Raw genomic sequence first — 72,089 nt, forward strand, 5'->3', positions numbered from 1 at the left:
GTGTTTAGTGAAATGGACCCATAAGAAATACAAACATAAACAAAGCTTTACTAACAAAATAATAGCAGCATCAACAGCAGCAGCGTCAATAACAAAAGGTTGTAAATGAATATAGAGTAGGCAAAACATTTGTTGTTTGGTTTAGCAGGATATCAAGTGCCTCCTTATTCTAGTTCACGGTATTGGCTAGTTGTCTACATAATTAATACTACATTAACGTGGCTGTGTACTCTTAGACATTGTTTCTTTCGCGAAATTGAGCTTTTTTGAAATGCATTTACTTTGTTATGTTTTTTATAAATACAAGGAAAGAAAATCCAGATTTGTTAACTCCAAGTGCTCTATTTTATGGATTTTATTTCACTATTTCACTCGTTTCCGCAATTTAAAAGGAAAGAAAATCTTTGTTGTACCATCGCAGTATACGCGCGCAACAACGCATCGCGTTTTGTAGACGCGCAATTTGTTAACGCACAGATACGCTACGCATACGCAACGCTTATCTGCATGCGCGGCGCATCTTATGGAAGCACCACGGAAGCATTGATTTCATAAAACCCTAGCGGTCAAATGGCTCCGTTTTAGCTGATAAAATGTGAATTTTTTCAAGTTCTTTCCCCGATTTAGACATCAAGATATGAATAGATTTCGCCCAAACTTCTCAAGGAGCTGTGGATTTACCCGATGTTCACGTAATGTAAGGTAGAAAAACGAGAACTGCCGCATTCTCCTGTGAGCTTCGATCAAAGTGCAAAATGTGACCACTTTAAACTTCAACGGCCTTTATTTCAATGTTCATTTTCTCGGTAAAATGACGATTTAGGTACACGATAACTCAACAAATACAGCATCTATAGGTAAGCAATTATGCTCATCATAAAAAGCATAATCGACTTAAGAAACGGTTTTCTCATTTTTTTATATTTTGCTCTATTTCTGATTGTAGGCATCATTTTGTGAATTTTAAAAAGTTCATTTTGATGCCTTATATGGTCAATATCTCAAAAAATAAGGCCAATATCAAAAAAATAAAAAAAACGTTTTTGGAATGGTGTCTCAAGATTAAGATAAAACCAAACAAACAATTTTGGCAAGAGTGTTTTTTTGTTATGATGTACCGAACAAAAAGTGCCAAAATCTCGCTTTTTTGTGATTTTCTTCATAACTGTTGTTTTTACACAAAATCTGTATTTATATTAAGATTCATTGATGTATTGCCTTTATAAAAATGTATACTTTTATAGGTCTTGCGTGAATAATTACAAAGTTATGACACCTTTACTACATGCATGTCTGAGAGTACACAGCTGCCTTAAGGTTAGATAGTTACTTCGTCAATACCAATATCAGCAGTAGATAGCCCCCTAAATCAATACTATATAAGCGTTAGATAGTTATATATTATTTCATGAATACCAATATCAGCAGTGAATAGCTACATAATCAATACTAAATCAAGATAGTTAATCAGTTACTTCGTCGATACCAATATCAGCAGTAGATAGCCCCTAAATCAATACTATATAAGCGTTAGATAGTTATATATTTCATGAATATCAATATCAGCAGTGAATAGCTACATAATCAATACTAAATCAAGATAGTTAATCAGTTACTTCGTCGATACCAATATCAGCAGTAGATAGCCCCCTAAATAAATACTACATCGCCGTTATATATTACTTATAATACCAATATCAGCAATAGATAGTTCAATACTCAACACTACATCAAGGTTGCGTCATCAATACCAATATCAGCAGTAGATGGCCCCCTAAATCAATACTACAGCCTGTCTAAAAACATTCCCTCATTTCAAATCATTAGTTTTGGTTTCTCTTTTGTTCAGAAACCAAAAATCAAGGGATTAAAAAGTGGTCTGCAATCATAACACTATTGTGCTGGGAGGACACAAGAGGGTATATATAATCAAAAGTATAATGGCCTATAACCATACGTATATAATAGCCGATTGTGCTAACATTTTCATTATCGATATCTATCAACGCGGGCGACAGTTGATGCTTTCTGCCGTAGGTGGCACACTTCCATGACACCTTATAATTACACCCGAGTTCCGAGATTCGTTTGAAAAGTTATGCATATACATCGTTGAGACATAAAGGATGGATATATACGAGGCCTACATGTAGTAATCATGTGCATATATTGAGGGGTGGGGAGGGGGTGTTTTGTTTATTTGTCTGAAATATAAACGATGCATGATGATGTAGATGATTTGATTATGAATTAGATTATTCCCCGGAAAGCACAACCCATACCTCTTACCTATGTTCCCTCCGCCACCTATATATAACCTCCTCCCTCCCCCCTCCCCACACTCGATATCGACTCTTCCCTATTATTCCACTCCACTCTTGAGCTCCCCTCTCCCCCTCCTTCCCTTCCCACTTCCAATGCTCTCTCCCCTCTGTTTCTCTTTGTCCCTTACCCTTACCCCCCACACACACACACACACACACACACACACACACACACACACACACACCCTTTCCCTGACGATCTCTTCTCTCTCTCTCTTCTCCAATAAATAAATTGAATAAAAGTCAGTTTAAACCAACTTTCTATGATATTGATCTTCCGTCATGCGACATGCACATAAATAGAGTTGTGTATAATAGTGTTTATATCACTGAAGTCATAATCTGTCAAGTGTCTATTGTAATGTCTGTGGAAATATTTCGATGGTCTATATATTTTCACAGTGAAATCAGCTTAGGCTATTTCGTAGTCTCAAGTCAATGCTTTCAAACTAAATCAATGCTTTTAAATGTAGACTGCTTTGTTCGACTTCTCTGCTCGTGAATATTGCACTGCGAAATTTAAACATTTCTTTTGTATACTTAGATCAGGTAACTCGAAAATCCTGTAATTTTATTCGTCACACCACTTATAAGAAACTGAAACCAAAACCGAAACTACCTGTCACAAATGTTTAGTTTTAAACAAAAGGTAGAAACAATGAGTTCGATATCTTGTGATTCAAGTGGATAGGGAGGACAATAGGAAACCACGTGACCAAAACCAAAACCAAAACTAAAACTCAATATTTGAAATGAGGCAGTGTGCAAAAGAAAAGCGCCCTCTTTGGCAATTAGGAAGTACCGTTGTGACATGACGCTGACATCAACGTCAAGGGCATAGTCTTAGCTCACAAATGCCGTTTGTTCTGTTCAATTTGCTTATTTTAATCTCGAGATATGTTTAGTTAACAACGAAAGGGTAAAATCACAATTGTGCCACTTTTACTAGAGAAGAGGGCTGCACATATAAATCAATTACAGCATCAAGTTTATCAAAGAGTTCCTTAGTGAAATCAAAAGAATGCATCAATTACACAACAATACAAATTTGTTTTGACTGTTGAGTTTAGAGTTACTAGCAAGCAAAAACATTGGTGTTCCATTTTTGTCTAGGTGCGCCCATTTTGGTACTTAAATTGACTCGTCTAGAATTCATGTAAAGTGTGCTCAGGCTTGTAGATTTATGCTTGATATATGCTTGTTCGTAACGCAGTAATAGAACACTGCTCCTTTTTTACACACTCATTCATAATCATGATGTGAAAGTCCAATAGGATTAGCCGATAAATTGATAGTGCACCTCGTGCATTGATCTAGAGGTCAATGGCTAGTATGAGTTTGTTGTAGTAAAACTAAATGACAATTAATATCAATCCATTTGCAAATAGATTGTTACTTCATCAACGTAACGTAAGCAGAGGCTAGCTACTTAATTATCACTGCATCAGATGCACCGTTTTGGACGGTTCTTTACAAGAAATTGTATCAACTACAATATAAATTACCTCCACGAACAGTTGGATAAATTACACTGTTTAATTATTTCATAGATAAAAGTTTTACACGCCAGATAACAACCTTATTCACCAGTCAGTGGCATGCAGGCTGGTATTACGGTACATCACTAACAGGATCAGACACCTTAGTTTTATATAGATGGATATTGTATTGTTGCAGGAACAATTCGTAGAGTCCCGTGTCGAGAAGTAGTGCATTGCATACATATTTACCCAAATAGCGCTATGTTCACATTTTATCCCAAATTTTAGTTCTTTTATTTTTAATGAGTCATTCTATTTTATATGTAAAGTTGTTGGAGATGAGAATTCGAAATGGAGCTATGACTTCATTTATGCCATTTTAGGCAATCAAATGCCCATTACAAAGAAAAGAACATAAATTATAATAAAATTAGCTCATAAATTATGGTACTTGAGCAGGTACTTAAATTGAATAATACTTCTTAAGAGGGGTTATATAAAGCGCAACAAATGCCCTATGCCTTGGTGGTTATGAATCAAAGCAGATTATACGGTTACTTTCATCAGCACCAAAATAAATGAATGAGCATCACCATTTATAAACTACATACCCGTTACATAGCTATAAATATATGAAGAGTTTGGTTCCAAAAGGCGCTAACTCGAAAGGCTGCTTTGTGCAAAATTCATTTGAAGATAGTCCTAAGAGTAGCAGTAACCTTGCCAATCTAATAACATTGCTATAACAATTTGTTGGTTCTCTTTTTTTTTAAATAACTGCAAATCTCTTTAACCTCACACGTGCGAAGAAGAAATAATAAATTTAAATGTTTTTTTTGTTGTTTTTTGTTCCAAAAGGAGTTAAATCTAATGGCAGCCATTTTTAAACTTTGTATTGGAGAATTTTTAGGGGACAAAATGATGTTGAAAATTGCTATAGAGTTACAAACATATTCATTCCAATTAATGTCATTTAACTTAAAATGTTAAAATATAAGAAAAAATGGATTTGGCGCCTTTCGGAAACAAACTCTTGAAATAAAGACTGAATTAAAAAGACTAGTTTACATTATGTCCTGTCAAGCAGACCGAAAATGTCGTTCTCCGCAGGTCAACAACCAATCACGCCGTTCCTTTGCCCTGGTGTCAGACGCAAATAAGTCTTTTTAATTTTGTCTTTGATTATTTATTTATTTACAACAATTAGAGTCAGAGACCAGGTTGGCCTAAATACACCAAACACAAAATAAAAGGGACAAACGTAAAATGGAGAAACCAAGTCGATGAGAAAAATTAAATACAGCCAAAACAAACGAGGTGGAGAAGGAGATGGCTAGAACACATGGTCACTTGAAGGCGACCAGGGATGGACATTTGACAACAGCGTCAGAAAGGTAATTCCATTGGGTAGGTGCATATCAAATATGGTAGCTTGTGGGAACAATGATTTTTGAAACCGGGAGAGACGGGAAAATGGAGTAACAAGGGCACAGCTGTTGAAGGCGCGGATGCAGTTTATATGGGTTGGGTGGAGAGCAACGCCTGTGAAGGATCTGATACAGGTGGCAGAGAGGGGCGTTTAGAGAGGAGTGGGGGAGGTCTACTTTTGAGAATAGATCCTCATGAGATTTTTTCCATTCCTGCAAGATCACGCGGAAGACGAAGCGCTGAGTGGAGTCTAACCAGTTTGTGAGCATCTCTGGTTAAAAGGGTGCCTGAAAAGATACCTGAATTTGGGCAACAATTTTCAGTCATTATCAAATTTATTGGAGTTTAAGGGGACATTTCCTGAACTTAAACACCAATAAGTAAACTTGCAATGTAACAGTTTTAAAAATGGGAGGAGCTTTAAAATATGGTTCTTGAAATTGGAATTGGTAGATAATTACTTCATCAATACAGCAGTAGATAGCTACTAAATCAATACTACATAAACGGTAGAGAGTTAATTCATCAATACCAATATCAGCAGTAGATAGCTACTAAATTAATACTATATCAGCGGCAGAGAGTTAATTCATCAATACCAATATCAGCAGTGGATAGCTACTAAATCAGTACTACATCAGCGGTAGATAGTTACTTCATCAATACCAATATCAGCAGTAAATAGCTAATCAATGTTACTATGTCAATAGGCCTACATCAGCAGTAGATAGTTACTTCATTAATACTACATCAGTGTTAAATAGTTACTTCACCAATATCAATATCAGCAGTTGATATACATCAGCGGTAGATAGTTATCAAGACCAGTTATGCCAGTATCAGCAGTAGGTAGTTACTTCATCAATACTTCATCAGCGGTAGACAGTTACTTCAGCAATACCAATATAAGTAGTAGATAGCTACTAAATCAATAACAGCGGTAGATAGTTACTTCATCAATACCAATATCAGCAGTAGATAGCTACTAAATCAGTACTACATCAGCGGTAGATAGTTACTTCATCAATACCAATACCAGCAGTAAATAGCTAATCAATATTACTATGTCAATACATTAGCAGTAGATAGTTACTTCATTAATACTATACATCAGTGTTAGATAGTTACTTCACCAATTTCAATATCAGCAGTAGATATACATCAGCGGTAGATAGTTATCAATACCAGTCATGCCAGCATTATCAGTAGGTAGTTACTTCATCAATACTACATCAGCGGTAGATAGTTACTTCATCAATACCAATATCAGCAGTAGATAGCTACTAAATCAATACTACATCAGCGGTAGATAGTTACTTCATCAATACCAATACCAGCAGTAAATAGCTAATCAATGTTACTATGTCAATACATTAGCAGTAGATAGTTACTTCATTAAAACTACATCAGTGTTAGATAGTTACTTCGCCAATTTCAATATCAGCAGCGGTAGATAGTATACAAATATTTACTGCTCATGAGGGATCTGGTGGAATCTATTGGTCCCCGAGGTGAACTGGAGACCGTGAGCCTACTATTTTCCCGAGACCGCCAGGTCGAGGGAAAATGGTAGGCTCACGGTCTCCAGTTCACCGAGCAATAGATTCCACCAGATCCCGAATTTAGAGCAGTAAATATTTGTTTTATATCCTTCATTAATATATTCTTTGTTCATTAAACACAAGGCATAGGCCTAGGCATAAATGTAGGCTAGGCCTAGTCAAGGCTACCGTCGGCCTTGCTTTGTTTTGATTGAATGCACAAAGCACGCACACAGTTGAGTGGCTAAAGCTTACCGTGAAAATGTGTGACAACCTCTATAATACCGCCGTGAAACGAGTAACCATGTTAACATGTTCCCTGTTATTTCACCATCAATATTAAGATACTGATCCTGATGTAACTCAGATTATGCCATTAAACCGCCGTATTTTAGCTGCACTTCTGTCATGTCTGTGCTGCTAAATTGTATGCTTCGCAAGACAAAACGAATTGCTACACATTAATACCCCGGAGCCGGTACTGATATCCCGCGTATGTGGCGAGTTGCATTGACCACTAGGAACTGCAACGCGGTTATGAGGTCATACGCGCTCCGGGACGCGCTCAGAGGGAGATAGTAAAACTATTTCCCCGGGAGATAGTACTTTGAATAGTACCCGTTCCTCATCAATCGGCTTGTTAACAAGTTTGCAAAATAGCAAAACTATTTTTGGTCACATGATACTCGTTTAACCAATTAATGAACGAGAATATATTAATGAGGGATATAATTATCAATACCAGTCATGCCAGCATTAGCAGTAGGTAGTTACTTCATCAATACTACATCAGCGGTAGATAGTTACTTCATCAATACCAATATCAGCAGTAGATAGCTACTAAATCAATACTATATCAGCGGTAGATAATTACTTCATCAATACCAATATCAGCAGTAGATAGCTAGTAAATTAATACTACATCAGCGGTACATAGTTATCAATACCAGTCATTCCAGCATCAACAGTAAATAGTCAGTAGATAGTTACTTCATCAATATTATATCAGCGGTAGATAGTTACTTCATCAATATCAGCAGCAGATAACTATTAAATTAATACCAGCAGTATATATAGCTACTTCATCAATACCAATATCAGCAGTAGATAGCTACTAAATCAAAACTGCAATACATTAGCAGTAAATAGCTACTTAATCAATACTACATCAGTGTTAGATAGTTATATAAAATATCAGCAGTAGATAGCTACTAAATCAATACCGTCAGTATATAATTATAGCTACTTCATCAATAGCAATATCAGCAGTAGATAGCTACTGAACCAATACCAGCAGTATATATAGTTACTTCATCAATACCAATATCGGCAGTAGATAGCTACTAAATCAATACCAGCAGTATATATAGCTACTTCATCAATACCAATATCAGCAGTAGATAGCTACTAAATCAATACTGCAACAGCGGTAGATAGTTACTTCATCAATACCAATATCAGCAGTAGATAGCTTCTAAATCAATACCAGCAGTATATATAGCTACTTCATCAATGCCAATATTAGCAGGAGATATAGTAAATCATTATAAGCCGAACAAACTTTAAGTGCAAGCAACTCGGTTAGTTCAGATGGCGTATAGAGGCTCGCTATGGAGTTGCTTAACCCTTTATTGTTATTGTTGAAAATTTATAAATATATATCATATGATATGTTTATTGAAACAGTATGCATAATCGCAGATTTTGAGTTGGTATTTCAGACAATAGCTTTAAAATTCTAAAAATTGATTAACATATTCATTATAGATATAAAATATCATTAATTACATCGGTCAATTAATAAGCCCATCCATCAACCAGTTTCCGACTCACAAATTACAGATATTTATTTTGTAAAGTATTTGAAACCACCGGAAGATAATAGTAACGTAAAGAAAGTACATCCAAAGTGGTGGGCATACTGTGCGTATCGAGTCTCCAAATTATCAGCATTCAACCGCGTGGCAGTAATGAAATTAAGTATTTGGTCTTTTTTGCGTTAAGTCCCTTAAGATTTCAGTGTTCACACCTCTTCATCTTACTTAAAATGGGTCGTATTCACAGAGTGCGATAAAGTACGGGAAGGAAGCAGTGACATACACTTTCTTGTCCTGCTGCTGTCTTCTCAACACGATATTGATGCAAAGAAATGTGATACGAGATATCTAGTTTGACGAACCATCCGGTGGTTGCTTTAAATATCCTTGTAAATTTGGCGCAAACAATGGAACGATTTATAGAATACGGTAGAGTGATCGTGGTTGTAGTGAGTGAGCCAGCTAGTGGAAGTCCCTCAAGGTTTCACGCCTGGTGAATGGGCTTGATTGAAGAGACCTGATCGGTTTACCCAGAGAGATACATTCACAGTTCGCTGAGCTCAGCTCTAGGGATTTACAATGAGCAACGCAGCGACCTGCTGTCAGTATTTAACTCACATAAAACAAAATCATCTCTTGCTTATTTAATAAAATCCAATATTTTGTTGTTTTGTCAAAAGTAATCTTTACAAAATAAAAGTAAGTATTCAGTTGACATCTCGGCTCAAAGCGATAATTCTTTGGATTTGAGTTGATATTGGATTCTACCCAAAGCTTATATAAAATAAAAGGCTTAAGTCAGATGAAATTTAAATATGCCATATTACACCTCGGTGAAATAATATCACATTTTTACATTAGTAAGGATTTCAATGCGTTGCGCTTAGGAGTACCGGAGTAGATTTAGGACTATTAAATTCAGTCTATAACATGTGCCCTATGATCTTAATATAACCGCATTTTTTTCATATTTTTCTTATGACTCCATCCTTCACACGACTCATATTTCCCTCAGCCGGCTAACATAGAGATTTCTATCCTATCATGTAGTACCTTGCCACTAAATTAATGTCATGTTTGGACGAGTTTTCAATACTGTATCAATGTTCCGAACTCGTCTATTACTTTTAAGTTGATTTAATTTACATCTATGATTTTACATAAATCTTTCCATGATCACGTGTCATAGAGAGGATTACGGTTGTATCGCACTAAGGGATTTATTATAGTATCGCTTTTAAGTACACCTTAAATCAGCGCATCTCTGACACATAAAGCCGTGATTTTCTTTTCGCCTTCTTTTTCTCATCGCTTCAGGGTGCGTGATACTAGAGTTGAGAAACATTTTCAAAGGTAATCTAGGTTGTAACGTCAACAAAGCTCCGGGGGAAAGAATCATGTCGGTTTTGAGCCAGTATAGTTCTCAGGTAATAAAAATGATATGGAGAAGTCAATTCGACAATGATTGTAAAAATATGACAAAATGGTGTCGAGTCGTATCTCCAAGGGAATTTCGTTGAGTGGCCACTGAGTGTCACACGCATGCGTGATGTGTGATATGGCGGTAGACTTAGTTGGGTTAAATTGTATTTTGTACGATAATGATTCAGTCTTAACGTTGACAGAGTACAAGCTATTATCAACAAGGAAAAACGTTCTCTTGAGACGAACCATGTTCATTGGTTACTTCACCCAGTTCCGTCACACCCAGTTGGCTAACCTTACTACAGCATGCTAACTATAACTAATTAACAATACCAATTTGACTCTTAACTCACACGCGCAACTTTAGTAATAGTCACAAAGCCTGCCCTCAATGTGAGGAGAGTAAAAAAGAGCGAGATTGAATCAATCATATTCAATCCATCTCCAATGAAATATCTAAACAAAAGCATGCGAGGTTGGACCTTACATATGCCGCAGGCATGCCAGGCTGACTGCAGTTAGCCACTCGACAGAAAAGAAGGATATACTACCTTGTGTTGTTGGTCAAATCTCGACAGTTGTGAAATATGCAATCGGAAGGGTAACATCATTTTATCTCCCTAGCTCCGACGGACGCCGAGAGATTAGTATCTTGTTATCTCTCCTACATCTCTATATGGACACATCATTATCCCCAGAACTTGCTACTACAAGTAACAATATTACTCTACTTTCGATCAGATATTTTATATGAATTGTCTGCAATCCACTTGTATGCACTGAACTTTTTTACAAACATTTTGGACATATATTTCTCAGAGACGATTTTAATTTAAGTGGTTTTGAGATACGTCGCATCAGTACAGTCATCATCATCTTCAGTCATCAGCGTTGTGAGCCGCGATGGATGCCCAGTTAGTCGCGGGGAGATTTCAGCAGGCGATGCGCTCGTTACCAGCCGCCGCTTACCAAGGCTTTTCCTTCGCTGCACCGGGTTTAGGGTTTCACACTGCACATCCATACGATTTCCCAAGCCCATCAGCTTCTTCTGCGTTGTCTTTCTCCTCAAATACTTACAGTTCCAAAGGGAAACATGGTGCGGACAATAATTCATCTTCTGGGAAAGGAGAAATTAACAACAACTTGAAGGAACTTGACGCAGGTAGGTTATGACATTATAGAAGAACTTGTTATATAATTGAGACTCTTCATGTTGTTATATTCTTTATATTTATATTCTTTATGTCATGTACTAACCATGCTAAACCTTATTTTCTACAGCTTGGATGTAAATAGGTAAGAAAGGTTTGAGAATTTCCATCTTGACAATGAAAATATTACACCGTGTTATAGCACTAATAACACAAAATATTATCCTTAAAAACCAGCGTTGACACACCATCAACGCACTAAATCAAATTATGCTTTTATGGAAACATTACCTACACCAGAGACCTACACGTTAAGCCACACAATTATCTTGTTAATGCTATACGATATCAACCTTAAGAGAGGGTAGAATTGAACTATATAATATAATATTAATCACTTAATTGGACGCCACATTAACTTATCCATTAGCAAACACAGTGTATAAATACCCATCATGTTGAATATCATAATGATGCCGGCCGGGAAATATTGAAATAAATACTAAAGCATGGTTCCATAGACATCTAGGTCATGTATTGTGACTAATTACAATAAATTCATGTCAAATTTGCTTGTATGGTTTAGTATCACTTACTATATCGAACATGTCCGAGTTTCGAGAGAGCTATTTTAATTTTCCCAGCAAATTACTTACTTAAACTGCCGGTTCAAAACTCGTCTTAACCATGCATGTTTTTGAAGAAAAAAATTATTTCCATTCAATATATTTACATAAATTGGTATCAACCTCTCTTTTAGTTACACTCTTTTGGACAAGACCAAATGAGCATCTTAGTTATGACAACAAAACTTTTTTCAACATGTTACGTGGATGTTGATGACATGGATCACACAAATTGCTATTTTGGATGATAACCATGCCTTTCTCATTCTCCATTAAGCAATCTTTGAGAACTAATGTATTTTTTATACAAACACATAGGCATTGTGCCGTCGCCGCAATTTTTCCAAAATAACAACAAAACTTTTTCAAGTATGCTCCGAAAGAGGCGGAGTTCGAGGACATCAACGACACATATTGGCCTCTTTGATCATGAGCAAGTGTCTCGCATTCGCATGCGCATCATCCACAAAAATATACTTGTTCAAGAATGCATGCGATAATAACAACTTCATGAACACTGATAGGGTCTCTTAAAAATAAGTGTGTAAAGGAATTATAATGATTTAATGTAGGGGCCTAAGAAGTGAGATTAAAAAAGTTACTTTTATAACACCAACAGTTCCGTAATTTAATTTGATAAATTGTAGCAATTTCACTTCGTCAAATATTTTCGAATGTTTAGAATAAGATCAAAATTGTTATGTCCATTTTAAAGAAAACATTTTACAGAATTATATTCCCTTCTGTTTATTATTGTAACCAAAAAACTTATTGCCTGTATTGCATGCACATATTTACAAGATGTAAGACGGTTTGTCAAGAATAATGACAAAGCACAAATGAGGTCTGGAACATATTCATTTTGTAACACAAGTAACTTGTAAAGTTTTGTTGGTTTAAAACCCCTATAAATGGCAAATTATACATAGCTTTAGAGTGTAAAAGATTTTGTATGCTTTCAATTACCAGGCCATATTATACACCATAGACACTATTTGTTGACTTTAAGTGCCACTTTTTGAACAGAATAAATATCTCTTTTGGGTAACAAAACAGCCCACCCTTGTGCCTTGTGTTCTCTTAGACCAATCTAACAGGCACGGTCTGGATATGTCGGCTGTCTTGTGTGCATTATAAGTCATTTGCCTACCAATAATAAAGATATAATAGGAATCAGGGAGAAAATCAACGAAGCTATTTACATATTTAAATCGAGCAACTAATTTATTTACAGATTTAAATCGAGCTAAATGCACTGATCCATCAACTTATTTTGGGCTCAACGTGTACCTAATTTAATAAAGATAAATTGGTGAATTTCTATTGTTTTAATGACTTTTTACAGCAAATTGGTTGCTTCTAGGTAGCTTAAAAGGAGTTCCTGTTTTGCATTTTCACAAATTGTACCATTTACTAAGTTATTCCAAGTTTTAATCAATTTCGAGAAGAAAACTATTAAAATGGTGTTTGGCGTTTTGCGTCAGAAAGCGGACTCTGATATCAAGAGATAAGACAGAACATGAATTATGTAAAATCACATGAAGTCAAAATAAGACGTACTCCTGTCTTCTCTGTATAAGGAAAATAACGGATATATGAAATTGAATTATACAGTGGCCTCGGCATTTTCATTATTTAAACTTCCGATCTCTTAAAATATCAATCATCTTATGTCAAAATATCAATTCTTTGCTCATATATTAACCATATCAGTACGTCTCTAGAGATATTTGGCGTAAAATAAAATAGATAATGGACTTCTTTAATAGACTGATTCGCCCAATCATACCCACTATACTTTTATTAACTAATTATATATTAATCATATATGAGGTCTTTTTTTATCAATGCAGCATTAGTTATAACTAACTCAATCATAAGAGAGATAAAATAAAAATTTAAATAATTTGAGATCAGGAGAAAGTGACTTGTATTTAAGTCATTCCTTTGATGAAATTATTTCAAATAGTGAAATAAATTGAGGCAAACAAAAGTTGGTTGATATCATTCATCATTCCTAATAGAAACTATCCGTTAAATACTATTTCAAATGAATGCTTCTATAACAATTGGCTATTGTATGGCTGCCTCTTTTACCTGGTCAAATGTTTATTATTATGAAAAAAATATACATGCATGTAGGCCTAAAGACGGAAAGAAAAAACAATAGAGATATACACCACTCATGCATGAGCAGCTCGAAAGTGATATTGAAAAATATATCGCATTTTCGGTACTAAGAACAATTTTAAAGGGCTTTTGTTTAGTCATTTTATCGAGTCATTATATATTAGACTTACGGGATAAGTATATGATCGTATAAATTTCTACATTTAAAATTAATTAATTATTCAATACATCATTGTTGCGCTGTAATATTTCATACAAGTAAGGCCCATTAAATTCATAATTAATTGTCATGTCAAGAGTTTAATTGCTTGCCGTTTGTCTTTACAACATCCTTTCCATTATTGATAATGAAGGTAAAACACCTTTTTGCGCAAGCTCGTGCACTTTTCTTTGGCTTCTATACCGCTTGGCTGCGCTTCCACGAATGCTATATAACGATTGAAATATTCAATTTGTTAATTAACATTTTAAATGCTAATCAGTCATGTGCAAATTCAATTTGCGAAGTAATTTGGAAAAAGTGCTTATTGCATTATAACAATAATTATAGGATATCCAGGGACTGCTTGGCATATTTTATGTAAAATGAATTTTGATAAATGACATTTTCACGAAATATCACCATGCAGAATCTGACGACAGAGTGCTCGCACGTGATCAGTTGTGATCTGATGTTTCTTTCAATTAGTTCGTTTTGTTTTGCTTTTTATGAATGCAATGTAGACAATGCAGACACCAATTCAAATGTTCAATTTGTTAATTAACATTTTTGAACGCTAATCAGTCATGTACACATTCAATTTGCGAAGTAATTTGAAAAAAGTGCTTATTGCATTATATAACAATTATAGGATACAGACTGGTTTTGCATGTTTTGTGTAAAAAAATGAATTTTTATAAATGTCATTTCATTATAAGAATATAAAATATCAGTATGCAGATACTGACGACAGAGTGCTCGCACGTGATCAATTGTGATCTGGTGTTTCTTTTAATTAGTTCGTTTTCTTTTGCTTTTTGTGTGGGGGCGTGTGTGGGGGGGGGGGTGTGGGGTGTGTTTAAATTGATATTTTCTTTTAATTAAAAGCTCTAAGTCTTTTGGTTCAGGTAAGTTAACCCAAGTGCTATAACTCTCTCTATATATAAACATTGAATTGTACATGACATCTCATCACGAATGTTGCATCTTCAAACAAATGACGTGGTAGCAATGTGACATCACCTGAGATGATCATGGTTTTCTGACAGTGGGAATGCGACACTTGAAATTTTTTTATGTATGTACAATTTGCGGCTAAGTTAGGGTTAAGGTTAACAATCAAAATAGAATTGATGTTATTTATACTTATTTACCTACTTTGGAAACAGTATTCAGTTGTATATAGTAATTGACATTATATCCTCGCAGACGTCTTTGTGGTTCAAGGGCGCATGCTCCTTTGGAAAATCACAAGTTTGAAATCATTTCTTTTAATAGAATACGGTATTGAATGATGAAATCATACCGATAATTTTTTTAATCATCATCCAGTATTAAATGTGAACCTTTGTTTCTTATTCTTTTTAGCCTATATTATGCAATAGTATAAATAAGCTGTAGGTGTTATGCTTTTTAAATAAATCAGACATATATATGAAACTTATGTTTCAACTATAAAGCTCTAATTAACTGCAAATCTCGCTTTCCTTGTTTCAAAAATGATATATAAGCCACAAGCAATGGCGCAGTATAAAACAGTAAATTGGCAACATGTATTCATGTATTTACATGTTATTTACAATAATGAGACTGGATTGTCACTCGCGTTTAATTATTACCCTGTCATTAGGACCAATCGCACTTTTATGAAAATCAAGGTTAATTGAATCTTATTATTTAATTTTGTTATTTGTCTTTGTACATTTATAGACTATGATACATGAAGTATGAATTAAGGTAATGTTCATTCAAATCGCTATATTAATTGAGCTCGTGTGGTTTATTCTCCGAAGGCCATACATTTAATTTGTCAAAAGTCCTTTTCTAACTAGGCCAATGACGTCTAAACTTTCTTCACCCGTTTTATAAACATCTAATCACTAAAGTATCACACCGATTTCTTCATCGCATTTTAGTTTATTTTGCAGCAAGCTTTTTTCTACAAATTGTTTTTCACTAGACCACCAGCACGAAATTTACCCTTAACAAAACACTTAAGTAAGTGGTAATTATCTGGATGACAAATATGCGCAATGATAAATGAGTCCTACTGACTGAGTCGTGGCTCGTTTGAACCAAACCTAGTCAGTTTAGTAAACATACTAAGGATGGACTCATGGAAGGTTATATCTATTTATCTGTTTAGTTGTCACTTACATGACAAGCGCCAAATTAATTTGACTTTTTCCTCCCTCCTTTGTTATCATATTAGTGCAAGTCTGTTCAGCTTTTGATGCCGTATTGATGCATGGCTAAAACACGCCTTGTTCATGTTGTTTGGCGAATCCACTCCTTAAACATTCTTACATTTTAGCATGAAATCGTGTGCTCAATAATCATGATAATTGTAGCTAATTGTTTAATCGCATTTTGTTATTCACGTATAGGCATATCATGTATTAATGATAAATTAGAGCGAATTTGTCCATTAATGTTGAGGTACTTCATCATATCATCGTCATCATCATCGTCGTCGTCGTCGTCGTTGTTGTTGTCATCGTCGTTATCATCGTAAACTATATCATCATTAACATCATCGTATCATCATCAGGACCTTCATCATCATCATCATCATTGTCGTCGTCACCAACATCATCATAATCACATCTTCTTCGTCAACATCATCATCATCATCATCATCATCATCATCATCATCATCATCAATATCATCATCATTATCGTCATATTCATCATTATAAGACATATTATCATTAGCATCATATCAGCAGTATCACCATCGTCATCGTCACTATCGCTATAACCATCATCAACATTATCATCACCATGAGCATCATCATCAGCAGCATTATATCCGTCATCATCATAATCACATCATCAACTTCAAAATCATTATCATCATCGTCATCATCATTATCTTCTTCATCATCATCATCATCATCATCGCGTCATCATCATCTTCTTCTTCATAATCATCGTCGTCGTCGCCATCATCATCATCGTAACCACCACCACCATCACCATCATCATCATCATCATCATCATCATCATCTCCTACATCGTCATTGTCATCGTCATCATCATCACCGTCGTCATCATCACCACCATCACCATTATCATCATCATTATCATCATCATTGTCATCATCATCATCATCATCATCATCACCACCATCATCATCGTCCCACCACCTCCAGTGCTCTTCACATGTACATTTTGCTGCCTTTTTTATTCTGCCTCCTTTGATTGTTAAGCAGCATGACCTGAATTGATAACACTTCCGGTAACCATCTGTTGCCATCTTCAAAGTTTACATCTAAAAGCCTTCTTCGGATTCACTACACGTGTATATTTGGAGTAGACAGTGCGAGGCAACCAGCCAGCCTGTTATTGTCATTTCATGGCTCTCAACAAGTCTCTTCTTGCGCCAAATTTTCACCGTAAAAGAGGGCAATCATCATGGTTAGTGTTCCACTGTCTCAGATCAGGTTTCTTTACGGAAAGGCCAATACCAGTAGGATAAGTTACTTGTACATACAAATTACGCGCGCTTCATATAAAACAAGAACGCGCCATCAATGAAAACCTCCTCGCCGTGTACTTCCCCGGAAATTAATAGAAAAATCTGCCCCGGGTTGCGTTGTACAAACTCACGTATGCTGCTGTCAAGTCAGGATCACAACGGGAAGGAATTGTCATATTAATAGGAGAAAATCTGTTGCTTTTCTGATACAATTTGTTTACTTTTGCCCGTGGGTTAGAAGTAATTTCACCACGATGAAGCGCGACCACCAATCGCAATAAGACTTGTACCATGATTGGCTTGTCAGGCTAAACAGTACTCAAGTCTCTGACACTTAAGGCATAGTGGCAGCAAATTAGAGAACAGTTCCAGTCTTGCCAGGCTACAAATTTGCCATATGCCAGCTTTTTGCTCCATAACCGCTCACACGTGTCTATGGTCATGAGGCCAAGGAATAATTGCTCCATTTATTTTACTAATATTAATAATAATTATCTTCACACACAAGACTATTAACTTTTGCGTCTTCAACTTTAATGGTAAACCAGTGCTCTTCACAATAGGCAATATGCGCCTTTAAAAAACTAAATTGAGGTGATCTTGTGGGTGTTTTTATAAGCATTATCAGTGTGAATGAACTTGTTACATTCGAGGTATTTATTACATGCACCAAACTCGTCGGCAAGTATCTTTAAAAGGGAGAAAATTTAATCACCAACTGGCGTTTGCTTTGCGTTACCTCCTTAAGAATCTCAGAAAAAAATATATTGTAACTTTTTTCTCTTTTATTGCATAAGAACAACAACATTGCGCGAAGTTTTATTAATATGGCAAGCATGAGTAACATGAAACAACGTGAATTCAACCCGTGATGCTCAAAGTAGTTATGTCATCAATTTACATAGCTGAAATCGTTTCTTATAAGTGCTTCTGATAAAACAATGCATTTCACTGAAGTTGCAATTATATTAGTCACCAGAGGAAATATCTTGAAGTTAAACAAAGAAAAGAAACACATTTTTGTCTATAACTTACTCAATGTGAGAAACTTAAGCTGCACAGGTCCTTAAGGCTACCAATAGTGTTTCCGCCAAAGAAATTAAGTCACAACGAGGGCGCGCAAAGAAAAGAGAAGAAGACATCAGGAGGGAGATAGTAATGAAAATTCATGAGATAATTATAGTGGAGTTTTATTATAACACCATCAAAGACAAAATGACGGAGCTTAAACTAAACAAGATGGGCGAGGATTTGATTTCCGCTTTCCGTTCTTATTACGCCGGTAATCTACTGCCTGAGATGATAATAAATTGGCAATATTAACAGAGCCTCAAACCTATTAGCTCCAGTTAGCCAGACTTTAGCAGCTAAACATAGCCCATATCGGTCCTGCCATTTTGAATTACGCTATCATACCTTGTACCCTTAAGCTCAAACTCGCGCTTGTTTCATGTTAGTCTTTCTACTTTAATTTTCTCTCGTTTTCGCTGTGTTTTACCCATCACTTTGTACTTTTAGAACCGATGAGATGTAGTAGCCTTATAGATTCAAGGTGATAGTTACAATTTTCTGCGGCTACAGTTTCGCCACAGGTTGTTTTCACTTGACACTCCGAGACCAGGGGTCCATTTCACTAAACTCCTAACCCTTCGTAACTCACTTCGTAAGTCCCGAAATCGTTCGTAACTTGCAAAATCCGACGTAAAGTTACGACGCTTCGTAACTTCCATTTCACTAAACTTTTACGAAGGGTGACTCTTCTTAAATACCCTTCGTAAGTTAAGAAAAGTTACGAAGACCCTATACTAGACGTAAGTCCTACGAAGCTTCGTAAACTCAGCATGGTAAGTACGGTATGTATAATTTCGCGCCAAATAGGCATATAAAACATACAATTTCGGCCGCAAATATACCGGTACATCACTGAAAATGTGCCATAAACGCGAGTGCATTGAAAAGGAAAGAGTTTTGTTTTCCGTGATCGTGACAAATCCGCTTGATTTTATTAAGACAACAAAATGCTACCGCTTTACACGGGCCGGCATGATGTAACGGGCCTACGTGTTGAACATATTAAGAAGTCATACGCCTTCAAGTGTTTATCGCCTTGAGATTTTATGGTACAGGATTGCTTCATTTAATAGGCCTACATCTAGTAAAAAAGCCGATTTTTCTCAAAAATTTATGTTTCAAAATCCAATATAAAACATGGCATATAAAACATACAATTTCGGCCGCAATTTGAAAAGGAAAGAGTTTTCCGTGATCGTGACAAATCCGCTTGATTTTATATTTAAAGACAACAAAATGTATAAACGCCACCGCTTTACACGGGCCAATGTAACGGGCCTACGTGTTTTAATAAATATAAGCACATGATAAGAGGTCATGATATAGATCCACGCGCCTTCAAGTGTTTATTGCCTTGAAATTTTATGGTTCGGGATCGGTTTATACCAGTGGTTCACACCATCATAAGGCCGTATAAAATTAATGTTTTGGTTCTCGTCCAGAGGATTTTCATGAATTGATGAGGGAGGGAGGTGTTTTTTTTTTTTTTTCAATGTAAAATTAGCATTGTCAGTAGTTTTCAGTCTTCTCCAACAGTGCTCGAATAAACGATGAGGCCCTTTTTTTTTTTTCAAATGTGAGATTTTCTGAGGGTTAAACCCCCTAGAGTACCACAAAAAGACTTGGAAGTGATGCTTGTTCTCTAATAAACTTATTTATATGTATGAAGATTTCATAAATCATTCTAAAGTCTAAAAAAATTGAAAAATCTAAAAAAAAAAAAATCTGACAAATCCCAGAAATTGAGGAGGGAGGGACGAGAACCAAAATATTAATTTTACACGGCCTAATGGTCTATTGGCAGTAGGCCTATCTGATCAACGGTTTGCCGTGCATTAAAAAGGATACACAACGGGTAAAAGTTTTTATTCTTAAAATATCTGTCGGGGAAGATGGAGTATTTTGTAGCTTTGATATATAGGCGAGGCCTATAACATGTATAATAATGACTCTAGAAATCAAATTTTCCAATTGGATGGCCATAGGCCTATACAATTACTGATCCCAGCCAGATAGGGCTGCCTACAATGATTGCAAAATTTACCTGGCACACTCGGTTTCATCTTAAAGGAGGATTTCGTGATCATAGCATCCTCTTTTTATGACATTTTTCAGTACTTATCCACGAAAAAAGCCTATTCCCAAAATTTCAGTTGATTCCGATTTTGCGTTTGCAAATATGCATGATTATGTGTATTACACTGCTCCAAAGACAATGCGTTGTAATTTCGTTCTGGTGCACCAGAACGAAATTCAAATTTCACGATATCTTTGCAAAACGAATTAATCTGCAAGAAATATTTTTTACATAAACATTATGTAGCCAGAGGTTTCCAGTGATATAAAAATCTCAACTTTTTTTGAGAAAAGTGGGGGGATGAGGCTGTGGATCACGAAATGCCCCTTTAAATAAAGTAGCGTGGTTTAATCTGGGGTCGACCATGAGAGCTCACGCGAATATGAAAGTGACGTAGCCTACCTGTGCCTACCGGAGTACAAAACTAGATGTGTATCGGTGGCGATTTTTGTCGGAAAAGGGGGGTCATTCAGTGGGGGGGGGGTAATTCAGATGTGAAACGCTAAAAATTAGGTGTCATGGACCGTGAAAAAGTAAATTTTCAAAGCAATTTTGCAGCTAAATGGCTACAAAATGTTTTAAAAAATTGCAGATTTGGTGTACTGGTGTAAAGCTGATGAAAAAAGGGGGTCATTGGGTACTGGTGGCAGATTTGGGAAAAAAAGCGGTCATTGGGTGTAAACTCAAAAATGGGGTCTAGGCTCATTGACAGGCGCATGACGCGTGTCCAATACCGCTTGAGAAAAGAAGACATTCAAACACCCTCTCTTGACTATTCGCAAACATCTAAACTTTCGTCCAATCATTAAAAAGTTTCCTTCTCTCAATTACAACGTATGATGGTTTCACTACAGTCAGGCCCTATAAACTATTCCTCTTATTCCTGATGTCACGAAGAGTATCAACATTCATTCTCTTGTTGCTTTAGGGGCTATCATTTTCTTCAGAAGGGAGGGGTCCCAAATATACGCGGGTCATAAATTTTGGAAAGAAAAATAGGGAGTCATACAATTTTGGTTGACCAAAATGTAGGGAGTCTCACGATGACCACAGATAGTGTGTTTATTTTATTCAAAAAGACTAATTTCAATACAATTTTAGCCTGTTTAGGGTGTAAGGTATAATCGGTGGTGGGGGGGGGGGATAACATTTTTATTGCCGAAATAGGGGGTCACAATTTTAATGGCACTGATTTCTGGAAATTTGAGACCCCCCTTCCGAAAATGATAGCCCCCTTATCATATCATAATTTTATCCCTTAACAAGTTTTATCCCAAAATAGTACATGCTTTTGACATTCAAGACAACACAAAAAATAAACAAAATATCATATGCTAAAACTTGCTTTTATTGAGAAACTCATTATTTTTTTTAGTACAACCATATTTGGTATTAAATATTGCTTTTATTTTACATTCAATATATATCACCTTTTTCAATTATATCACCTTTGACTTCTGTTAACTATGTGCACCATCAAAATCCAAAAAACTTTTTGCTGGAAATGGAACTTACAATGGAGGTCTTTAATTTCAAACTTGTTCGGACTTGGGATCTCAATGGTGCAGCCCGTTATGATGCTTTGAAGTTTGCACGAGGGTGCTTTTCATCAAAACATTGGATTTGCTGTTTTGTGCCATCAAGGTCCCAATTTGTATTCTTTGTTTTATTGATGTAACCATTTTGGTACTTTAAAAAAAAGCAAAATGCAGGTTGGGATATGATAGCACACAATTTATGCACCTCCAAAGTTTATCATTTGTAAATAAGGCTCCAGAGAGGCTGACATTTCAAGAATTTTTTAAAGCTGAATGAGAGCCCTGTGCACGCTTATATTGTACATGTGAGTTGTGAATAATATGTACCAACATAATCTTTTAGAGAAAATTCTATTTGTTTTTGTATCACAGATCCGTACATAATAAGGAGACTAGCTCTTAAGGCCCCAGTGCACCATAATATACATCCCTTTTTCATTCCAAACAATAAGCTCCATGATCCAGCTATGGTGCAAGAAGTCGAGAACCGCTCTAACTTGTTTTGCAAAATCCTTTTAACAAATTAAGCTTAGTACTAACCATCCAGCACGATTAATGCAATATGCACACGACCTAAAAATGATAGATCACACAAAATAACATACATTGGTTTCTGTTGTGTGTTGTCAACAAATTCCAACATAATTAACTGGATGCATAGATGCAGTGAAAGTTATCTGGTCCAATAACCTCATTGTTTTTGACAACCCAACAAATTTGGAGTTACATGTAAAATTATGTGATCAACCAATGTGCCAGTTTTGAAGTTCAGACCAGAGTGCACAGTGGTCAGTAGGTGAAATAGTTGACATCGACATATTGCTCCTACTAACAGACGGTCAGTGCCATTGTTTTATATAAGTTCATAATTGTTGTTAAATATTTGCAAGATACATGTATCAGCACTACCAGGAGTCCAGGATGATACTGGTGACTTCAAAGATGATCATTTAAATGTTAAAGTAGACAAGGTGAACCTGAAATGAACAATAAAAAACAAAACAATGTTTTAAGAATAGAATTGATTGTGTAAAACAGGAGGTGTTTGAAACATTAAATCCAAAAACAAAACAAAAAGTGACTCAACATTGAGATATGGTGGCTTGATCCGCAAGTTGCTTTCTTGATTAGATAGAAATAGCTCAACATCAAGTCAATAACCCACTTAACTCACTTCATCCCGGTTCATTTCTGTTCATCCCGGTTAATTACAGTTCATTATGAACTGACGGGATGAACCAAAATGAACTGGGATGAATCAAAATGAACTAGATGCAGTGGCATTCCGTGACCGCTCCTACCGGGGGGCTAGAGGTAGGTGAAATCCCCCCTTCCTGAAAAGATTGACCCCATTTCTAAACTAAGACGAACCAAGAAGAATATCCCGGTTTATCACAGTTCATTTTGGATCGTCCGTTCATTTTCGGTTCATCCTGGATCATTTAAGGTTCATCTCAGTTCATCATGGTTCATCCAGGTTATTCCCACTCTCATTTATTTTTACGCCATCCATTTATGTTCGATTCATCTATATTCAGCTGATCCAGTTCATTTTGGTTCAATGCAGTTCATTTTAGTTTATCGCAGTTTATTTTCAGTTCATAATGGTTCGACTCAATTCATCTCAGTTCACTTCAGTTCATTTTTGGTTCATCTGTCACCATCGATTCATCATGAAATGTGAATGAGCCTGAGCATGAATGAACTGGATGAACCGTTACCGCTTGGGTTCTGATGGGACCAGGCGCAAACAAAAAACAATAATATATCACCTGTCTGCTTGTTGGTGTTATATAAATTACTGTGGTTCCTCAATTCACTTCTACTTTCAGACCATCTTCATCACTCCATTTCTCCATTGGAGTGCCATTGTAGACCAGAGTAAGTCTGAATAAAGAGATTGAGAGAGATTTGTCTGGATTATCATCATCATCATCATTCATCATCATCATCAAATATTACGTGTAAATATTTCACATGTCCAAAACCAAAGCATCTTGTTTTTGCTTCAATCATCTCTTTATTTTGAGTACGGTACCATAACATTTTTCAATGCAAGGCCAAAATGAAAAACATGTTTGTTTCCCTTAGCGCTGCAGGGTTCGATTTAAGGGCTGGGGTATGAACGTTTGGACAGTATTTATTGTGGGACATTAGAGCACATCAGACATATCGAATTGCATTCTGAATACGAAGAATGGCCTTCTGATATCAAATAATTTTAATTTTTTGAAATTCGCAATGCAATACACATTTTATGGCAATTAAATCATTAAAAATTGATATTTTTGATATTTAACAGTACTCGAAGTAAACTTTATAAATCTGATGATTTCTACCTAAAGTGTATGTAGGTGGGATGAAAAGCTGACGATCAATTGAAAATTTTGACCTTTCAGTATTGAAGATATGGATTTTTTTCCCAAAACACCAAAAAAAATTAGGTGTTTTTGGAAAAATCCATATCTTCAATATGAAAGGTCAATATCCCAGCTACATACACTTTAAGACTATATCATTAAATTTATAAAATTTACTTTGAGGACTGTTATATCTCCAAAATGTGAAAAATATCAAATTTTAATAATTTGTCATAAAATTTGTATTATATCGTGAATTTCATAAAATGAAAATTATTTGATATTAGAAAGACATTCTTCGTATTCAGAATGCAATTCGATAGGTCTGATGTGCTCTCATGTCCCACAAAAAATACTGTCGAAACGCCATAAACGCTCATTCTAGATCCCTTAACGTGTGTGGAGCAAAATGCTCCCCATTTTGGACAACCTGCTACACACATTTCAGCTTGTATAGAAATTTTTTACAATGTAAACATATGCTAATATTATAAGAACATCGCCTAAATAAGGTTTTCACTCAAAATTGCTACGCAAATTTTTCAAAGTAAGTCGAACCCTGGCGCTGCATGCATATTTCTCTTTGGATGGCTTATTTTGCGCATTTAGGAAAAAAAACCTGCAAAAATTGAATTAAAAACACTTCTGGAGAAAACGTTTACACATTACACAAACAGCGGAGTGAAAAACTACTGGAGAAATAATCACACATTTACACGACAAACAGGCAGAGTGAAAATAAAATGGTGTTGCTGTATGCAAAACCAAGCCCAATTTAATTTTTGCAGCAAAACCAATGTGCCAGTTTTTCATTTCTAGACATGGATTGGAAAAAATACCACATTTGGCATTAGACTATTTAGACCTGCTTTGGCCTGATTCACTTACTTGTTACTGAAGAAGAATATCTTGTAGAACAATTGGTATGGCCAATGTCAGCAATTGACCACTAGCAATAACACAAGAGTTGACTGCACTGCAGGGATGCACCTGTTTGATAAAAGAGATGATAGATCAAAATAATTATGATGCTGCTGATAATAATATTAATAACCAGGCCTCAAAATAAGCCAGAATTTCTGAGGGCCATTTCGGCCCTTGATCTTAAATGTTTTACGAATATTTTGCATATATTTCAGTTCCTCATAGGCCACAGTGTTGACAAGGGAATGACACTCTTATTCACGTGTTCATTTACAACACAAACCTATATTGAATCCCGGATTAATTAAGTAAAAAAGCACAGGCACGCACTCTACGTATTATGCGTAGTGCATTCAGAAAATAGGTGCCTTTTTAAAAAGATGTCATTTGAGAAAAAGGTTACTTTTTATTTTAAAAGATGCCATTTCAGAAAAAGGCGACTTTTTAAAAGACATTTCAGAAAAAGGCAGCTGTTTTAAAAAGACAATTCATAAAAAGGGACCTTTTTAAAAAGACATCATTTCAGAAAAAGGCAACTTTCTTAAAAAGACATTTTAGGGAAAAGGCAACTTTTAAAAAATATGTCATTTCAGAAAAAAAAAAAAAAAGACGCCCATTTAAAACAATGCGACTTTTTAAAGCAAAAAAACAGGCGACTTTTTGAAGACATCATTTCAGAAAAAACCTTTTTAAAAGATGTCATTTCAGAAAAATGTGACTCTTTTAAAGGCGTCATTTCAGGAAAAAAAAAGCAACTTTTTTAAAGACATTTTAGAAAGGTGACTTTATAAAGATGCCATTTCAGAAAAATGTGACTTTTAAAGGCGTTATTTTAGGGAAAAGCGACTTTAAAAACATGTCAGAAAAAAAACTTTTTAAAAAGACGTTATTCAGGGAAAAGGCGACTTTTTTTAAAAAGCTGTCATTTCAGAAAAAAGAAACTTTTTAAAAAAAAGAGGACATTTCAGGAAAAAGGTGACTTTTATAAAAAGCCGTCAATTTCAGAAAAAAGAAACTTTTTAAAAAGAGGTAATTTCAGGAAAAAGGTGACTTTTTTTTTTAAAGTCATTTCAGAAAAAGGCGATTTTAGAAAAATGCGACTTTTTAAAGACTTCATTTCAGGAAAAGGCGACTTTTTAAAAAGCCGTCATTTCAGAAAAAAGGCAACTTTTTAAAGACATCATTTCAGAAAAAAGGCGACTTTTTTAAAGGCGAGTTTTTATAAAGACATCATTTTAGAAAAAGGCGACTTTATTTTAAGACAAAAAAGTACTTATTAAGAAAGATGGCTTTTAAGAAAAAGGCTACTTTTTATAAAAACGAGACTTCCTTTTCAGCGGAACCCCAAAAGTCCGAAACCCTGTCAGTCCGAAACCTCCCTAAACAAAAACGAATTAAAAGATGGCATTTAGAAAAAAAGGTTCCTTTTTGTAAAGACAAATTTTAGAAAAAGGCTACTTTTCATTTAAAAAAATGATGCGCGCCCCATCAGTCTAAAACCCCACATCGTTTTTTGAAAAACTTTTTTATGAAGACTTAAGTTTTAGAAAAGGGCTACTTTTCATTAAAAAGACATCATTTTCAATTAAAACACAACTTTTTACTAAAACTTAGTGTTGGGAACCTAATTAACTGCGGGGGCTAATTTGATAATTTGGTCTAGATTGCAAGTGCAGCAAGCAAGAATTTTGCATATTTTAACATATGGCCTAGCCTAATATGGATTTTTATTTACAAATAGGCCTATGGCCTAGATCTAAAATTGCCTTGCACCAGGCATAGGCCTTCAAACACATGAAGGTCTATGGACTATGCCTGCACTTGACTGAGCTTTTTCACTGAAAAAGAACACTGATCGAAACAGTTAAAATAATAGGCCAAGCTGATCCAAATAAATTGCATTTCGGCTACACACAAGGCATGTGTCAAAACATAAATTGATTGGGAACTGTTTCGCTAGTATGAGCACGTCACCCACAAGTACTTGGGCTTGGCCAGATTTGGTGAAATAATTACTGGGCTAGTCAAATTTGGCTATAGCTAAAATAATATTTTCTCGACCATGAGAGGCACGCAATGACAATTGCGTCGGCGTACAACGCCCTGCCACTCGCTTTGGGTAGCGCTGCATTTCCTGTGTGTGCACAATCAATCGCGCTATTGTGTCATTCCACTAAACTTGCCACATTACGCAGTGCACGCAGTACATTCATACTCTCATGATCGAGAAACTATTATTTTATTTAGGCTGCCAATAGCTATAGGCTAGCATTTGGCACGCGAGCCCGATGCGTGGCACGCAAGTAGTTGCCTAGTACTAGCCGACGTTGTCTTGCCCAGTGCAAGCGCTGACTTCTTCTAGCCCAGTACTACTGGTACAATACAAGTACTGGGCGAGCGATAAAGCGGATCATTACTGGCCCAGTAGTACTGGTACACTGCAAGATTCTCATCTGTGTGACGCCGATGTCACCAGAATGTCACTCCATCGGAAACTACACCTCGGTTTTCCATATCGCCCGGTCCGAAATAGCCGGGTAGCCAGCCTCCTAGGTTTCTACAGAGTGACTTGGCGGTGATTCTTTCGCAGATGAGTCACACCGGTGTGACTACGCGAATGGGCCTGGGTGCTCAGTACCGGCGTTTTGGGTTGCCGGTTTTGCTTTTATTGCCATATTTTTTATATTCTCTTGATTTATTCAAATAATATTCTTAATTTCTTGCTTTTTTTATTAGGGGATTAGGGAGGGGAAATTGCAAACTGGACTTTAAAAATAAGGGAAATATTAGATGAATAAAATAAATGTGTTAGTAAAAGAAATAAACATGATCAGTAAACAAAGTATAATTCAATAAACTAATATGATGAATAAAATACATTTTTGTTAATTGGTGGTTATTTGAATAACTAAATAAATAAAAAGTTAAGAAATAAATAAACAGGAAGAAACCAATAAATGAAAAATGGAAGAAACAAAGAAACAATTCGAGAGAAAACAACTTTTTCAAAAAAAAAATGCAAATAAAGAAGTTAAAAGTAGGAATATTATAAGAAGCATGTAGGCCTATTGATGAATTAAAATATTAAATGTGTAAAATAAATAAATAATTATAACAATAATAATTCATAACAAGCATTAATATTTGCGTGATAAAAAATAAGACAATTTCAAACAAACATTGCAACAGGCCTATATTGATGTGACACCGATTTATAGGCATAGGCCTACTTTGATAACGTAAAAAAATCAACATGAAAAACAAATCAAACTAATATAGGTCTATAAAAACACCATTTTGAAAAACGGAAAAAGAAAATAGCACAAGCCCAAGTTTTGCATATACTTAGGCTAATGAAAGTTGACTCCCAGTTTCCCGTTACCCGACTCCGGTCAGAAAAAAATGCCGATCAAATATTTCATTATTTTCCATTATTTCATTATTTCACATTTTTCAAGTTTTAAGAAAAAAGGATAGTTTTAATGTCATCTTTCACGTCCGATTAACGTATTTTAAGCACTTTTACGCCGACCCTGACCGGCCCGAATAGTCTTTGTGGCGCTGGGTTAAACTACGTGGTAAAATGGCAATATCGTAGGACGCATTTACTGGAGACTAAAAATTCCCTGCATCTAAGTTTCTCCTACCACTAAATGGATAGACCGAACACAAAGAGAGGCAGCCAAGTTTATGGAACCAGCGTATGAACAAATATGAAAGCATTTCTACCGTGCACTATGTAGCGCGATATATATAGACAACATCAAAATAAATAAAATAAATAAAGTTTGAAGTCAAATTTATTCTGCTTTTCTTACAAATATATGTATTTAATAAAATAAACTTATAAATAAAATGATTTATTTGTCAATTTCTTGCATGGTTGTTTTATTATTAACACGTGTACCCTGTGATGATTTTTACCAGCAACATCCTTGTGAGCGTTCGAACTTTCATTTGTTGTGCAACCTAAATTGGAAAACAATACAATTTCCATGTATAAAAGTTTACTTTCAAAGATCTGCTTTAGGACCTGTGTCAAGTATTAAAGTTTTGACAGAACAGCTACAATATTTTATTGTGCAACCTAAATGATCAAAAACAGTTTGTGCAAGTAGACAAACTAATTTCCGTATAAATATTGCTTCCAAAGATGTGCTAGTTAAGTTTGGTTTGTAAAAAGTAGTGTGCAATAGAACACACAGACACAGTGTATTTATATGGAAAAGTGGTTCTCCAAAGACTATCATGGACTTCTGGTGCTTTCATATGTTGCACAACCTATAGGTTAATTTGAAGATTCCAAAGAAGATGTGCTTAATTAAAACTTGTTTTGAAGACTAAGTTGGTAAAATATTTGAGTGAAGCATGGTCATTACTATACTTTATTATTTTATTTGGGCCTCAAAACATAGCATTCCGTAATTAACTTTGCACCGATAATGAAAGTTTGAAAATAATGAATAATGAATAATGAAACAGTCACCTACCCAGTCATGAAAAACTATGTAACGGGAAACTGGGGGTCAACTTTCATTAGCCTTACGGCAGTAAAAGTATAAATTTGCAGTAGACCTTTCAGGAAAGTGACAAGAAGTAAAACAAAATGCATGCTAGGCCTATAAATCAATTTTAAATATAACAGAAAAATTCTTGCTTCAAAATAAGTAAAGTTTTGGCAAATCAAAATGTATAAATTGAAAATGCTAGGCCTATAATAGGCATACTTTGCGAACTTCGCTGAAAATTAATATCTCTTTTAAAACTTTAAAAACACAATTAAGTCTTAAATATAAAAAAGTTTCAATAGGCCTATATAACGTTATCATGCAAAATATGAAAAAATAGGCATAATTTGATAGCAAAACATGTCATCTAACCACTGAAGTAAACAAAGCAATGATATAAGTTTTGTGGGAAAACAAGCAAAGAAATAAACAAAATAAAAATGTTTGAAGTGAAACAAACAAACAAATAAACCAAGAACAAGAACTGCAAATAAAACACACAGTTGATGAGGTTATTAAGCAGGCACGAAAAGAATTAAAATATTATAAAAGAGAACAATAAATAAATAAAACAAAATGAATCGGAAGTCTCACAGTCACTATAAATGATAAAGAATGCAAAAGCACGATAAAAACAAAACAAAAACAAAGACGGCAGTAGAACCACAGACCCACTGTACAGCATGCATCAATCAATTAATTATAAAACCAACTCCTTCCATTCATGAGCGTATACAAGCAGTAAACAAGCATGATACGCCGTATTTGTCATCATCAGCAGCGTATTTGTTAGATATCGCGCGTCCCCAGAGTGTTCGAACTCATAACAGGGTTCGGTCAACGACCTTTTGGCAGCGTAGTCACCTTGAAGTTCGCCGACTGGGCACCGAGCAGGCGACGCATGTGGCACTGGCTACGGAAGTCACTTTGATGTGACTACAAGATGAGGACCACTGTCGGAATCTAGTCGGTTGTGGACATCATGAGTCGCCGATGCGGCATCGAGCAGGTAACACATCGGAGGCTAGCAGTTGTAGTCACTACGTGATGACACTGCTGCATAGTACCCTACTGCCTTGTTTCCGATGTAGTCACTCTCCTGTAGTGACTCTGTCGGCCACCATAGGGTAGGTTATTCGGGAGTGACGGCGGTAGTGACTTCAGAGTTCCAGTGCGATATAGTCACTCTGTCGCCAGGAATTTTGCAGTGTAGTTAGCTGTGTATACATCATAATGATACCATCATTGATCACCATGCATGATGCCTGTACCCGATACCGTCATGATTTTTTTAACGTCTTTGACTTTATTTTGCTCAAATTCTGACGATTAAATCCTGTAATGGGACCTAGATCCCTTCAGTAGCATTCTTACCTTCTTCCTTTTCAGTCCGGGTGTTGTATTCGGCCGGAATTGTATGTTTTTGGCCCGAGAAACTGCTCTACGCTGCCATTTTCACTGTCTTCACCTTCACTCGCGTGTCAAAGGTCGTGTCAATCGTGTGCCAAAAATAGTCTCATTTGTAGATTGAAACGCTAAACACTCTTCGTAACTTGACTCGCAACTCTTCGTGGGTAAGAAGGGTTTAGTGAAATGGATTTTACAACGATTCGTAGCTACGTTTGATTTTAATTTACGAACAGTTCGTAACTTTTACTTACGAAGCTTCGTAACTTTAGTTTAGTGAAATAGACCCCTGGTCACTGATCGCATTCTCACTTACAACTATTATAGAGCGTGACTGTAGGACCTTTCTTTTACTATCAGCCTTGTTCTTATATACCTTAGAGGCTTTTCTTTAATGCGGGATGAAATAAATACGCTTTCTTAGAGGAAAAAAGAAGTAATAACCAATTAGCAGAATGAATTACAAGTTAATTCTATATTGTGTGTACACGTATAGTTCTATAATTAATTTATTCTTTACCGGTGGTCGCATAAAATGCACAAAGTTTAAAAAACATGTGTTGTAACACAAATCTCTGCACTGGTGAATTTCTTAAGGATTGTTTTTCATCTTTTGTCTAATTTCAATTTTATTTAATACAATATATTAAAATTCAGCATCTTTTAAAACATGTATGCTGAGATGTCCTTTCCATTTTGGTGGCTCGCGGTATGCATAATAAAGAAGTCATGCCGATAATACCATCTCATATTTTTCAATGAGCGTTAATTTCTTGTTATAAAAACCTGCAAAAATCAATTTTTATTATTAGTTTCCTTCTTCAAATCGTCGTGTAAAAATATATACTTCATCAGTATTTAACTCAGAGGCAAGCAGCATTACAACTCCTCGTGTAATTCATAGGGAGAAAGTTTCAAATCAAAATCGTCGCTATTTGTTCACCCTCGCATTTTTTTCCTAGCGCACCATCAAAAGATTTTATTCTGCAAAAACATACTTATTGTGATATGTTTAAACTTGTGAGTGTGTGATATTGTATAATCGTAGCCTAGGAGCAAAGAAGCTCGTCCATATCTGCAGATAATTCTCACAAAATGACGCTGTCCAGACTTGACTTAACGCCAAGATACGATGATTATTAAGGTTGTAATAGAAAATAGTGCCTGAAGGAGCTAGCGATGCCGAGTCGTGGCTCGAAAAGCTGCATTTCGATACGTCCTAGTCGATTTATTTTCAAATCAAGAAGAAAGCAAATTGAAGAATATCATTTTTATACCGGGTGAGCTTTCCGATAATCCGTTACACTAATGAAATCACATCGCTGCAATCGGTAATAAATATATTTTGAATGATACATGCCTGGAAGCTTTTTGATATCATGTTTATATTTCTGAGACTGTGAAATCAACGTTATACGATAGCACACTTGAAAATTGCTTGGTAGATGCTCACATTGGAATTCAATTCAGGATGATTGTCAGCAAATATATTGTATAACAATTTTACCACATTTACGTGAAATCGTTTATTATCTGGCGTCGACTTACTGAGTGCATGGAATAAAAGTTGTAATAAAATTACAATAATTGTCAAAACCGAAGGGTATATGTGTGTTTGATTCTGTTTCTTTGCAGTAAGTTTGTGTTTTGTCAAGAGTTTCACACTTTAATTAATTGAAAGTCATCATAATTCCAAAAAGTGAAACCTTTTGTCTACACTCACCATGTTATCTTTCACATGAATTCCAGAACTAATTGAGATGCTTTGGTATTATTGTATAATTATATTTTTGCTTTTATAGTGTTGGGCGATATAATAAATACTCGTATCAACGCACGGTATGTATTATTGGCCCAAACTATTTTTATGGATGCAAAAATAGCTGAGATTGAGTAGTATCTCATCGTACCTGCCGCTATGTGTAATACTCTTTCTCGAATTACACAATGCGGATATGTTTTATTTCCAATAATCTATCCTTATGTAAAGGCTGTTTACTCTGCACGTTTGAGATGCATGTAAACATTGCGATAACATCAACCAGACGTCTAATTTAATTTATAGAAAGTAACTTCAAAAGTAATTTGATTTCGAAAAGAAAGATAGATTTATCTGATTTGAAAATATCGGGATAGCTCTCTAGCAAGCACCTTCCAGCGACAAGGCCTACAGTGAACCCTTGATAAGAAACCCGAAGGCAGTGACTTGATGAGTGTACAGATGTAATTACTTCTTTACTATGGACTTAACAATGCCAATATTAGATTTAGTCTTGCCACGTCTGATATGTCTTATTGATATTGAACATAATTAATTTGTTGTTTCAACCACCAAGGGAAAGTAGTAGCGATAAATAAACACAATTTTCTCGCAATTTACTATCAGGTGCTGAGCACAAATTTCAATTTTCTAAATTATAGATCTACTTGTGCAAATTGAAGGGAAATCAGGGGATTTGGCTTCCCCAAATAGACATGAACTCAATTTGATGAGATTCATAAGAAAGTTCTTTACAAGAGGATTCAATCTGAATTACAGTTACACGTGCTTTGTACTAATGAAAAACAAAAATGGAACTTGTGGTGGTATAAACCAGTATGGAGTAATTCCCATAGATGGGAGTCAGGCAAACAACGAATGCGGGAAAATCACTAGATGTAAGTGCCTACAGGCGCGCGCTTCTCGTGGTCAATACCAAAAATATATGTCTCTCCTAATAATTACCCAAACCTCCGCCGGCGAGCAGTTTTGCTCCAGGTAGATTTGCAACTTAAAAGAATTAGCGATGGTGGTGATATTCTTGCACTATTTCCCTATGGAGTTTCAGATTCTTTTTTCTCATTCTATTATACATGCATCACCCAGACGTGCAAAGAAGATGGCAAAAGAAGAACTAACAATTGAAAAGGGAAGAAGAAAAAGACGAAAAGAAACTTCTTGTGAATTAGCTGCTATATATGTTTGCAAAATTGTTTGTTACATGTTTTTTGTTTTTGATTGTTTGAAAACAAAATATTACAGGCCTTGTCCATGTATTATTAAACATTTGTGAAGTTAATGCAATTGGCATTTATTTGCTTAACAAATGTTGGAAACCCGTTATAATTTACTGAAGTGTTAGTTCTTAGAGTTAGAGTAAACTTTGATTTTTAATTATCGAATATGCCTAATTATCATATTGGCGTTCAAAAAGCGAATATTGAATTTTGTTTTAAACCAGTAGGCCTATAGAAATTTCATCACAATAACATCTCACTTAAGAAGTGAGATTATGCTGTTAATTAAAAATAAATAAATCGGTATTTGCGTGTTAAATTGTCATCTTATGCGACACGTGTACAAGTTGAAATGTATTTCTATTCGTCATCTAAATAGCATTTGCCTATTCACATTCCATAGTTTTGCCATAATTTTTACAACTAATTGTACTCTAAGCGAACAAAACAAATATGTCAATTTCTCATAGTGCATAACTTGTAAACCATGTAAACACAAAAAGCCATTTTGAAATCTGAATCATGGAGGATTTTTGAAGAGTTAAGGAAATATGACCCGATAGCTGGAATTCACAAGGGACGGTGCGTAGATCTCATCTGCAGTGTGCCGTTTGCTACGGGTCATTTCCCACTCATCTCCCGCAATTGATTGATTGATTATCTTAATTACAGTTACGTCTTACGCTAAGGTAAACCATAATTATATCAAATTCATTTTTGAATATTGCAAGGATATTTTGAAAAATAGTGCGCCGTCAATATGTATGTAAATTGTCTTTGTGTCGAGCGAGTGAGTATATGTAATGATCCAAGATCAATTATGGCGCGCGCGAGTCGGGGGAATTCCCTAGCGGACTCCTGTGAATATCTAAAATTACATTTTATCTTTCTCATGTCAGGGATTTTTTTATTAAAATATATATATTACTAAAACCTAATAAGAACGCTACATGATAAATTGAATCAATTTGGATTTTACCTACGTACCACTAGTATGTACATTATTTAAATTGTAAAATATAAATGAAGGTTTCAATGAAATTCCCTATTGTGACATATTTCATAAATTAAATTAACCTTAGACTAATATCTGATTAATAAGAAATTAAATCAAATCCTCGCTTATCATTGTCATTACATCAATATTGTAGTATGGTATATATACCAACAATTCAAAATTGGTATTCACGGGATGAGTTCTATACATTATTCACTGGCATTCTGTCATGCTATCTACGGTAGATAGCATTAATATAATTTGATACAACACAGGCAAATATGCACACTCCGCAGTGATAATACGCAAAATCGGTATACGGTATATGATATACTTAGTAACAAAAAAATGGTTCGTCATTTTTCGATTCCTTGAAGCATAATATTGTGAGGCTTATTCTCACACCTAAGACACTCTTATACTTTATTTAGCTTAATATCTTAATCAGGTTAGAGCGAATAAATCCCACCTTACAAAATCAATTATGTATTTATCTTAGGTGCGATTAAGCAGCACATATATGATGAATTTATATGAATTCATATTGTGAAGCATTTTAAGCCATATGGGGCAAATTATTATAGAGTCGGAATAATGCATCGATAATAGGGTTTTTTTTGTTACTGCGATTTTATAAAATACCTTGAACAGAATTAAGCTTATCCATTTTTGGAGATCGCATCATTTGAATCTTATTACAAGTACATGATGCAGCGTAACAGTGTGTTCTTTCTTTCTTTCTTTCTTTTTTCTTTCTTTCTTTCTTTCTTTCTATCTTTCTTTCGTTCTTTCTTTCTTTCTTTCTTTCTTTCTTTCTTTCTTTCGTTCATTCGTTCTTTCTTTCTTTCTTTCTTTCTTAATACATGTGTAATCAAATATTTTGCTATGTTTTAATGTTTCTTTCTTTCTTTCCTCCTTTCTTTAACACTTTTTTATGATTGAACCCTAATTTGTTACGCACTGATTGGCATCCAAGGTGATTGTCTTAATGCAATCAAAAGTGACAATTATCAGGCTCTAAAGTTCCCAACTTAATTAATGTTTGATATTTACTGTATGTAAATTTGACATTCATACACTATATTGTTTCTATATTTAAACATCGTCTACCATGCACTTGGCTTGATTTCATTCTCTCTAAGAAGTCAACTCAATTCTCCAGATAACACAGGTAAATTGAAATACAGACACCTGGCGATTTAATCACCTGGAAAATTAGCTTCCGTCTCCCTTGGTACGAGCCATGTCCGAGATAGCTAAAAAGTAGCTGTAGTTCGCTAGGTCCCAAGTTGGGATCTCGTCCTGATTTAATAAAGTAATCACAACAATGATCATGGAGATACAAGGGCCCTAGGGCTCACAACCTTTGCATTAGATACTCCATCATGTATACGCTTGACTGCAACAAATCAACGCGTTTATTATTCGTCTTATTAGCAGTTGTTTGCATTTTCTCGCTAATTAAATTATTCAAATATTGTCAATAGATGATATTTGTTGATAGAGAATGAAATGATATTATACTTCTGATTGAATGTTGAAAAGTGTGTCACAACTCTCACAATTTCAAACCTTGTGGGTATAGAACTTTGAAATGTGTTGGATAGAAGATTAAATGGAAGATTATTTTTCTTCAAAAAAGTAAGCCGTGGGCATGCTTTAAAGTAAATTAATATGTCATAAGCCCTAATAGCAAAATAACATTTCGATAAGTAAAAATTCAAAACTACAAATACAGATAACAAAATATCAAGAAACCCGGAGTATGAAAATAGTAAAAACAAGCAAAGAAAATAAGAAAAACTAGATAAACAAAACAAAAGTAAAGAGTGTCATAAAGCACAAAGTTAATTTCTATTTGGTATTGTATAAAAGCCAACCCAATGTATCTCTCACGTGTGGAAATAACCAAATCTTCATTTTTTTCTAAAATTACAGAAATCGACCCGAAAGATCCAAATGGCAACAAGCGCCGACGTAGTCGTACAAACTTTAATGGTTGGCAGTTGGAGGAGTTAGAGCGTGCTTTTAATGAGAGTCATTATCCCGATGTCTTTACACGAGAAGCCTTAGCGATGAGGTTGGATCTCGTGGAGTCCCGTGTGCAGGTAAGCTTACATTAGTTGCAACATTGAATAAACATGAACTCGTTGCGTTGCGCCAAGGAACAATACCACCGACTCAAACCCAATCCCATGCAACTGTCATCGCCAATTTTACACCCATTTACATATCATCACAATGCTCCCGGACATGGTAAAGAATTTCAAATAAATATACACAGAAACTTACTAATTCGTGAATTTAAACATTTATTTTTTTGTACAAATTGACAGAAAATCTCACTGTTTAAACGATGATAGCATTTCCAAACCTGGATTAGTGAGAAAATCTTATCATTCGCATTTTTTTTTCACAATTGCGCCACATTGCTTATACTAAGGTTCAAACTAGAACATCGTCAATTCGTCAAATACCAAAATAAATCACTCCATTTATTTTTAAGTTTAATTTTAACAAGATTCCCTGACATGCCGCGATGAATTATTTAATTCTAGGCAATGCTGACAAATTTTACAAAAATAATCATTAAACCTAGAAACAACCATCCAATCTTGTCCATTTTCTTTTGGATTTCATGCATCATGAACACCCCCAGTTTGTATGTGTAACACGTATTGGGTTATCATCCAAGCAAGCAAGCAACCAGTCGTCTATGATGTGATGGTCATTTTGTGGTCATCTCATCACGTACAACAATCTCTATTCCCTGGTGATTTGAAGACACAAATCAGATGCATGTCAAAGCTTACATTACCTACTGGATTGATTAGATCAGTGAAGACTCACAGAACAAAATACGATACAAACTAGAAAATATAAACAAAACAAATCTATAATTTGTTGGTCGTATCCATTTACATTAATGACCCACTTAACCCATAAACCATATTTTTCATTCCAAATATTATACATTTCCCCCGAAGGCAATCTATCTTGTATCAAACGCCTTCTCTTTTCCCGCTCTACATAAGATGCACTTTTTATACATTTCCCGAGTTCCCTTTTTTATTCACTGCAAAATATGACGTTCCCTATATCGCTCTCTGTTTAATTCATGTCAAATAATTATATTGATATATTTGAAGATTTTGGCACCGTATATAGTTAGGTTATCGACCCTAGTATATAGCAATTCCTGAGTTAGCTGGCTGGCTGCTGATGCTTCAGAGCCGACCTATGTAGTATTTACTCTTATTTTCGATTGATTCACTCGCTCAGACGAGCTAATGTAACGCTTAACTAAACGAAACAGCTTGTCAATGACTCGTATAAAGTTATGGACTATATATTACTGGATGGTAGTCCGTAAGTGTTCAATTATTCTGTGTTTGATTTAATTCAATGATGTGATCTTGGTTTATTCATACATTTCGCTAACAGATTATGAATTTTTCATTTTGTTCAAAGTGAATTGTGATTCACACATTGACGTAGGATGACATTGAACATGCTCACGTTATGCCTGCATACTTTTTTTTATATCTCGAGGATTTGGCAAACATTAAGGCTACTATTACAAGCTTTCTCTCTAGTAGATGATAGCATTTTGATGGGTTCACCTTTTTGAAAGTTGTCGAAATGGTGTACTACTATTATCACAACATAAATGCCACATTTTATTATTTTGTTGATAAAGACTAACTTTTTTTATCTGGAACGCTCTAGGTTATGTTATATATTATAGATAAACTCACGTGTTATTGCTACTACCAAGTTTGTAACTGTATAATCAAAACCACCTATAGTTGTCAAAAGTATTGAAACATTGCAACAAAACTAGTAGCAGAAAGTTTGGAAATTGGGAACGTGTTTTGTATTAAGTTCAGGTTGTTCCGCTCATATATTATGCATGGGTCATACATTATAAATACTTTATACCATCACGAGAAACGGGACATTTCGAAATTGATATAATTGCTACAGTATATAGCCAAATATGTATTTGTGGATATCTCCGTGTTTCATCCATTTATTAGTGACGGTAAATGCTGGTTATCGCTTAATATCGTTATGTAAACTGATAATTTTTACCAATCTGTTGAATAATAACTACAGTAGTTCTGGTTCCGAATGGTTCGTTCTAATTCCAGATATCAATACCGCCTTAATGCGTTTATGATATAATGTTGTCACGCCAAATTGTGTCACACGGAAATACGTAATTAAACTGACTGACTCTTAATCGTTCTTCTTACCGTGCTTATACATATACCTGTTGTGCACCCAACCAGAATGAAAGACTGAAACCACCGGCGCAGTACCTCAATCTCCTCAATAAAAGTGACCCGCCGCTGTAGTTTTCTCATCATGACAAAAGTCACAAAATTAATCACTTTTGCTCTTGAAATCTATTTCTATCGGAAAAGAATAAGTTATCACTCAAATAGTAATTACATTCTAAATAAGTTCCGCCAAAGACATCATAAGAAAAGGCTCCAGTGGTTTAAAATGAAAGATTTCGAATAATAGTAGATTAAAAACCATGTAAATTGTACTTCCCAAATCATTTTTCTTGAATGAAAGTATACGCAATATTACAGTGAAAAGTCTTTTGAGTTTTTTCAAGTGTTACCTTATAATTGCCATGGCAACACAGTGAATTGCAAGATATGTTAGAAGTAGTGGAGACATGTACGTCGTATCGGTTTTCACTTAGTCTTTGTTGTGCGTGCGCCCATCGCGTTACCATAGAATAAAGAGCGAACTGTTAATATCACAATTCGTCAAATAAAGCCTCAAATTGTAGCAATTTGAAGCCAAATTGGGTTTTATGTGACTTGTACTAGTCCAATTTCCTGACGGGGCTGTTTTAATTAGGTGTAACGACATCGCATAACAATCTGTTCATTTTGATTTGGCGGGCAAATGTTACCAGCCTTGCCGCGCACTGAATGAATTCAGTCCCGGTCTTATGAGGAGGATGCGGGTATTGAATCTAACAATCACGGCAGCCTCTATGAAAAAGAAAATAGCAATAACGCGATCAAATATACATGCGTTTACACAAAACCTACCCGTCGCCTTCTTCAAAGTTAATTATCCTTAGGCCCTATTACAATATTATATTTCACTTCAATTTTCTCATGATTATTTGACTTTTCACCCCAAGTTTGCTAGTGGCTCTGATTAGTCCGTTATTCACCTCACGAATTTGTGAACAATGAGATGAGATGATTTGAAATGGAAATTTTAATGTCTCCCGACGGTAATATGAATTTGGGTGTTTGCCGTGCTTAAATCAAAACTCTGCCGATTATTTGACATGACAAGTGATAGGAAGACCTTGCTGTTTGATGGCACGTGGGAGATGAACAATTTGATACAATTAATCAACTTTTTAACTAAACCTTCAATGATTTCAAGGCATATACGAGTCCCGTTGAACTTGAATAGGTGATGAATTTCAACTTTCTCATTTTGGGTAAACTGGAATTTATCACACTCGTTATTGCCGTTATTATGTTAAACAATATGGAATGGGCAGGTATTCACTTCATAAACGTTTCCATTTTTCCATTTTCATTTCTTCATAATGTTCCTTATTCCCTTCCTCATTCCTGTTCAGTTTCTGATCCGTCTTTTTCATGTACTCAGAGTCAGATCTTAGTTCTCTTCATCTTGCTCAAAATCTCTTCAAGCCCTTTTCTCTTCCACATCTATTCTATAACATCTTCATGTTGTGATCACAAACCTCCTCCTCCTTTTTCTTCTCCTCTTCCTCCAAACTGGTTCTGCTGCTCTTGCTTCTCCTTCTTTTGATCCTCCTCCTCCTTCTCTTCTCCTCCTCCTCCTCTCCTCCTACTCCTACTACTTCTACTCCTCCTCCTCCTCTCCTCCTCCTCCTCTCCTCCTCTCCTCCTCCTCCTTCTACTCCTCCTCCTCCCCTCCTCCTCCTCCTCCTCCTCCTCCTCCTCCTCCTCCTCCTCCTACTTCTCCTCCTCCTCCTCCTCCTCCTCCTCCTCCTCCCTCCTCCTCTCCTCCTTCTCCTCCTCCTCTTCCTCTCCTCCTCCTCCTCCTCCTCCTCTTCCTCTTCTTCCTCCTCCTCCTCCTCCTCCTCCTCCTCCTCCTCCTCCTCCTCCTCAATTATCATCATCATCATCTCATCAATTAATATCTCAGTGTTCTTCTAATCGTTTTGCTTACCTGTTGTTCGCATTAAGCTTGATACTAAACGGTTTCACGCGTTTTACATAATAATCATGATAATATAACCATTAGAAGCAAGACGTGTTATATACAAAGTTTGACACGTTAATGGATTCCACTAGGTTTACATAAGGCTACCGATATACAACTGTAAACGCATCTTTGTAACACTAAAAGGACTGCTTTAGCTGTGTAAACTCGGCTTTAAACCTATATTAAATAAAGTAGTTTCAATTTTCGATATTGTCAATAAGGGATACAATTAGCTTTTTAATTTCGAAATTACACATTATACCGCTCTTGCTACCGACCATTGCACACGCATTAACTCACAACACATATCAAACTTGTTATACAGTCAAAAAGTCAATATAAATGTTGTCTTTTCAAAATCTGCAAAGTGATAGCTAATTTAAATTGTGAAAATATTTCAGAATAGGCTTTTGTTAGTCAGTTTGCACAATTCTTTAGCGTTAGATTACGTCACCACAAAGTGTTAAATTGAAATGTTTCCGATATATGTCTATATGTATGCTTATATATATTCCCTTGTCCGCGGTGGTCTGATGAATTGTTTGCCCGCACGGTAATATGCAAGCATGCAGTCTTGTCTAGTCAATTAAAAGTTTACCGTGTTTTAAAAGCTACGCATCGCTGATGTTATTAGTTAAGCAAACGGCAGATGCGATTGGTCTTGTTCCGTTAACAGTAAGCCGTTAATGTAATCATACCGTAGAGTTAACATAACCACTGCTGAAATGCGTCACACGCCAACGACCAATGAATGCCGCATCATGTGTCAAGTTTGGATGCAATTACGGAGTAAATTATATTAATCCCATATCTGTAACTGATAACACAATATTTAATGTCGCTTCTAATTTATTTGCTTAAATCAGTAAGTTTTGATATGTGGATTTGACCAACTTAACACTCTACTGCTACGATTGGGTGTTAAGTGTAATGCACAGATTGGGTTTTTTTTTCAAAGTTCTTCCAAATCAACTTAAAAGAATATGCGACTGCAAGATTTGGTATCGTGAGGAAAGACACTCACTTTCTGAGTGTAATGAAAGAAAGAAATTTCCTGAGCATATTGCACTAGGGGTCCTTTTTCCGTTGTTTGAAATCATTTTTGCGGTATCACGATATCTTTTGAGATATTATGATCTTTGTCACGTCCTTACACACCATTACACCGTATTACTTCCTTAAGTGGTACTCAATTCTATCAAAAGCCTTAAACAAAGTCAGAAACTGACAAATGGACAACGTGAAGTTAAGTGAGAGGTCAAACAAGCCGATGAATAATAATATGCATGGCATACACCGTTTACCAAACACGCATAAACACCGCCGATGTGGTTTACCAATCCACCCCTTAGTCTTTGTCTTCCACGTTATGCTGATGAAAAGTAATAAAACAGTCAAGGGGGTAGTTTATACCTTCGAAACCATGTGTAAACCAAAATAAGTTATTTTAGAGGTGTATAAATCAATTTAAGGAATAGTTTGTCGAGTTGGTGGGACCAGTTTCTTAAGTGGGAGCAATCTGGAATGTGTTGTGTGATTAATATTTTCTATAAATAATTGTTTGACGCTGGCATATTTTCTTAATGTTACGGAAGGGTCCGTTTCTTTTAATAATTTCTTTTTATAATTTCTCTCTTTGTTGGTGTCAAAACATAATCTTTTCAAGAACAGTAATCTACCTATACTTAATTCTATTAAACTAGACATGCAAAATGTATCCAAGGAGACCAGCAACATTTTATCCTTAATAAGTCAAGTCTGATTGTATCCTTGAAGGAAGTCATTCCCCTCTCCTCCAAGAGCTTTCGTTCGATCCATTTAACCGTCATCAAAAGAAAATCATACATCTTCACACCAATTTCACACCTCTAGTGTGTTTTGAAAGCCTTCTTAGCCTTGTGTTGATACAATAAGTTGAAGTAGTCCATTGATATATGTGATTAGACAATGACAGTTATTTTGATTTCCTTATTGGTACATTTGTAATAATTGGGGAATTATGTTCGACCTCATCACTAAATGCTTTGAAACTTGAAAGTATTTGATGAACCTTGATGCAAAACATTTTTCAATAAATCTTGAAGGTTTACATAAATCCGGCACGCCTGGAGGATGTCTATGGGACGGAGGGCAATGACTTCTCTATAGAGCTGTGAAAATAATGGAGATAATAATCTATTTCTTTTCTTTTTTTTTCTTAATTGAATCTAAACATGTTTATAGAATTGCACAAGTAGTTGAGACCTACATTGTTTGAAAGACACTCAGAATATTAAATCTATAGTTTACCCTAGCCTTATTTAGTTACATCCAGAATCTAAAAAAGTGACCAAAATAGCGTGACTCTATAATATATCTAACCTTAAACAGATATTTCTTTCGTTTTCTTTCTTTCTTTCTTTCTTTCTTTCTTTCTTTCTTTCTTTCTTTCTTTCTTTCTTTCTTTCTTTCTTTCTTTCTTTCTTTCTTTCTTTCTTTCTTTCTTTCTTTCTTTCTTTCTTTCTTTCTTTCTTTCTTTCTTTCTTTCTTTCTTTCTTTCTTTCTTTCTTTCTTTCTTTGCTTGCTTGCTTGCTTGCTTGCTTGCTTGCTTGCTTGCTTGCTTGCTTGCTTGCTTGCTTGCTTTCTTTCTTTCTTTCTTTCTTTCTTTCTTTCTTTCTTTCTTTCTTTCTTTCTTTCTTTCTTTCTTCCTTTCTTTCTTACTGTCTTCCTTTCTTTCTTTCTTCCTCTCTTTCTTACTGTCTTTTTTTCTTTCTTTCTTTCTTTCTTTCTTTCTTTCTTTCTTTCTTTCTTTCTTTCTTTCTTTCTTTCTTTCTTCCTTTCTTTCTTTCTGTCTTCCTTCCTTTCTTTCTTTCTTTCTTTCTTTCTTTCTTTCTTTCTTTCTTTCTTTCTTTCTTTCTTTCTGCCTGCCTGTCTGTCTGTCTGTCTGTCTGTCTGTTTGTCTGTCTGTCTGTCTTTCTTTCTTTCTTTCTGTATTTCTTTATTTCTCTTTCCCTTCTTTCTTTCTTTAGGCTCTTCTCGTTCACTTTTGCCTCTGCTTAAAGTAAACCACCAAATTGAATTACTTTCCATCACTTATTTGATCCGATTTCACTCATCTTATTCAATAATTGCCGGTACAACAGGTTTGTTCTTTACGCTTACATGCCCATCTATACTAACAAACATGGTTTGTCCGCGATTTAACTCAGAATTTAATGGGCTGTCTTCGTCAGTAGAATTAGTTGCATCTTTTCCGCCCAGACGATCGCTGATAGATATTAATGCTCTAAGTATACGGTAAATAGTCGGTGTCGTATGTCAGAAGCAAACAAGATTCCCGGCAAACACACGCGGGGCGGCCAACTCTCGTCAGCACGTTCCTCCACGTATTGCAGTTTATACCCTAGCATCGAGGCACACTTACAAGCAGAAGGGAAAAACCTAAGCCAGTACATTTCACATTTTTTCAATCATCTATTTGAAGCGCGATTTGAAGAAGTCACCAAGGAAAGTCAATTAGACCCTCGGAGCAGAGCAAAATCAATAAGACTATATCCCGGCGAAGATAAGAGAAGAAAAAAAGATAACGAAAAGATGTGAAGTCGTTTTGAATTTCTGTCACGCAAAATCATCATTGGGAAAAAGATAGGTTCGCGCCGCATGGTCATATCTTGAGACGTCCGCTTGTCTCTTTTATTTACACAATCATCAGCAAATCGTTGTATCCAATAATTTTCTAGCCGCCGTAGGGAAAGTTTTGTCGAGCTTCCCGCGAGCCCTTATTGAATCACGGCGACATGTGTAACATTATAAGCTCTTTTATGTCGTTCTAAGTGTCTTCAAATTTCGCTAGGTAATTGGACAATGAACGTAATTTAATCAAGGAAGTAGAGACATTACTCCTGATTTTCCACGGTGTAAATGTTGATTAATAGATCGATACATTACATCCAAACAAGTCAAAAGATCTCGGAGCAAGTCGGTAGGTGGCGGGTAAATGGGAATTGTAAAATCGACCCTATACATCAATGTGTTTTTGATACCTGCTGAGGTTTTCATACATATCAAACGTAAATAATTGTATCCTATTACACCATGCTGTGTTATTAAATTCATAATATAGCCACAGATTCATTTATTAACCACAAACTTATTTGAGTTTATCATGTTAATGTTTGAGTAAGAATTTGTAATATATAAACTTTTTTTGCTTTGTATGATTTCATCACTTTTATTTTTTTTAATAAGACGTTTAACTTATGTGAGTCAAAGGTGTCGTAAATTACATCCCGAGGAATTTCTGCTTGTTTCTATTTCCTCTCCCTATCTACCAAAGATAACGTAAATCATGTGCGCACTCTCACAACTCAACATAGCTACACACACCCCCACCACCCCAAACACACTCCACAAAAACCACCCTACCCCACCGGCCACTCTACAGAAGGTAGCATTGTTACTTATCACACACAATTACTGCAGTGGTGCAACAGGTACGAGCGAGGGCGATCAACTTATATTTTGCTATCTACTGAAGATAGCACTTATAATGCATGGCGCTTAAAAAGTCTTTACTATCTTCTGATGATAGCAATATTGTACTTATCACATATAATTACTGCGGTAGTGCAACAGGGACGAGCGAGAGCGATCAGCTTATAATTTGCTATCTACTGAAGATAACACTAATAATGCATGACGCTTAAAACGTCTTTGCTATCTTCTGATGATAGCACTACACCCACCACACACCCGGCCCACACACTGACCGCACACACAATAATTGTCTTGCAGTGTTGTTCTGTGACTGCTCATTAATATCACCCGTGTGTCTGGGGTATGTGCAGTTAGTTTGCCGTTTTGTTTGAGTTCATTTGAGTGAGGAGTGAATGTGTACTGGAACGAAGCCTCTGACTGCAGCGCGCAGATTGGGCATGTCTTTGTCATTGCGAAAAGTCAATTTTCATATGTTGACAATATCGCTATGTTAATAAATATCAAGCTATAACGTGACATTGTTCAACATCATATCCAGTCTTTTTGTCATCAACATGTGAGTTGTTGAAAGCCGAACAAAATCTGCCATATTTGTAATGATACTAGGTATTGAAAAAGCAATACAGAATTGGCATGATGGAGACAGAAAAAAATGGCATCGATAAGTAATTATTCCAATAAGATGTGATATACATATTTTAATTCCTTCTCTTTTTGACACCAAACATGTTAAAACATGGACTTCATAAGTAAAGAGAGAATAAAATTGAGATAAAAAAATCTTTGTTGACACCCGCTTTTGTGGGAATATATTTGCGCAATTAGTTGCTCCCATGCTGCTAAGTTCTATACGCTTGGTAAGCATTGTGTCAAGAAAGCTGCTAAGTGTGCCTGATTGGTCAACGAAAATAAAGTGTTCCTACAAGAACTATAGATGGTTACATGCTGTGTTTGGATATGAAATGGGTCTTGTTTAAATTAAATCCAATTGAATAGCTAGTGCGTATTTATATTTGACAGTTATCGATTCATTTTTATTTTATAATAAAATTACTCAACCTTTATAGCACTGATTTATAGAATGTATGATATGCAACTGGTAAGGCTTGTTTGAACTAGATCAAACAAGAAAGGAGGTTTGATTTTAAATTTGGATTTTAACAATAAACCAAATATACGGTTCACAATATTCTGGGATAATTAAAACATCTTTTGTAATTTTGTTTTAAACATAATTTTAATTTGATTTTGAAAATCACATTTGCAATCACAAAAGAAGAAATAAAGGAAAAGGAGAAGAATGAAGCAACAAGTTTGATCCGTCAAACATTGAAAATGTCATGCGTGTTTCTTTCATTGAAATTCACGGCGCTTGTCTGGTAATTTATTATTCAGCGCGACACAACAGTCAAACTTGAAATGCATTAGCGTTAAACAAAAGTGATCAGATAATCGATACAGATAGTAAGTGGCCCATTTCACCGACAAGTGATTTTTTTACTCACTCTACACCGGTAAATTACAATGATATGAGTTAATTGCAATTCAGGTGCAAATACCTTGTTTGTATCGTGCTGAACTTTTTGTTTCATCTCACGTAATTTAACACACATTAGAGCCTCCAGTTCGATAACAGTCTTCTCATTCGGGATACTTTGGACATGGCTCCATTTCCTTATAAGAAGGATAAAGTGTGTTAAAGGACTTCTGAAGGGCCCTTGTGTTGTCCAATGCCCCTTGATACTTTGATATATTGCTTCTAGACGTTTATAGCTATCGGGATTTCAGACTAAATGGAGACGCAAGCGAAATGGTCAATTTTACAAATCGTGAAGAATGGTGTGGATGATATTTAATATAATATCGTTCGATGCCGGGTCCCCTCTGACAAATGCAATGAATGTTTGCATATTATGACCTCAGACCATTTCACCCATGGCCTAGAATAAAAATTAAGTGTATTCTTAAATATGGATGGAAAAAGTTTATGATATTTTGATATTTGACAGTTCGTCGTAATTTAAAGTTATGTGTATAATACTTGTCGCATACTTGTCGCAAACGGATTGATCGCCTTTTAGCCTAGTTGATATGCTGGTAATGGGACCTTATTTTCTCGTATATTGTATTCGTAGGTAAAGGTATTACATGATTAGACTATATCTGAAATAATATTCTTCAGAAGCCAAAGATCATTGAGCATATCCCTCATTTGTTCACAATTCGTGTGGCATTTTAAACACGACAAGAGCTTATTTACTAAATCATTTGGGAGTAATAGAGACATTTAACGATGTTTGATTTTTTCAAATTCGTTGAAAATGAATAAAAATAGACTAAAGATACAGGCGGTGTGAAGAAAATTTTCAATCATGTTTAATATACGTTTCCTTTTATTTAATCACCTTAAGCGTGTTAACGCGTTATAAATCTTCTAATAAAATTTAATGATTGTGAGATGGTTTTGACTTGTTGTCATACTGATAACTCAACTAAGTGACCGGAATAAATTCATATCACCTTCTTGTTAATCTTATTAATAATTTGAGGTTTGACAATTAATATTGAATCTTCTTTTTTCTTCTTGTCGTTTCTGCAGGTATGGTTCCAAAATCGACGTGCAAAGTGGCGCAAGCGTGAAAACACTAAGAAGGGTCCTGGAAGACCGGCGCATAATGCTCATTTGACGACATGTAGTGGAGATCCCATACCGCCTGATGAAATTGAAAGGAGGGAAAAATCAAGAGTTGAAAAGAAAAAGCTAAAGCAAAGAGAAAAGGCAGAACGCGCCCTCCTCCGACAACAAACCAAGAAATCACCGAGCGAATGTGGAGGTGATCGTAAAGAATTAGACGAAATGGACTCCGTCAATATGACCGATTTGGAACTTAGTTCACCATCTGAAACTAGTAATTCTTGCAGTAGACCTAATTCAGCAGCAGGTCAACCGCTTCCAAAATGTACTTCTGTACCTTTACCTAGTACTTGTATGACGTCACATATGCCAAAAGATTCGGCTGGACTTCCAATTAAAGTAACTATGGGGAAATGTGATTCCACGTCAGATTTCAGAAGCCCTTTCAGCATAGATTGTCTACTATCTCGTCCAAAAGCCGCCGATGGCCGTACTGCCATGGGTTTATTCCCAAGTCCATTTGCAGCCGCTGCTGCGGCCGGATTTCCATCACCCTTCGCTCTTGGTCCCCTTAGCTGGAACTCGTTACCAGGGGGGCTACAGAATGTTGCAACCAATGGGATTTCTTGTTGACAATCTTGTGCAACCTGTGAATGCGGCTGCTGCAGCAGCTGCGGCAGCTGGACACTCACCGTTTGGGGTAAATTCAAAAGACATTTTTGAAGATAGAAAAACTTTGAGTGTGGAGGTTTTAAGAAAGAAAGCTGAGGCACATAAAGAGGCATTACATAGGCACAGCGATGCACCTGAATCACCTAAAAAGGTTGCATCAACATGACATGCTATATAAGCTAGAACTATACACGTGTAAATGAGAAAGTCATGTCAATGAATCATCGTTCTTTACATACCATAATACTTGAACAATTAAAGTCGAACGTTTTGTCGACATATTGTGAAAATATGTAGTTATAAAAACTTACAAAACAAGATGGCCAGTAATTTAGATGTGTAAGTTGACCAAAATGTTGACCAAAGTGACTGCATGGTCCAAATGTTGGATGAAAAACTTTACGTCATCTCATCTTCCAAGCCCTTGTCCAGGTTTAATTAATGTCTGCTACACCTAAAAGTCCCTAGCAAATGTCTTTTTTTACATCGTTGCATACCAAGCAAAAACAAACAAATTTTTATACCAAAATCATGAAAAGAGTGAAAATACCGCCCTTAATTTACCGGTACTCAAGTGAATGGGATGCAGACAATGAATTCCATAACTATTTTGTTTGTTTTATTTTGATCAGGATCATTGTAAATGCATATCACAATTTGGTTAAAAGATTGACATGTTAAGTACCGAAGCTGATCGAGTTGATTGATTGATTGCCGATCGATCAATTGATTGATTGTTGATCGATCGATCGATCAATTGATTGATTGATTGATTGATTGCTTGCCGATCGGTCAATTGATTGATTGGTTGATTGTCGATCGATCAATTGGTTGATTGATTGATTGATTGATTAATTGATTGATTGATTGATTGATTGATTGATTGATTGATTGATTGATTGATCGATCGATTGATTGTAGCTTTCAAAGATAAAATGTCACTTGGATTTGTTGTGTATAGAAATAACCAATTGATAACTGAATCAATTCATATTAAATGTAAATAGAAAAAGTGACTATTGTAGTCTATACATTCGACATGTTGTAATATTGTGACAGGATATTGCCTATATCCAGCTTGTATTCCCTCATCTACCACTCTGTAACATTAACTTGAACCTGAGACTTTGTCACAATCCCTTGGTAAAACTCACAAATTGACCACTGACTATTGGACGGTGTCATTTAACTTGTGGTCAGTCGTAAAGTTTCAATTATTAGTGTGATAGATGGATGCACGGCCTCTGTATCTTTATTCCCTTAACTAATTCTCCTGCCTCGTCTCTTTTATGGTGTTAATTGCACTCTATAATTCTTACATATTGTGGAAATGTCACACTCTGTCAAGTCAAGTTTTTGACTGCTATATTATATCATTCTCGATTACTTAAGTTATACCAGAAAGTTGGTGGGAAAACGGAAAGGTTTTGTTTTTGGCCAAAGTGAACTTGTGTTACGTTCCTTTGATTCACTTGAAAATCGTGTGAGTGTAGTTATTGTCCTCCCTCCCTCTGTAGGCTGGTGACAGGGAAACAGATGCACAGACAATGAAGAAAATATATCTTAAAGAAAACTATACTTATTAATTAAGTCTTTCAAACTTCCCCAAATAGATACAAAATGTTTTTCAATATTTGTCAATCTGTTTAGTAAATAGATATCAGTGTGTAGACTCAACCAACATGTTCTGAATAATGATATAGGCCCTATAGAAAGAATCCACTTATTTCATTTAGCCAAGTGATTTGAATGTACTACGGTTAATTTTTAGATAATACGTTTGTAACTAAAGAGATTTAAGTTCCATTGATTAGAATGTGTTTATAATTTATTTTTTTATAATAATGCATGTGTCTAAGTCTTATGATGTGAAAATTAAAGTGAATTTATTGTATGATATACCAAAGTATCATTTGTGTGTTGTCAGTTGTCTATATTGTGAGTCCTATTATAGTTATTTTAAAGGGGTACTACACCCCTGCCCAATTTTGTGCCTATTTTTGCATTTTTCTCACAAATTATAGAGCATTGGTGACAAGTAAGATATGTATATTATGGGGGCAAGGACTACAACTACTGCACTGGAAATTTTTATTTCAGCACAGACAGCAGTTGTGGAGTTACAGTCAAAAATGAGGGAAAACCAATATTTGATCAATAAATCAATAACTACTTGCCTTGAGTTGCTGAATTTTCAGTGCAGTGGTTGTAGTCCTTGCCCTTATAATATACATATCTTACTTGTCACTAATGCGCTATAATTTTTGAGAAAAATGCAAAAATAGGCACAAAATTGGTCAGGGGTGTAGTACCCCCTTAAGTGATCATAATCAAACTTGGAAAATTGCAGTCTGAATTTGAAGTACAATTGTTAGAGCTGCATTTCGTTACATTTGACAAGAAGATGTTAATACCGAAATAATATCAAAATCGAAAAAGATATTTATTAGAAAATAAATATACTGTTAAGCTTAACATTAAAAATAAAAGGGTAAATGGTGGTTTATTTGTTGCTGTTTTTAAATCAAAATTACTTTTTGGACACTCCTAAGAAAGTTAAAAATATGAAGAAAAATACAAACACATGATCTGAGGAACTTCACCTTAAAATCACTACCGCGAATACCTGGGCATGTTGGGGATTTGCCATTTGGTCTAATACCATTTGGTCTAATATCCATTTCGTCTACATCCATTTCGTCTAAACCCATTAAGTCTATATCCACTACGTCCAATAATCGTTTGGTCCTTTAACCATTTGGTCCAATAACCATTTGGTCCGATAACCATTTAGTCTAATAACCAATATGTCTAAAACCATTTAGTCTAACAACCATTTAGTCTAATACCCATTTGGTCTATAATCAATAGGTCTAATAACCATTTGGTCTAATACTCATTTGGTCTACAAACCATTTAGTCTTACAATCATTTAGTTTATTAATAAATAGACGAAATGGTATTAGACTAACTGGTTATTAGACCAAACGAGTATTAGACCTAACGGTTATTAGACCAAATGGGTATTAGACCAAATGGTTATTAAAGAAATATTAGACCAAATGGTTATTAGACTATATGGTTAGTAGACATACTGGTTATTAGACCAAACAATATTAGACTAAATGGACATTAGACTATATGATTATTAGACTAAGTGGCAATTAGCCTTTCTGGTAATAGACCAATTGAATATAGACTTAACGGGAATTAGACGAAATGGTATTAGACCAAATGGCAGTAGACCGGCATGTTTACAGTATGCTGTTATGTTCACGATAAAGGTCTTAAGCTTGATTACCCCAATTAATAAAGTGCGCTTTCCTTTACCAGGTATACCATTCATTATAACTCGTTTGCACACTAACAACCGCTTGGTATCAGCACGTATGGGGTTTTCTTACATAGAGTGGCCTTTACATAACCATTGTTTAAGAGAATGGATAAACGCATGACACAACGTTACGTGTAATACTTTGCTCCTGTGATTATCATCTACCTAAAAGAACCTAACACGTCCAACCCATATTAGAGATTGATGATACGAATTATTAAAAATCAAGCCAATGCAAATGGTTAATTATATTGGCTTCTTGAATTTGATTATGTGAAATCTAAATTCCTGTTTCAATTTTCCAATGGGAATATCCCCAACCACAATGAATTACAAGTTGCTTGAATAGAGCTTGTCTATAAGAGATGTAATCAAACGTCTACTACGGTTTAAAGCGGAAAGCCTCTGACACTCTTGTGCGAGATACCGCCCGAGAGATCCAGGCAATGAAGACGAATCAGTCAACCGTATTATGCGGCTGTATGCTCGCTCTGACGAACCCACCGCCGTGATGACGAGTTAAGCGCAAAATAAAAACTCAGGGTGATAAAAAAGAATTACCCTAAATTCAACATAATTATTTCTAATATGAACGTGTTGATTTATTAGAATATCTACTCTCAGTATCCCAAATAAATCGTAAAAGACCGTGATTAGGGCGCAATCACTTGTTTTAGTGGATAAAAGCTAATGATTAAGATTTAAATTCAAAGAGCAATTGTTCCCTAATCCTAGTTCTTTCAGATTTATTTTTTAATCGCGTAAAATCAAAGTATAATATGTGTTATAACAAATAGAGATATTCAGAGAATGACATGATAATGATCATGATGGTCCATAATGATTATCATGATGATTGTCATGATGATTCTCACGCGATGATGATCATGATGATGTTCATCATCATGATTTTCATGATGATGATGAGACGATCATCATCATGATTCTAGTTTTAACCTTCAACAGTAAATGAAATACAGCATGCTATAATATCAGATATTCAATTATTATGAAGTTCCTAATTAATTCGAATAAATTTGTTGAAAAACTATTTATTTCAAGTTCAAGTTCGAACGAAACCCCAATGTGATCATGCCAATGTGACTGCTCATCCAAGTTATGCAGATTATGCAGATAGATAAATGTCTTACCAAAGTTATGCTTCGCGTTATTGATTATGCAGTGTTAAATAGCACTATCTACCGTAGATAGCATTAATTATTGAACGATTGGCGCTTAGATAGTTTATGCCTTAATGGTCTATTATTTCAAAAGGTGTGAAATAAATGTACAGTTAATCAAGCAGTGACAAGCACTTGAATGCATCATCGTATAAGTGAAGCAAGAATTTTAAATTTGTGATAGAGGTGTAAAACAAAATGAAAATTAATTACGCAATGTTGCAAGTCAGTCTCATCCACATTAAAAGTGTAAAGTACTGGTACATTGTTGAATATATATATTTTATGGAGAATACAGCGGAAAAGAATTTCAACCTGTTAAATTGCAATAAAATATGAATAATAACAAAAGGTTATAACTAAGGTATGGACAGAGCTAAGCATCCATTGTACATCCCTTGAGAATATTATTTAGCTTTTATTGGTTAGAGTTTTTGGCTCATTTAACTGAGGTTTTTCATGTCTTGTCGGTAATATACAAGCTTTATATCATTGAAAATTATGTAAACAACTCAGTTTACATATCTGGGAGGAAAATAAACCGCGAAGATTAACAGAGATTGCAACTTACTTACTACAACGTTTGCTATCTACTGAAGATAGCAGCGAACTTCACGTTATAAATGGTTCTTAAACCCAAAAGTTATCATATCCATGACTTCTTGGCCATTTTGAGTTGCTTCCATATACACTACTTAAACGAAACTTGTTTAAATCTCAGCATATACCTACTATCAGTGAATTGTATAGTTGAAGTATGTTTCACCCTGTATTCATACCGCGCTCTAGCTCAGAGTCGCTAGGCTTTTAAAGCCATGCGTAGATTGTGACTAGCTATTAGTGTCGGAAGGAACCAACACTGAGTAGTGTACATCAGGTGTGCTCCACCGACTCTTACTTCTCTCATCTCTCTTAATTGAATCTGACAAAGTGACAAGCTGCGTTTCACACATAGGCAAGACACCCAAGATAACCTTATCCCCAGTATTCACTTAAGCCAATTTTCAATCAAATCACTGACAATAACATGTTTGCTTCTGCTAATAGCTTTTGTGAGTTGTGCGACGACGCCAATTGATAACTGTGGATAGGAAAATGCCGAGACAGTCAAGTGACGAGAGCGAATCCCGTATAGGGTTGACGAAAAGATTCCCGGTAGCATAAATGCTCCAAGTTTTGTAATGTGGTTGCATGGACATAGTTTGCTTTGATTTGTGTGCATTGATGAACCAAGAATTAGAAAGGGTTATAAAGAAAAGAGAAGGAAAATGAGAGGAATAGAGAAACGAAGACGAAGGAAAGCAAAGCAAAAGGATGAAGAGGAAGAACAAAAGCAACAACAAAAGGAAGAATAAGATCAAAAATAACAAGAACAAGAACAGTTAACTAAAAAAATACAGAAAAAACAAGAATAAAGCGAGAAAGAAAGGAAAGAACAAAAGAGGAAGAATGACAAAAAGCAATATAAAGTGTCAAGTGGGTGAATTGTACACTTTGTAATTTAGAGTTGCTATCTACTGAAGATAGCAGCAGGAAATGCAACATAACTTTCTTTCATGAGCAATAATCCAACTTTACAAGCAAAATTGTAGGCCCTACAAAAAGCAATAAATTAGCTAAACTATGCCCAAAAGGCTTTAAATCAGCTATTTGGTGTTATTTAACTTGTGTGCTCAAAGCTCGATCGAATCAGCCATCCAAATTGAATTGTATAAGCCAGTGCATAAGACGTCATAAGCCTACAACAGAAATATTCAAGTATCTTTCAAACGCTGACGAGTACCAGCCTATCTGGGCTGTCGGGAGACTTCCTTTCAACTTTTTTCCACTGCAAAATTCCCCCATCACCACATTACAACTTACCACCTTAAAAAATAATAATGTCTCACTAGTTGCCACCTCTACGGCCCTGTATCAGGTGGCATTAACGACCGGAAATGAGACTAACGGTTGGGGCTTTTACCTCAATTGCTTTCAGTTAGTTCGTTTTCGCGCTCATTTCAATAAAATCTACCGTCATTTTCAGAACAGACGGTAAGGTTCTCAAAGTCGAGCCAAAGGATATTAAACACGTTTTATGATTAAAAAACAAAAAGCGTCTTTCAAGAGACATATTGTCCGACATTAATTACTAGGCACCTTTGCTGTGTATATGAAATATATCAAAATTAATTATATCTACATCATCAACTTATTTTCAAAGTTGTTTGTAGAGAATGAAGATGATTTTGACTTGTAGGTAATATTGGCCTTGGCCTTTTACACTCACCGAAGCTGCGTATAAACATAATTGATATGAAATCCATAATTTTCTATTATAAACGCTTTTCAAGATATTCTTAACACGTCATTATTGTTCTTGACAATGCTGCTAATGGCTTCAACACAAAAAAGTTCACAATTATCTGAGAACTGCGGAACTAATACTAGGTCTGTTTGGACTCATCTAAATGCATTTTCATATTGAAAACATGGCCACAAAATGTGTAAAATAATCGTGTGTAATAAAGCTTAATAATTGACATTTTTTAAATAGTTTGTCTTTCTCGATCTCCAGTGCAGAGGGGGTTAATATAAGCATACCTTTTAATTGAATTGTAGACTAATGGTTCCCAGTCTAGTGAATTAATTGTTTATGACAAATAGCATAACCGATTGATAGGAATTGACAACTTTATGATGATACAGAGCGCGAAAAAGGCTTAAACAAATAAATAACAACAGTGAAATAGGTCCATTAAGTTAGGGAAATTAAATAATATGTTCAGGGTGTGTTAAAAGAATATTACACAGCATATGCAGATCAGAGGAGAAACACACTCGCCCATCCCACATGCAACACAAATAAATCACACCACACCCCCACACCACCACCTCCACCCGCACCACACCTATCCTTTCCACCCATCCATCGACCCAATATATCCCACCCACCCACCCATCCCTTCACATCATCACACACAAACACCATTTAAAGAGGTTCGACTGTTAAATAGCTCTATCTCGTAGGAGTGTCCTTTAACCTTCATGACTTTTGACTCTCTTGTCACTTGTTAAGAGGACAATGGTCAAAACGTAACCTACATTATACTTGTATATATTCTTTTCCACCCAGAAACCTTATTTTCAAGGTGTTTCTTGGTGTCATTAGGATTCGTATTCAGTAATCGCCCCTAAACCCGGGCCCTAAACATTCAAAATTATAATTGGCATGCAAAAATGGCATTTCATTGAAACAAAATATTAGAAATTTAAAAACAAAATTTCAAACCAAAGAGTGAAGTAAAAGAGCAAAGGCAGAAATAAGTTGTGTTGACCAAGATGTTACATGAGTCAGTGGCCAATCATCACATCACATGTCATTCTATCACATCAGGCAGTTTAATTGGTTTGAATCCATCAAGTTACACTTTATAAAATAATATTGAATCATAAAAAAGAGAAATTGATTAAGTTGATTAAATTTGGAGCTGACAAGTGTTGGAATTGGTGAAAAGAACAAACTATCTGACATCTCGATGGCATTTGACCAGCACGAATTGGCATTTTATTTCTCCACGCGTGATATCGAGTGAGGAGGACATCACGCTCCAAACTTGGTGTAAGAAGCAATAGAACAGAATAACCAATGGTTCAGTAGATTTTATAAAATGAGATTGTTAAGATAATTTAGAAAATCACCTCAAACCCATCTTATTTTCTTATTAATTAACCTAATCAAGCCGATGCAAGCAATATTTGATATATTTTAAAGGCTAAAACTGACGACATTTCTATAAAAAAAATACAGTAATACAAAAATGAGCACGGTACAAGGTATACCATCATGATGGGGAAAACAAGTAACACATAGATATATAGAATGCAGGGAACCTGAAACAACAAATATATAGGCACATAAGCTGGTAGTTCGATTACCAATTCAAAAGCCCTTAGAAGTATAAACTTACAAAACAACAAGGTCCAAAAAAAAAACTAAACAATGCAAAAGTGCACTGGAACAATTGATGATAATCACGGTACACCTGCATGATAAACTAAACCAAACAGATAGAAAAACGCTGTATAACATGTATAGTCATTCGGGTTAAAATAAAAGTAATAAATAGTAACAAGTTCAAATGGAGCAAGACAAAAAAGATTTAGCCCAAGCTCTATGTCTTCACACAATGAAAGCTCACCCCATAACAGTCTTAGTCTTCCACATGGCCACCGGGGGATGGCCATCAGTCCTCTGATATACAGATATCAGCTCTCCTCAACATGGCATTCACAACATCTGTTATGAGAGGTCTGTCCTGCCTGGGGAAGTCAACTTGTGCAATTCATCAAGGTCTGCAGGAGGACTTATGAAAACCTTTGATTTCAGATAGCGCCACAAGAAGAAATCCACAGGTGTAAGATCAGAAGATCTTAGAGGCCATTCCACTTGGTGACTCAAATCAATCACACGAACGTTCTGATAATTACTGTAAAGAAAATGGTGAAACTAAAAGTAATAAATAGTGAAGTTCAAATGGATCAAGACAACTGCATTTTTACACGGCCCACCAAAATAGCCAACGCCAGTGATTTTACAGTTGGGGGGGACAATATGTTGATTAAGCTATCACCTAAAGTATTTTGACCAAATAACTCATACTTTTGAATCTAGTGGCAGTGTTCAAACTGTTTACTTTATTTTGATACACCCTGTACAGTAATGTTTGAAATCATATCAAAATACCTTCAGATCAAGTTGTGGGCTTCTCAAGATTAATAGCTAAACGTAAGTAGGAAAAATACGATATATAAGCGATCTTCTTTGTACTGCAGTAACTTAAGTTGCTTGGACATCAGTTTCAATTTTGTAACAAGGCCAGTAATAAGGAGAAAGAAAATATAATGTGATGCATCTTATACTAATTACAGCTTGGGTTACTAATAATCCATTGGCCACCCACACAACATCCTTGCATTTATTTGAAATATACACTAGGTAAGATTACACTGAAGAAGTCCCGACTAAGTTAAGTAAGCTATCATTGTCTAAAAATACCGCAACTATTTCAACCTAATAGGCTACATGTGGAGAGAACATGGCAATGATAGCGTGTGTAATGCTATAAATTGCTGCAACTAGCCTTGAATTGAGGGGTTAAAACGGGTGATATTGTTTTACGGTTACAAATACGTTCTAGATAAATTAAATTGAAAAAGAAAATATAAAAGAAAGCAAAAATAATTATGTTCTGGACTTGAATCGAGATTAGATCATGATAGTCAATCAAAGGTGACAATAATTCCAAGGACATCGCATTACAAACCGCTCTTTCCTCATCAGAGATGCCCTGAAATTAAGAATTGAGAAAAAGTAGCAGCAGAAGAAGGGAAGAGGAGGAGGAGGAGGAGGAGGAGAAGAAGGAGGAGGAGGAGGGGAAGAAGAAGAAGGAGAAGAAGAAGAAGGCGGAGGAGGACGAGGAGAAGGAGGAGGGAGGAGAGGAGGAGGAAAAGGGAGGAGGAGAAAGGAGGAGAAGAAAGATAATGAGAAGAAGAAGAAGAAGAAGAAGAAGAAGAAGAAGAAGAAGAAGAAGAAGAAGAAGAAGAAGAAGAAGAAGAAGAAGAAGAAGAAGAAGAAGAAGAAGAAGAAGAAGAAGAAGAAGAAGAAGAAGAAGAAGAAGAAGAAGAAGAAGAAGAAGAAGAAGAAGAAGAAGGAGGAGGAGGAGGAGGAGGAGGGGGATGGGAGAAGAAAAAGCAGAAGAAGACGAACGAAGAAGGAGAATAAGGAGAAGTAAGAAGAAGAAAATGATGCATAAGAAGAAGGAGGAGATGAAGAAAAAGAAGAAGAAGGAGGAGAAAACGAAGAAGAATTGTTCAAACATTGAAGCAAACAAGCCAACCATCTACAACCATGCAAGCACAATCAATACTGTAAAAGGAAACAATTGACTTCGTGTTGTTTTAATGATGTGACGTTATTGGAAAAAAGTTCAACATTTCAATCTCCTATCTTACAATGAAGTCGTTGATCATCACACGTCTCACGACAGTCAAATGTTTTATTATTCCATTTCGACTGAAAGTTTTAAACTTGCAATCTATATCGGAGGTGACGATTTGCAGAGCATTAATTCCATCAGCTCTTCTAGGCGAGTTTTCTATTTCCATCATAGCATGTTTTTCTAGGTAATTTAATACAAGGTGATAATTTGATTCACTCAGCCCGGGCATGTTATGTTTACAATGTAACCATCTTGCCTGCATTGATCGCGCTTGATAGGCGAGAGAGTCACGGGCAAAACTCATCTATCTTTGTCGCAACACCATTAGCCCACATAAGTCGCAATTCCCTTGACGAAGTTCAAGAACTAGCATTCAGTAGTGTGTGCTTAGAAAACAGACCTTTGGTATTGGGGTATGAATTATAATCCCCTCATGCACACGAGGTCACATGACTTTCACACTTACGTAGGTTAGTGAACTGCGTAAAGGGATGGGAATCTGGAATAAAACTTTTTTGTTTGTTAAGTAATATAATATTAGACAGATATCTTTAATTCTTCGAATTTAATTTAACAATAGAAATTGAACATAGATTGCTCTTCGTTGGTTCTATCCACCCGCGCTATATAGGGCTAAAATATTACTGTTTCATCAAGGTTTAATATTCTAACAAGCTTAAACTAAAAGTTTCATCTAAGAAGTCAAGCTTTAAACTATTTAGCAAAAATATCCAACAAGCTAAAAACGATTTTTTACCCGTTTTTAACAAGCTAAAACCAATTTTTGAAAAGAAGCTTAAAACGTCAATTTTTTCATCGTAAAATCATCTAAAAAAATCTTTAAAAATACAGTGACCTACCTAATATTACTAATCTATGTTTCCGATGATATCCAAGAAGCTAAAATATTGTGAAAACGGGCAGGGCTTTGAGTAATGAGGGAAATTTCGGGGTAAAATGTATCACGTTTTTCGAGAAATTCGCCATTTTTAATAAACAATGTAAATGCCGAATTGCGTCACGCAGTAAAACGATGTCAAACGCGCTTGAAAATGCATGATACGCTAGCGTAAATTACCGTCAAAACGAGCGTACATCAAGCGCTTGTGCTACGCGAAAACTTCGGAGCTGGCATCACCGGTTTTGTTACCGGCTCTTTTACGTCAAAAATAGCTATAAAAACGTAAATTTTGGAACAAAATAATGCTTGTTCGATGGAATAAAAGGTATGTTTGTACAGTTTAGAACATGTTTAACCGTATAAGCATTATTCTGTTACATAAAGTTTAATAAAGTTTATTTTGAAGTGATTAAAGCAAACCATTCGGGTCAATATATAGCTTTTTCAGGCGTGAAGGAGGAAGGACACTTGTTTCTGAGACCACTGGCAAAACATGCTTTAGAAGGTCCCATTATGTACCTCAAGATAATTAAACGACTTCACCAAAAGACCCGCAACGTTCTGTTACAGAGAGACCCCTTGTTAAGCGTCGCAGTTTGTGTATTTATCACAAAGCTATACCTATGCTCGCCCCCATGGCAAGAATTGCATCAATTAAGAATAAGTTCTCTTGTTTGAAGCAGCTCTTCGAGAAAAACACTATAATACAACGTCCTATCGGCCGCCTGATTGAGATGGATTTCAAGGAATCTTCTCCATAAGTCCATGTTTTGTTAGGAAATTCAATCCAAGATGACGAGTCAATTGCTAGCTATTACTACATGTCCTGCAATGTTTACACGACAACTAGAGTTCTTGCCATTGATCGCAAAAGTCTCATGCCTTGAGTTCGCTAAACATGTGAAAGGTGGCAGTGGCACGACAGTAAAAGCTATTCCAGTTTGTAGTTTTACCCCTGGATATTGTTAGTCCCTTAATTAGGTGGCATTTATCGCGTTCATTTAAGCCAACTCGACCATTATCTTCTATAGATGGATAAGGCGATGGACTTCTGGTTGCACCAGTTATGTCTTTAATAAACCCATGTTTTGGGACACTTTGCCCTCTGACCTATCGGGAAAATTGTGGGATTTTTTTGTGAGTACAAAATATTATTTAAAATGTTTTACTAGAATAAAAATTGTTTAAAAAATATGAATATTCCATCAATTCGTTCTTAAAAATATTGTTAATGAATAACATTATAACAATGATAAATGAATGAATAATAATTAGAACAATTTCCCCGATATGTCAGAGGTCAAAGTGTCCCAAAACTGCTCTAAAAAAACCGGAAGTTAGAATTGGGATTGGGCTTATTGGGCTGATTTCAATTTTCTCGGCCAGTAATGCCCTCTCTTGTTCAGCATATTAGAATATCAAACCAGGGTTGCGATGATCTTATTTAATTAAAGTAAGGCAAATGTACTGCACCAGAATTCTAATGAATGGTTTGTTAGATCATGGAAATGATAATGATATCAGTTTTTGGTCCACCGTGATTATGTGTACAACTATAGCGTCTGCTAACTTCCATGATCCTCATCTTAAATAAATAACGTGCTCATGAATTAATCTTCAATAGTGCCGTAACCAGCGTTTTGTACAAGAGGAAAACATCATTCAGGAGCGAAATCGGACCGTTTGCCACAGACATCAGCTCGTTTGGGACTTTCCTCTATATTTTTAGTTTAAAATCTTTCTAAGATTGCATCTTGGACGTCCAAGGTTAGGCGTATTATTTTAGGCGTCTTTTGAAGCTACCCGCCTTCCATACTTCTACCATGTCTACGCACCTCCGTCCCATTATGGTTACGTCACTCTGTTCCATTCTGCTATCAAGGAGTTCTGTTAGCGCTTGAACTCAGATTGTCCGGTTTGATTAGCTTCTACATACATTAAAGAAACTAACATGTTATGATGTTAAACAATTATTTTGTCTGCACGATTTTTAGTTCTAAAAACCTGTTCATTTACACAGAGGGAGTAGAAACAGCAAAAATAATCAACAATTCTATTGTTAAGACAAGATTCGTTTTCTGTCAGAGGCACGTTCGACGTACATAAACCTGTGTGATACGTATAATTGACCAGTCCCTAGGGATAGAAACCGGTATTTGGCACCTCCAACGATTAATATACCATCCCATAATGCATTGCAACAAGTTTGATTCGAAACAGCTCAATATTAACTTTAATGATGACTTGCATGTGGAGCAAATAGATCGGGCAAAGCGATCAAATTATAGCTTTGAGGAATGGTTTAAATCTTTAGCTTAGGTTGAAGGTGTCCCGACATAATACAATATGATGCTTTTTAACGACAGGCATACTCTCCAATTGTCTTTATCTTTCTTTAAGCCCTAACAATGATTTCTGTCAAGTGTAAACTGTTAAAAATCATACATCACATGAGGGGCAAATGGAATGAAGTGGTACAGCTTCGACAACTTTTCGTCCCCCGATGTTTGGAAAATGCTGAATTGGTTGGCAAATAATTATTTTGGAGCCTGTAAAATGGAGTCTGTTCCGACGACATTTGCGATGCATGATGGGATTCCATCGAATACATCTCTTACCTTCATGATTCACTATTATATATAGCAAAATTTCACTTAGTGAAACGCGGATATTATACAAGTTTTCAATTTTCTTGCTTAAGAAGAATTTTGAGCCAATGTAAAGAAACAAAATGTTGCTATAAAGTACAAAATCAGATTAACTTAAATAAAGGCGAGACACACACTTAGCCTAGCAGTAAATACATGTCAACGATTCGTATAGCATGTAAAAAGATGGAGAGATGAGAAATTATATGCTATGTTTTATGAATGAAACAGTTTGACGTGACAAGTTGTATTTAGTCTTGTGTGCGATCAAGCGGCTAATTAACCGTGCACTCTACGGCTGTGTAGCAATTGTGCTATCTACTGAAGATAGCAATAATACACGTGCACATACAACATAAATAGGGCAGACTGCAGTCGACTTGCAGTACATGGCTTTGTTAATTGCTTCAATTATAAAGCTATACCAATTTTTAATTCAGATTTCGCTTCATTAAAATTTTATTTAAAATGCTCATTTGAAGAAATATTCTTAATGTACATTTTTGGGTGTCTACTGCTGATAGCACACAACAAGATTACTAACTGATAAAGCAAAACGTTATCAATAGAAAGCAGGAACATTTTGTGTTATTGGATATTTAATTTTGTTTACAATATGATAGGGCCTATTGGGTATGATTTCAATTACTATCTCGATGTCATAATTTATCCATGAAATCCAAACTTTCATGTACTCAATTTACGATGGCACTGATTTATGGTGAATACAATATAAATTTACCTTGCCAAAATAATTAAGTATACCGTCTGCATCTCTGAACCAATAACGCTTTTTATTTTCTACGTCTGAGTCTTACATGAACTTGAACTGTGCCTTCAAAATCGAGAAGGTTTGGTTTGCTCATTTCTATCTCTGCATTGGGTCTTCATCCAATAGACTCGCATTAATCCACACGTTTATCAAAATTGTGGCATCGCAGACAACCCAAACGTTTTGCAGGCACAGATGGCACTATTGGTACTAAAGCCCTTGCAAATGGTCCATGACTTGAGCGATGTATCATATAGCATCGGTGCATGTAACACACTGTCATTGAATGCTGACATACACATAGATCACAATCATCAGACCGTCTTGTAAGAGAGAAGGCCCATTTACACTGTATAAAGCTCACCTAATAATTACTCACTACTTATTTGACGATCGACGTGTTATATTCAACTGACTTTATAAAACCCCGCCCGCCCAACATTGAATAAAAAAAAGCCAAAAGGGACCACGACTCGTTCATCCATCATTTATTTTCAAAATAAAAATGGAAAATCTCCCCACATCGAACGGAGCTTATGTCGATTAGGATGCTTCTAATTTTATTAGAACATGCTTGATTGAAAAACTCTACTCAGGATTCCTAGCATAAATCCGTCCATGTATTATGCTATAAAATTAGGAAATTGAAATTGCATATTTCAAAGTATATGGATTTGGATATTGTATTGCCATAGATCCCTATGCATATTTATTGGTTTTATGTACTAGCTTGGATAGTCAAAAGATATATCTTTTTATGTTTGAGAAAACTCGATGTCATGCCTAGGGGTCGTGTCAGATTTATACATACAGTATAGGCTCAGTGAAAAGCCTAAGACTTACGTGCAAGAGACGAGTGACTGACTGCAATGATGCCTGTTTTGGCTGGCTGACTACGACTCGACGAGACGATACGTGCATATCAGATTTTCAACTTAAATAATTGCTAAGTGAATATGTATTTCGTGTTGTATCAATTATGGTTACCTTATTGTTTCTTTACGAGACAAGGTTGCTCTTGAGCTTTGGTGAACTAATGCAGGCTGAGTGATGTAGTCAGCATCGTGCCAGTGGCAGCAGCACCAGCAACATAATATGTAATAATAATAGACATCATTGGTAACACAAAGGAAGTAGCAGCAATAACAACACTGAATAACAGCAGCAGCAGTAGCAACAGCAAGAACAGCAACACATTCTTAAAATTATTTTACTCAACTTGAGTAAAAAGGTCACAACTCAACAAATTGAGTGAAATATTACTCAAATTGAGGAAATAATACCCAACATTGAGCTCATAGTAGCCTACTCAACATTGAGGGTATTATTTTTTAATTTGAGCTCAATGTTGGGTATTATTTACTCAATTTGAGTAATTTTTCACTCAATTTGTTGAGTTGTGAGCTTTTTACTCAAGTTAAAATATTTTTAAGAGTGCAGCAACCACAACAACGACGGCAATAAGATCAACAACGGCGGTAGAAATAGCAACAATAACAACCAACAACCAACAACAACATCAACGACGTCGATAGCCAAGAAACAAAAAAGAGTCTAATTATTAATATACATTTGGGTGACAGAACCTCTCCGCTTTATTAGTTTTCTGGTAATTTCTTAGATTCTAAATTAATCTAGATCTATACTTACAAGGGACTTATCCTCACTGGGCTTAAAATATGAATCCCGTAAATTTGAATTGTTAATCTTGATATGAGCCCATATTTTTGTTCTACTTTTAAAGAATGTTCAAAAAAGTTCACTTAAAAAGTTGAAAAAGAAAGGCCGATATAGGACAAAAGAAAGAATGCATTATAATGTATTTTTGAAATGGAGTCAAACATACATCATGTATACATTCCTATTTTGCGATAGGATATTGGAACTTTGGAACTATACATCAACTATTCGTTCCTTCCTCTATTTCTTGTAAAAGTAAAAGAGGATAAAAAATGGAATGGTGTGTAAAAATACGCATATACAATCACGAAAGCGCGTCGGGGTGTGTATCTTTTGAAGACCCTGAATATTTGATGTTTGTGTAGTACATATTCCGATCATAAGCGACCAATACCCCCGTAAGGGTCTAATGCAGACATAACTCTCACGAGGAATAATTCATATGTTCGCTCACTCACTCGCCTAGTATCACCGGGAATCTTATACAGTCTTTTGACATTGACTTTAAGTTGAAAATTTCAGATTTGTATCAAATAAAATTGTGATACAAAGACAGAACAAATTAAAATATCACTGCGATATTTGGTAAATAGTTTAATTTTTCGGTACTCCACGCAAGTGCCTTTTCAATTTCCCGCAGGTAAAAGGGTTTCTTTATAATTATATTATAAAAAGGTTCCTTAACGAAAATGTGTTCTACAGACCTTTAGAGAACCTTTAATGATTCTTTGAAGAACCTTTATGCACGGGGGTTCTGCCTGGTTGAAGGTTACGTGTATACGTGGATTTCAGCGATTTTGGTATATCGATAGTTGGGTTTTCAGTGGAGACTAGACCAATGTGCCCAATTGGGTGCATTTGGGCAAAAGTGCCCCTAAAAGCGCCCAACGTATATATACTTCGGTTTTGTCGTCATTTATCGGCCGGGTTTATCGGGCGACTTATGTAAGTATTCACCAGTGATGTATCGTTCGAGTCCGGACTCGGACTCGAGTCCGGACTCGAGTCCACTTTTTGTTGGACTCGGACTTGGCTCGGACTCGGACACAAAAGACTCGGCTCGGCTCGGACTCGGACAAAAGGACTCGGACTCGAAGCCGAGTCCGGTCCGAGTCCAGTCCAATTAAATCCATGACTTTACTTATTTGGCCATTTTCCAAATTAATTGGGACTGTCAAATCTGTGACCTGTCATATATCCTACATATCCACCAAATTATTTAGATTTATCTGTCACTTAAATTAGCATAATCATATTATTGTTATCATTAATGAAATAATTTATGCATAATTTTATTTGGACTTTATAACATTCTGACTTGTAGTACCCGTACTTGTACCCGCACCCGTACTCGAGTCCAGTTTCCGTACCCATACTTGTGGCTTCAGACCCGTACCCGTACATATGCCCTATTTTGACTTCAGACCCGTACCCGTATTCATGGACTGGGACCTGGACCCATGGCCTGGGACCCGTACCCGTACTCATGGCATGAGACCCGGACCCGTATTCATGGTCAGGGACCGGTACCCGTACCCATGGGTACAGGTACCATACAGTACATGGTATACATGTACACAAATGCAGGAAAGTGAGAATAGAATACTCTCACTTCCCAGATGCATGTTAACTCACAGATATTGGAACACACTCATGAATCCCAATGCGAGTCCTCTGATCATAAATTCCAGCATAAATTCATAATTAATACAAATAGGTTACATCATGGATGGGGTTGAGTGGGGAGTAACACATGGAAAGCTATAGCAAGTACCCTAAAATTAATTTTAGTCTGGTCCAGGGCCCTGAAAAAGATAAATCCAGCCCTGCATGGCTACACAAAATGAACATGAATGCTGCTGCACACATAGATATCTACAATAAACAGCCTGTGCATAGGCTACTGCCACCCATGACATGTATGCTACATATTTCATTCACACAATGACTGATCAATACAGAAAAAGACCAAGCAAACTGGGAAAACATTTCAAGATTTTTTCTTTTGTGGTGAATTTCAAGTTATCATGTTAAAATATTCATTATTATAGCTTTTATTAATCATTTTGATATTCCCCATCCAAATACACTCCACTTCTTGTATGCTGCACACATGCAGAATTAATGATAATGTGACTGGTGTGAGATTTTCTGCCAGCCACATGTGCTCACCAGTGTACTTCTTGTGCCAGGATTGGGCTAGTGCATCTGAGTCAAATGAATAGTGAGGTCCTTACCATACAGAAATTTGGGATTTAAAGAGATTTAAAGGAGTTTTAAAATATTAATAAAACATGAATATAATTAATCCAGATGTACATAATTAATGATAATAATTATATGATTAAGCTAATGGATAATCTGGTGGATGTGTATTGTGTGGATGTGCATGAATGTACTTGGAAAATTGAAAATAAATTCAATTCTAATTGATGTTTTGAGACAAATAATTAATTTTTCCACATTGTACATGTATTGAATGGACTGGAATCGGACTAGGGTCGACTTCGAGTCCGAATCCCTTTTTGACCGAGCTGAGCTGAGCTTTTTAATGTTCAATTCCGAGCCGAGTCCGAGTCCAGCAAAAAGTGGACTTGAGTCCGGACTTGAGTCCGAGTCCAGACTCGAAAGCTACATCACTGCTAAATATACTAAAGTATGTTGAAATTTGTATTGCACAGTCTGTGTGTCCATACATAGACATAGTTTTTTCACTTGCATCCCAAAATATGCTACCTTTAGGCTAGATTCACCATGACCACCAATATTTAATCTCTTTTTGTACTTGTTTAATTAATTTGTTTATACTCATACCCATAATTGGACCCATACAAGTCCCAATTTCCATACATCTCAGTTCCCACTATGTAAATTGGTACTCATCCATAGGGCTATAGCCTACAAATGTATAGAGGGTGTCTCTGTAGTTTGTGTGTGCTCACTAGTCACTACTCACTGCACATTTTGTGTGGGACAATTTTGAAAAGATGTTTAGAAATAAAGGTGAATTTCTAGCTGTTAGTATTATTATTATTATGATGATGGTGATAACAATGATAATAACGATGATGATGACGATGATGATGTTATTTTTCTATAATGTATTTGAATACATTGCAATTCATTTACATGTATGTTGCACGCAACCTAGTGACACTTCTCTAGTCCCTGGGTGCAAGTTTAAATAACTGTGAGTTCACATGTAGTATGTCACACACACACCCCCACATGACTCCTGTCTGATAGGGGTGGTCTGATACATGTAGTTTCTCACCTCCTGTTCATGGGTATGGGTCTTTGAAGTAAAGTGTATTGTTGGTTGGGTTGAGTCTTTAAAATCACACTTAATGTGTGGGGTGGGGGTTGGTTAAGGTGGATGTGTATAGGGCGAGCGGTATGTGGTGTAATGAGTGACCTTTGACCAATCACCTTCCTTTTCTACAATTTTATCATAAAAATGCCATAAAATTATGCAGAAACTTTGCAATTTTCTTTTTTTCAGCAAATTTGTATTGTAAATTTTCAAATTAAAAACAAAAAATAAAATGTTGGTCCATTTTTTGGATATAATGACCCATTTTTTCAAAATGTTACACCAAATGACCACCTTCTGTCAAAATTTTATACCCAATTACCCCTTTTTCATTTTGTTATACCCAATGACCCATTTTTATATGCTCAATTCCAGTAGGCAGATACCTGTCCGCACATTAAAGTTGAATGACCTTCCCCCCATCCCCACCTCTAGGCATTGACTCTGACCGAGACTCGAGCCGGACTCGAGCCGGACTCGGGTCTTATTTTTGTTGGACTCGGACTTGGCTCGGCCTCGGCACCCCTGGACTTGGACTCGAGTCCGGACTCGGACACAAAAGGACTCGGACTTGGCTCGGACTCGGATACAAATGGACTCGGCTCGGCTCGGACTCGGATAAGCTGGACTCGGGTACAAGTCTGGTATTCACCTTTTTCGAAAATCCCGAAAGCCTTTGGTGTTTAACCCTACATTACGTCATCACGTGCTCATGCCGATGCGCACATCGTTAGCGAATATTGTTTCTGACTTTCAGAGTTTCAGACTGGCCTTCGGACTTCCAAAAAAAAAGTGAATTGATTATCTTTTTTCAAAGTTGTTGTGTACGTAAATCGAAATGTGATTTTGTTTAATGATGAACTCGTATCGTAAATTATAATAAGCTTTTATGTTTTCCAATTATTATGTTTTCCAATTATTATGTGCAACATATTGTCAAAATTTGATATGATTGTATAATGAAATATGATCAAAATTGTCTTTTTAGATTTTAATTTTTGATGTTCTTTCACTTTTCACTTGTCTCACGTGAATACAAAGTTCAAATATAAGCATCAGCAGCACATATTCCATGGGAAAGTATCCACCTCCTGAACATAAAATCTTGCAAACGATCCAATTTCTGTGAAAACATCATCTAGAGTGTAAAACTCACATCTCTGCCGTGTCCACTGATAAATTGCTTGGCATGATATGGGTCTTAGGGTCGTGTCTCACCGTTTTTTCTGCCCGTACATCACGCCATGGTTGGGGCCCGGTCCGGCGGGCCTATAACTCCCCGGGCTTTCCTCTTCAATTTCGCCTCAGGGACACTCTGCAATGCGACATTTGTAACACTTAAACCTTCGACTTCTAGACTTTTAATTTAAGGTTTTATGCATATAGCATTCTTATATTACACAATTGTAAGCCTTAAGGGACTCCGAAATCGTGCCTAAAAGTGAGAAGTCAGATTCATGTGAGGTGAAATGGCCCACTTGTCCAATTTAGCTGAAATGGGTCTAATTTATAGAAAATTAACCAATAAAGGCGGCACAACAAACGGTGTCATTATGGTGTTACCTTTAGGCTGTGGTTAGCAGTATAGCATGACGTAATTGAATACGTTTGGAATATTTGTCTTTAATCTACGATTGTTTTCCTCGTCATGTCCCCTAGCACGCCACCTTGCCTACTTTATGCCTTCAAATGCCGGCTTTAAGTGTTAAAAAGTGGAACGCGGGTGACGGTACTGTGATACATTTACAACACGACAGGTTTGAATGAAAAGAAAAGGGAGTTTCTTAAAGTGCTTTTGCAAAAAGGGCTATCTAGATTCTACATTATATGTACACTAACTTGCAGCAATCTCTTAAACCTCGGAATAATTTAATAGACCAATGATATACCAAGTATCATCTATATCCGACTTTAAAATGTCTATATGACGTCATCATGAAGACACCCATCATGACACTTCAGTTGGTCCTCATGACAGCTCATGGCATCTGACGTGAGGAGGGTGTGCAACAAACCTTCGATTTGTATACTGCGTTCAGAAAGTATCTGAATACTTAGAAAAAAAATCATAATTTTAAAACCAAACAATATTTGGTATCTCACCCAATGCGACCTCTAGAAGCAAATGGACAATTTTAAAAGTGACACTTTGGCCTATAAAAGGAGAAAAGATTCCAACCAGCGCAACAAAGAGACAACACCTATTTCTTCAGTAAAGTTTATATTTGAAGCAAGGTTTTCTTTCACTTTTTTCTTCTCTGTACTTTTCACAACTTTTATTTTATTTTTAGTTCTTTTGTTTCAGTTTTCTTCCGTTCCCTCTTCAGTTCTTTTGCTTCCATCAATATCTTGTGTGACCACCGTTATAGTCTATAACGGCTGTGCAAAGTCGTCGCATGCTCTCGATTAGAATGTTTTCTCCTTGTATAGGCAAAAAATATCCCTAAATTTGGTTTAGTTTTAAAATTATGTTATTTTTTTCCAAGTGTTTAGATACTTTCTGGGCGTATATATGGGCTCAATGGCCGCCGGATTCATTCATTTCACTCGGCTGCGAACTCAATGGCCGCCGGATTCATTCATTTCATTCGGCTGCGCACTACGATCTGAAGCCAAGGTGGTAATGGCATCTGGTAGTAAAAGGTTGTCGAAGTCCCTCAACCGTTTTTGCACATAAGACAAGGTCTTCTTTTACCATGCAATGGGGTGTAGAGAGCATTGTCTTCTGCAGAGTTCATCTTCCTGCATCCTCAGGATATGTCCCAGGAATC

The 72,089-nt window shown here is 35.8% G+C and overlaps 1 protein-coding gene and 1 long non-coding RNA gene across 2 annotated transcripts; one reads left to right on the forward strand and one right to left on the reverse strand.

Annotated features, from left to right (window-relative positions):
- Nucleotides 1-10,237: 10,237 nt before the first annotated feature.
- Nucleotides 10,238-50,337, forward strand: LOC140156752 (uncharacterized). The gene is given in 4 exon segments (XM_072179713.1): nt 10,238-11,178; nt 37,421-37,590; nt 48,801-49,463; nt 49,465-50,337. Coding segments are annotated over 4 exon segments (1,302 nt in total). The 5' UTR covers nt 10,238-10,919; the 3' UTR covers nt 49,675-50,337.
- LOC140156760 (uncharacterized) lies at nt 22,079-31,781 on the reverse strand. Its single transcript, XR_011859588.1, has 4 exons — nt 31,456-31,781; nt 25,538-25,639; nt 24,062-24,176; nt 22,079-23,266 (listed from the first exon to the last, which is right to left on the reverse strand). It is a non-coding gene; the product is annotated as an uncharacterized lncRNA (long non-coding RNA).
- Nucleotides 50,338-72,089: the final 21,752 nt, after the last annotated feature.

The sequence above is a fragment of the Amphiura filiformis genome, chromosome 1 (genome assembly GCF_039555335.1).
Source record: "Amphiura filiformis chromosome 1, Afil_fr2py, whole genome shotgun sequence".
Classification (NCBI taxonomy): Eukaryota; Metazoa; Echinodermata; class Ophiuroidea; order Amphilepidida; family Amphiuridae; genus Amphiura; species Amphiura filiformis.